Source organism: Geotrypetes seraphini, chromosome 7 (genome assembly GCF_902459505.1).
Source record: "Geotrypetes seraphini chromosome 7, aGeoSer1.1, whole genome shotgun sequence".
NCBI classification, from domain to species: domain Eukaryota; kingdom Metazoa; phylum Chordata; class Amphibia; order Gymnophiona; family Dermophiidae; genus Geotrypetes; species Geotrypetes seraphini.
Window position 1 is genome coordinate 81,919,411 of NC_047090.1, and position 72,089 is coordinate 81,991,499.

The window sequence follows — 72,089 nt, forward strand, 5'->3', positions numbered from 1 at the left end:
AAAAACAGAAGCTCATCCTCTACAGTGAATGGGCAGGATGTAAGACAGAGTACAAAGTTTCATAATTAGTAAGTAATTATACTTCTAGTTGCATTATGGAAAAGGAAATAATAATTTAAACGTCAATCAGGAATTAATATGAGCAAAACATAAAACAGTATACAAGCTAATAACCCCACATATCCTTTGCTCTCAAGGTTCAAATTAATATCTAATTTGGTGATCTTGCATAGACTGCAGCAGGCTCAGACAGAAGTTAAAAAAAAAAAAAAGTGAAGCGATGAATCGGGTTGCCAGAGCGAAGGAGAAGGAGGCAGCGTGCTCGGGTAGCTTGACAGAGAGGGAGAGTCGGAGACAAAGAGTTCTGCACAGGGGAAGGAGGCAGGAAGAAGCACAGGACTCGGGGAAGCGGTGAGAGTACGCTCCGCCCACCCCCACCGCGTCAGAGGCAGCGTCGGACTACCCCTTGAAAGGGGGCGGAGCCAACGGCGCGCAGCAAAGGCGCTCGCCTTAGCGAGAGTGCCTTTGCGAAGGGCCTTTGAGAAGGGACAAGTCAGGGCCAAGCCGTTCACACAAGTATACCAAGCAGGCAGAGGGAGAGAGAGGACCCCAGCAGCAGGTAGAGAGAGAGAGAGAGACACCAGCATAGAGAGAGAAGACACCAGCACAGAGAGAGATACAGAGAAGACACCACCAACAGGCAGTGAGCGAGAGGACACCAGAGACAGTTAGAGAGAGAAAGAGAGGGCACCAGCACAGAGAGAGAGTCAGGGAGGACACCAGCAGCAGATAGGGAGAGAGAAAGGACACAAAGCGGACACAAGTCACAAGTAATCTCAAGTCACAAGTAATCTCAACTGATATCTTAAAGTAGGAACAACAATGGAAGCAGAAGGAAGCCAGAAGATGAGCTTTCCAGTGTTCTGCACAGACTGTCATATGTATGACTATCTCCCCTTGGGGAGACAGTCATATGTATGCAGTCGGTGTCAGGAACTGAAAAGCTTGAAGAAGGAGGTCAAGCGACTAGAGGACAGGATACAGGAGATCGAAAGATTTCACACCACGGAGAGACACATTGAGGAGGAAGTCAGGGAGCTCGAGAGATTCATTGAAGAGGCATACAGGACGAAGGTGGAAGAGAACGAACTTCAGATGAAAGAAGAAGCTACACGGATACCAACATGCATGGGAGAGCAAGAAGAAGATTACCTCAAGGATGACACCCACAGAGGACTACCGCAAGAGGGGGAGAATTTGGCTAGTCGAGGCCCAGAAGAAGAAAGAGTGAAACACTTTGAGGACATTGACCTGAGACCGAAGCGAAAATTGAAGAAGGGAAAGTCAGTGATCCTAGTGGGAGACTCGATCCTTAGGCATGTGGACAGCCACATAGCAGGAGGGAGAGAGGACCGACTGGTGACCTGCCTTCCGGGAGCAAGAACCAAGGACATCGTGGACAAAATTGGAATGATCCTGGAAGGGGCGGAGACAGAAGAGACAGCTGTAGTGATCCACATCGGGACGAACGATGTCAGCAAGAGAGACTACAAAAGAAGCACGCTGTTAGAACAATTCAAGATTCTGAGAAGGAAGCTGAGGATGAGGGCCCAGAAGATAGTGTTCTCAGAGATCCTACCAGTACCGAGGGCAGATTTGAAAAGACAAGAGGAACTACAATCAATAAATATGTGGATGAGGAGATGGTGTGAGGAAGAAGGATTCCACTTCGTGAGGAACTGGATGGCGTTTTGGGGCAAGAGCAAGCTCTACAGGAAAGATGGACTGCACCTCAGCGCAGCAGGAACTAGACTCCTAGCAAACAACGTCAAGAGAGGAATAGAACAGGCTTTAAACTAAGAAGAAGGGGAAAGCCGACAGTTGACCAAGGGTCGACGATTCAGAAGACGGTATCCTGCGAAGATACTGAGGGGAAAAATGGCTGGGAAGAAACAAGGGACAGATTGCAGGGGTCGACGAACCCAGAAGAAGTGGTTACAATGTCTGCAGCAAAAGAGAAGAAAATATGGACCGAAGCACAGGGAAAGGAAAGGAGGACAGCAAAATACCAGGATCTAAAGTGCATATATGCTAATGCAAGGAGTCTAAGAAACAAAATGGGGGAACTAGAAGCCTTGGCCAACACAGAAGACATCGACATCATTGGACCTCTGAAACATGGTGGAATGAGGAAAGCAAATGGGATACAGCACTACCGGGATACAAGCTCTATCGCCAGGACAGATCAGGACAAAAAGGAGGTGGAATAGCCTATACATAAAAGAAGGCATACCATCCACAAAAATGGACACAGCAGAGACGGCCAGCAAGCTGGAATCTCTATGGATCAAAATACCGGGAAGGAAAGGGCCTGAAATAAAGATGGGCCTATTTTATCGCCCACCCGGGCAAACCAGAGATATCGATGAGGAAATGGAAGCCGAGATGAAGCGAGAATGCAAAAGCGGCAACACGGTTATTATGGGAGACTTCAACTACCCTGGGATAGACTGGAGTCTTGGAAGCTCGAAATGCACTAGGGAGACAAAATTCCTGGAAGCTACATAGGATTGCTTCATGGAACAGCTTGTTAGAGAACCGACGAGAGGAAATGTCACTCTGGATCTAATCCTAAATGGGTTAAGGGGACCTGCAAAGGAAGTAGAAGTAGTGGGACCGTTGGGAAACAGCGATCATAATATGATCAAGTTCAAGGTTGAGGTAGGAGTGTCAAAAGGCAAGAGATCCATTGCGACAACCTTTAACTTCAGGAAGGGAAACTACGAAGCAATGAGGGAATTGGTAAGGAAGAAACTTAGGAACACTTCCAAAACATGGCTAACGGTAAATCATGCCTGGTCCTTCTTCAGGGACATGGTGAGTGAGGTGCAAAATCTGTATATCCCCAGATTCAGGAAGGGGTGCAAAAAGAATCGAACAAAAGACCCGGCGTGGATAACCAAAACAGTGAAGGAAGCGATAGGCAATAAGAAAAATTCATTCAAGAAATGGAAAAAGGACAAAACTGAGGGGAACTGGAAAGAGCACAAGAAGCATCAAAAAGAATGTCACCATGAGGTTCAGAAAGCCAAAAGAGAGTATGAAGAGAGGCTAGCCAGGGAAGCAAGAAATTTCAAACCATTCTTCAGATATGTTAAAGGGAAGCAGCCGGCTAGAGAGGAAGTGGGACCACTGGACGACAGAGACAGGAAGGGAGTGGTGAAGGAGGAGAAGGTAGTGGCAGAAAGGCTTAACATGTTCTTCTCGTCTGTATTTACAAATGAAAACACATCCAACATACCGGATCCTGAGCAATTCTTCAACGGAAGTCAAGCAGAAAAATTAACATCCATAGAAGTGAGCCTTGAGGACGTTCGTAGGCAGATAGAAAAACTAAAAACTGACAAATCCCCGGGTCCGGATGGCATACATCCTAGGGTTCTGAAGGAATTAAAGGAGGAGATAGCGGAACTACTGCAGCAAATTTGCAACTTATCCCTGAAAACAGGCGAGATCCCAGAAGATTGGAAGATAGCCAACGTTACGCCCATCTTTAAAAAGGGATCAAGAGCTGACCCGGGAAACTACAGGCCGGTGAGCCTGACTTCGGTTCCAGGGAAAATGGCAGAAGCACTGATAAAAGGAAACATCGATCAACATTTTGAAAAACATGAACTTCTGATAACCAGCCAGCATGGTTTCTGCAAGGGAAGATCGTGCCTAACAAACTTATTGCACTTCTTCGAAGGAATCAACAAACGGATGGACAAAGGAGACCCCATATATAGACATCATATATCTAGATTTCCAAAAAGCCTTTGACAAGGTGCCCCATGAATGTCTACTCCGGAAATTGAAGAACCATGGGGTGGAAGGAGACGTACATAGATGGATCAGAAACTGGTTGGAGGGTAGAAAACAAAGGGTAGGAGTGAAGGGTCACTACTCCGACTGGAGGAGGGTCATGAGTGGTGTCCCGCAGGGCTCGGTGCTCGGGCCACTGCTATTTAATATCTTCATAAATGATCTAGAAACAGGGACGAAGTGCGAGATAATAAAATTTGCGGACGACACCAAACTATTTAATGGAGCTCAGACTACAGAGGACTGCGAAGAATTGCAAAGGGACTTGAACAAACTAGAAGAATGGGCGGCAAAATGGCAGATGAAGTTCAACATTGAGAAATGTAAAGTATTACATGTGGGGAGCAGAAACTCGAGGTACAACTATACAATGGGAGGGATGTTATTGAATAAGAGTACCCAGGAAAGGGACTTGGGGGTAATGGTGGACATGACAATGAAGCCGTCGGCACAGTGTGCAGCGGCCGCTAAGAGAGCGAATAGAATGCTTGGTATAATCAAAAAGGGTATTATAGCCAGAACGAAAGAAGTTATCCTGCCGTTGTATCGGGCGATGGTGCGCCCGCATTTGGAGTACTGCGTCCAATATTGGTCGCCGTACCTTAAGAAGGATATGGCGTTAGTCGAGAGGGTTCAGAGGAGAGCGACACGTCTGATAAAAGGTATGGGAAACCTGTCATATTCTGAGAGATTGGAGAAGCTGGGTCTCTTTTCCCTGGAGAAGAGGAGACTTAGAGGAGATATGATAGAGACTTATAAGATCATGAAGGGCATAGAGAGAGTAAAGAGGGACAGATTCTTCAAACTTTCTAATAACAAAAGAACAAGAAGGCATTCGGAAAAGCTGATAGGAGACAGATTCAAAACAAATGCTAGGAAGTTCTTCTTTACCCAACGTGTGGTGGACACCTGGAATGCGCTTCCAGAGGACGTAATAGGGCAGAGTACGGCACTGGGGTTCAAGAAAGGATTGGATAAATTCCTACTGGAAATGGGGATAGAGGGGTATAGATAGAAGATTACTACACAGGTCCGGGACCTGTTGGGCCACCGCATGAGCGGACTGCTGGGCATGATGGACCTCGGGTCTGACCCAGCAGAGGCATTTCTTATGTTCTTATGATGCATCTTACAGTGTTAATGAAGTGTCTATGTCAGTGCAAGATGCATTTCAAAATGCAATGAATAAGTGGGTTTTTGGTTTGTATACCTTTAAATGTACCAAATGACTGAAGTGGAATGAGCTAAATCCTCATATATGCACATTCTTTTTTAACACCATTGCAATACAGTCTTTAAGGAGGAGAAGGCAGGCACAAGAATCACTGTAGCGATCACATGAAAACATTTTGTCAAGCATCTAAACAAGGTTACATGATGATGTCAGCAGCTTAGCAGGAAAGTAAAAGAAACACGAGGAGAGTATCATTTTCTCTCTATCATTCAGAGAAAGGCCAGAGAAACAGAAAATGACAGCAGATAAAGAAAATATGGGCTATCCGGTCTGTCCTTCCATCGCTTCTTCTCCCTTAGACATCTTCTGTACTTGTTTCAAGTTTCAAGTTTATTAAAAAATTTTATACCGCTTAATCAAATTTCTAGACGGTGTACAATGCAAAAAAATTCCATAAAAATAGATTAAAATTAGAAATACTAAACAAGACCAGGGTAGGTTAATAAGACACATAACAAGACATATAAACTTACTTCACAAAAATGGGAAAAAGGGCAAGGCCTACAATCTTTAAAGAAAAGAGCACAGTGAGAGGGAAAAACAATAGGTGAGGGTAAAAAGCTATAAAACTTGGGTTTGGTCCATAAAAGGACAGTTATTGTCCAAAAGCATCCTGGAACAAGAATGTTTTTATTGATGCATAAGTGATTAGGCAGCAAATTCCAAAGAGAAGGTGCAGTGACAGCGAAATTGTTAGATCTCAACGTGTTGATTGATTTTAGTGATGGTACAACAAGAAGATTCTGTGACATTGAACGAAGCGATATAGAAGGACTGTAAAAAATTAAGAGTCGATCAATGAACTCTGGTTTATTAGTTGAACGTATTGTACAAATTAAAAGTAGGATTTTGTAACTAATTCTATGTTCAACAGGTAGTCATTGTGCATTGAACAAGAGAGGTGAAACGTGATCATATTTCTTAGCACTATAGATAAGCTGTGTTCTGCACTATCTGTCCCATGCTTTCTTGAATGTAGAAAAAACACAAAAAGGCAACCTAGTCACATCAAGGTTTGTGTGGGGGACGCGCAAGACGCCAAAATTGGCTCGCAAATGTAGAGACAATCTTCATCTCTACCAACTCTACCAGGGAGGCCATACCACGCATCTGCCACCCTTTCCTTAAAAAAGTATTTCAATTATTTCTGAGTCTGTCCCCTTTCATCTTCATCCTATGTCCTTCATTCCAGAGCTTCCTTCTATCATATCTCCCTTATCCTGCCTTTAGGATATGTAAGTCTTTCCCCATATATTTTGGTGAAGGCCACTGAACCTTTTAGAAGAGAAAGTAACAGAAGGGTAGGCAGATCTCTGAGAGAAAGTCAATAGCAATACCGTTTCCCTCTCACAGAAAACAAACTTTTTTCTCTCACTCTTTGGATGTAAGTCTACAGCCAGACAGAGCACAATGATGGAGAAAAAAATATTCAAATAGCAAGTGAAGTAGTGGGAGGTGGAGCAATCTGGGTGGTGGCAGCTGTGCAGGCCAAAGCTAGGCTTAGCCATAACCTCAGACCTTTGGGTTATTTATTGACATTAATGATATAGATTCTATGAACATTCTTTGGTTTTGTTGTTGATGCTTAAATCCACTAACTATTTGGACTTCAAATCACTGGGGTTTGATTTGGACTGTGGATGGATCAGCCAGGCCGTGGACTAAGTTGCAGGGAAGGTCCAGTGGACATTCAGCTCATGTCTACAGGTGGGCAAGGTGAGTGTGGAGACGTAGCCCATGCTTATGAGTGGGTGGTTCAAACACAAGATATTAGGTCCATGCTTATGGGTGAATGATGGGCAGCACCGTGGGAGGACTCGGTCCACACGGATGAGTGGAAAGAGTGGACTGAGAGGAAACTTAGCCTACTCTGGTGGCGTGACATGTTATGGCAGTGGTGAGGTGCTGACTAGGAGTAGTAGTGGACATGAAACTCAGGTGTTTGTCTCATAGACCCCTTTGGGAAAGTGCTCTATTCAAAGATACAAAAGGTTCAGGTACTCGGTTTCAGCTGGTGGAGCAAGTACCAGAGGAACACTGATGTGGGAGTGTTCATAAAATAAAGCTTGTTAAAACATTCCCGAAGGTAAGGGACCAACCTCACTGGGAAGGGGAGTACCCTTTAAAAGAGCTGCACTTGGGTGTTTGCTTTCTTATTTCTTGCCCACAAAATCATGGCCTCTGAAGCATTCATGAAGTGAGTAGTGGAGCAACTGAAGGCCCAGTAGGATGAACTTTGGAGCCTCAGGCACAGCAACAGCAACCACTTCCACAGTTGTTGGAGACTCAAACTCAGGAATTGTAAAGCTTCACAGTTACCAGAGAGAGGTACAGTAAAGCTCTGAGGTGGGGCTTTTAGTTGATGTTTGTTTATTTATTTATTTATAATCCGCCTTTATCAAAGCGGAGCACAGTGTGGCAGTGCATGCATAAAATTACATACAATATAAAAAAAGACATCCTAAAACATAAAATTTCACATTCCATATACCATATCCATAAAATCAACATAACTACACCATTGCTCATCTTTTCCATACCAAGCATCAATAATCTAGCTACAGCATAATTCTAAAAGTAATACAACCTCAACTTGCATACTTCATAAGGCAAAACAGGTGAAGTTTCAACAATTCCCTGTTACCTAATATAAGATGGAAGTTTATTCTACTCTTCCGGTGGCCAGGCTAGAACAGAGTGGCAAAGGGGATTAACCCTCATTAAGCTGGGACCTGAGGATGATCCAGATGCTTTTTTAAATACTTTTGAGTGGGTGGCTACAGTCGCAGGCTGGTCTCTTGAACAACGGGCTATCCAGTTAGCCCCTTACTTATCTGGAGAGGCCCACGCGACTTATAGGGCTCTGGATAATACCAAAACCTTCGTCGATGCTGTTGTAAATGCAGCTATCCAGGATAGATTAGGTCTCACTAAGGAAAATTCCCAGAGAAAATTTCAAAGCGATTGTGAGGTGGAATTGAGAGTACAATCGCGTACAGATGCAGGAAAGCGCTTGTGTGAGGTTACAATAGTGAGGCGGGCAACGTTCCAGAATGTAAGGTAACCATTGGAGGCAGTGCAGTTTGTGCATGTATATGTAATCTCGTGAACTCTCACGAAATTCGGCACCTCTCCTGGCGGTGACTGCTTGATGTAAGATGGCGGTTGTGTCTGGTGCTGGAGGCTGTTGCGGACGGACACTTAAGGCACAATTTTTCCAGGCCCAAGCTGGATATTGATTCTTCCCTCTACAAAAAAGCCTAGAGGACTACACCAAAATCTTGTCTCTAAACTTCACGTTCTGCAAGTTGCACTGCTTTCAGCTGTGTACAGCTGAAATTATCAGAAGCAATTAAGAAAAGATTTATAAACTATAATGAGTTTTACCTCATGCAAAGTTGTCATTTCTTTAATTAGACATTAACTATTTTTCTGCAGCCCTCCAAGTACCTACAAATCCAAAATGTGGCCCTGCGAAGGGTTTGAGTTTGAGACCTCTGTTTTAAAGGGACAATGCAGGTTCATTGTGTTTCTGGGGCTACTGCAAACTTTCAAAGGATCATGACCCAGGTATTAAGTCTATATCAGGGGTATGCCAATAAATATTTCATTACCACTTGTGCATAACAAGACTCAAAACCAAATCAGAAAAGGTCACATTCATAACCGATAAGATCTTATTACTAGCCTTTAAAACAAAGACCTCCAAACAGCCAGAATTCATCCACAGATTGTTAATCCCATATACACTTTCAAGAACATTAAAATCACAAAATCAGAACTTTTTAGTAATAACCACACCACAACAAATAATCTCTGGGCTAGATTCACTAAGCAAACCTACCATGTACCAATCAGTTTGCGACCCGATTTCCCTCCGACTAACCTATGTCCCGATCATCCTCCGATCCACGCATGCAAATGAGGGGAAACGGAATTCAAATGTACGCAGGCAGCAATTCACTAAACAAACTGAGGGACACCAATTGGGCTGACCAATCCAAAAATAAGCGACTGCTGAGTACCAGTTGCTCAGGTCCTTTCCGACTGCCCTGCCTTCTGCCGCCCTGCTCTCTGCCCTGCTTCTCTGCTATCTGCCCTGATCTCCTGCTCTCAGCCCCTGACTTTCCAGCTCTGTCTGCCCCAATCTCCTGCTCTCAGCCCCTGACTTTCCAGCTCTGTCTGCCCCAATCTTCTACTCTCAGCCCCCAACTTTCCAGCTCTGTCTGCCCCATTCGCCGCCCTACTTCTGCCCCAATCTCCTGCTCTCAGCCCCCAACTTTCCAGCTCTGTCTACCCTGACTCTCCTGCTCGCTCCCCCCGACTTTCCAGCACTCTGCACCGATCACCTTCCCTGCAGTGCAAGCTCGTAGTTTTAACCCGCGGGTTTATAGTGGGTTAAAACCATGGGCTCGCAAAAGTTAGAAAAGTTAAGAGTAAAAAAAAAAAGGTCACTGCTGCTTTAAGCATGCTTAGACCATCTACAGATGGTCTGCGCATGTGTTGGGATCACTATAGAGCGATCCGGGCACTCGGTTGGGGGCATGATTCCGATCACCCTCATTTGCATGAGGGTGATTCGTGAATCAGCCCCCCCGGATATGGATCGGATCCCTCACGGATCGTATCCGATCCGTGCGCTTAGTGAATCTAGCCCTATGACCCTACACGTTCCTCCATATTCTCAGTCACAGTACCTCAATTATGGAACTCCATCCCCTCTTATCTCCGCAAAGAAACTTCTATGGAAAATTTTATATCAAACCTGAAGACCTTCTTATTCAAGGATGTTTTCGATTTATGAATTTCTTTCCTTCTCCATATCTCCTGCACAAACTGAATTCTCCCCTTCCCTAGTGTATTAACCTATAAATGTCTTTCTTTCCTATTTAAAATTGTAGTTCCTCTACCCTCTAACCCCTTGTAATCAAAGTAATTAACATAAATAATGTTATATCTGTCCATCCAACTTGTAAATGTTAATATTTGTTTTCCATCTTATATAATTTTGCTATTGTACACCACCATAGGCGGTATAACAAATCTTAATAAAACTTGAAACTTGAATAAGAATATAGGAATAGCCATACAGATGTTTCAATCCATCCTCCTTTTCCTGGACTCATATAGTAACTCTATATAAAACATATGTATGCCATTAATAAACTAACCTATGCACTTGTAATAATGAATCTATTTTTATGTATTCTTTTGAACCTTTGTATTCAAGATGCCAAATTCCTAAATAAGGGGCTGGCCTCTGTCCAAAATTTAGACTTATATGTCCTCATATCGATATAAGACTTGTATGTCCTCATATTGATATATTAACAAACAATTGTTCATGAGCACAAGCTAGTATTTATTTATGCTTCTCCCTCCACAACTCCTAAAGACTTTAAAAAAAGCGCAGCAGACCGCACCATGCATGCGCGAGTGCCCCTCCGTCGACATAGTCGTGTGATTCCCCAGTTCAATATACCAGCTAAGAAGCCAACCAGGGGAGGTGGGCGGGTTGGGAGAATATCTGCCTGCTGTCCCTGGATAACACCTGTTAAATGGAATGGGATGGAGGGAGTGTTGGCGTATGTTAAGAAAATTCATTCTGTAATACTTTTTGGCTGAATTGCCCATCTTGTCTAGAAAGTGGATGCCTCTCTTATGCACCACCCTCTCAGCCTGATTGGAGGCTCTGTTAATACATGGATCCTATTGAAAGAACTAGGGGGCCTCCCTCTAACTTACAGAAGCTTTCCCTGTTCTAGCTGGTTCCCTGGGGATTGATCTTTTGGTTCACAGGGCTGGTGAGCTCTATGCTCCCTTCTCATGACAGAATCTGAATCTTTGGTATTGGTACTTGCCTTCACTTTTTCCTCCGAAGCCTGAGTTCCCTTATGGGATACAACATAGACCCTGTCACAGTGCAGCTTGAAGTTGGGCTGCTTTTGCAGCAGATAGAAAGGAAGAGAGATCACAGCAGGTGCCTTTGGAAGGCAGAGACGGTAGGTGGGACTTGAAATTGGGCCACTTTCAAGACTAGTAAGAAGGAAGAGAGATTGCTACAGGAGCCTATAAAAAAACACAAGTACAACACATTGTAGGGGTTTCAGACAGAAATTCAGCATCACTAGCAGCCCAACAGGTAAGCCTTGCAACCTTAGCTTCAGAATCACCTGAGTTTGGTTGCTTTATCCTGCTTGTCTATGGAGAAAGCAAAGTTGCTCACCTGTTACAGGAGTTCTCCGCAAAGAATAGATTAAACCACTTAGCCAATCCTGCCTGCCTCCCCTTCGGTTGAAACACCAAGGAGTTCTCCACATTATCAACTTCGGAACAGACTGACAAAGGTAGCAGTTACCACTAAGTGGGCTTGCAGGAGCATGCTCAGAAAGTCTTCCCAACTTTTCAGAACTCTAGGAGAGCAGGTCTCAGCAGGCCCTATTGTGTGGTGCCATCTATGTGTTCCTGGCTTATCCCATTGTCCATGGAGAACCTCTGTTACACGGGTACAAATAAACAACTTTCCTTTCCCTGCTCTCAGTACTGTTACAAAGTTGCTGTGTTGAAACACTTCATCTAAAGAGGAACCTGCCTTCAGCTCACTAAAGCCCTCATGAGAAATCCAGGGCAGAATCTCTATTGTTAACGCCAACAGTCTCTAATCCTGAAGTTTAAAAGAATACCAGCTCTTTATTTACTTAAAAAAAAAAAATAAAAATAATGCAACTTATTTTGACTTCTGTAAAAATTCTAGAAAACATTTTAAAAGAGGCTTCAAAATCTGGGCACTGTAAGGTCTGCCAACTTCTATTAATATGCAAATGAAGTGTACCTTTTTTCTGCTGCTGTTTAATTTTACACTGAGTGGCCTTGAAGGTTTTACCAGTGACAACCCCTTCCTCCTATCATATGCTAATTCATTCAATCTTACAGAGGCAGCTTTGCTTGGCCATTACACAAATTGCAATTACCAAGTGAAGACATCCACTTTAACCTGTCTGGTTAAATATATATCTTTATTTTGTAACTCACTGTGATAGCTAATTTTCGTGAAGGCAACGTGTTAATTGAGCAACAAGAGAACTTTACAGTGCATTATCGTTTGCTAACCACACCTTGAGGCAGTGCAGTCTCGCACATAGTTGAAAGATAGAGTACACCAATTCCTTTACTGCTGCACTATTATGACACTTGCTAACAGGAAATATCTAAAAGGTTTAGAAGGTTGCCATTCTATTGAAGAGAGGTCATTTCACTGTTGAATCTACTCAGAAAATTGCCTAAGGCAGGGTACTGATCATGGATTGTTCCACAATGAGGGCGTAGCTCAGGTTCACCAATGTGTAGCACACACACACACACACACACACACACACACAGATGCCAGCTCGATGGATGCTGTGGGTGGTTCGGTATCTCCAATATTGAGCAAACTCCTTGAGTATGTTCAGGAAAGGGTCATTTCCATTGGGCTTAGCACCCCCAATCATTTTGAAAAGTTGGCTCCTATGCACATTCACTCCTCCTCTGACAAAAATGAACATTTGGCATGGTTTCTGTGCCTACTTCTAGAACACTAGTAAGGCATAACCCTTATTGCAATGGAATAATTTTCAACTGGCAAATAGGTCCTCTCCAATAGGTCAAGGGTCAAATGAAGCTGCCCTCTTCGACCTTATTTACTTATATTATTGGAACACATAAGACATTACACAGGAATTACAGGGATCACTGTATCAGACACTCAAGGAAAATAGTAAGTTAATGTTATGGATGTTATCTCTTGTCTTCTACACCAGGGTTATCCAACGTCAGTCCTCGAGGGCCTCAATCCAGTTGGATTTCCAGGATTTCCCCAATATATAGATATTGAGTATTTTACTTTTATTGGTTTTCTCTGTATATTTTTGTGTAAGATTTTAAGTATGATTTAATAATGTGTGATTTGTTTAGTTTGTAGACTTCTGAGGGGGGTACTTTTTTATTTTTTAATCCCATGCTGCTCCTTGTGATCCCGGGCAAATCACTTAATCCTCCATTGCCCCAGGTACATTAGGTAGTGTGTGAGCCCACCGGGACAGATAGGGAAAAACGCTTGAGTACCTGAATGTAAACCAGGTAAAAAAAATTAAATAAATAAATAATAAAGATCCCTTTTGGAAGCATCTTGTCTTCTCCCACTGTTTGGATTTGCTTATATATATAAATATCTCTTTATTAAATTTTCAGATCTTACAAAAAGTGTGTCATAACATGCATGTCATAATCATAAGAATTAAGCACATATAAACATTCAGAAACAGTTTATCAATACTCAAAAATACCCTCCACCCTTCCCAACCATCAAAGAAAAAAAATCAAAGAATTATATAAACATATACCCCCCCCCCATCCCTTGATGTGCAAATAATATGTCAACAAAATACAACTACAACAATTCTACAAAAGACATCAATGGACCCAACACTAATTTGAATATTTTTGTGTTCCCTGACAAATTAGCATTCATTTTTTCATATTTATACACTAAACATAGATTTGCCCACCAGAATGTGAAATTAAGATGGTCCCAATTTTTCCAGTTGTATGTGATCAACTGCATAGCTGTACCCGTCATAATTAAGAAGAGTCGGCCTTTATATTTATCCAACGGGGGCTTAACATGCAGCACAGTTCCGCAAATCACTACCTCATAGGTCAGAGGGATCATAGACTCCAAAATATTATTAATATGTCCCCAAATTGGATTTGCTTTAAAATTTCAGCCAGCCTTGTTCACAGCAGTCTTCCTTTGAATTTTCTGAGATGGGGGGAAAGGAGAGAAATTCTACCCACAAACATTTTTCTTCCCCAGGTGAAGGCACCGAGTACCAATCATTACCGGGACCAATGGAGCTTACTCATGGAAAACTCCAGTCAGGTCAACCCCAAACCCAGTGTAACTCATAAGGAGGCATGGGCATAGCCAGAATCTGAGCCAGGGGTGTGCAAACGATCTTAGACCAAAAGAACTACACTGGAACTGGGCTCAAGCTTGAACACATGGGTGTATGCTAAGCAAGCAGACTTTTGTTCAAGTTTCAAGGTTGGAGGATATGACAAAAGAAGCTATTGAAAGAAATGTTTTTATTTTAAACTGTCTTCAACTTACACTAACACAAATTTTCTTCTCTCTGCACTAAACCTTTCCAGAACTTCCTTTTTATGTGGTCCATCCATTGTAACATATTCAGATTTTTGATTGTAAAGTATTTGCTACAGGTTCTACAGAGCTGAATACTTTGTAATTAACGCCATGTACGTGATGAATTCAGATTTTGTCATGGCACAATCTTGCTGGAAAAAAGTTTTTCTAGAAGCAACATTACCTTCTTTTGATAGCTTTTACAATCCTTGAACAATACTTACAAAATGTTGTTTGAATATGCCATTATTTTTGTACTTCTGAGACCAACATGTCTCACATAAGGCTGGAATGCTGAGTGCATACTTTCTTTGCACAACAGATTCGTGAAAAAAGTTTATCACATCCTTTACTGTGGCAATCATGTGACTGGCACAATTTAAAAATCAGGGCTTTTGTATACTTATCTAGCAAGATCTTCTGAACGCCACTAATATTTCCTGCTACGGTTGAACATCCATTGTAGCTCGATCCGACACACTTATTTGGATCGAAACCTTCACTTCGCAGAAATTTGTCTATTTCAGTCATAATAGTTTGAGCATCCATTGCATTCAATTTGACAAACCCGAGAAAGTCCTCATTGATGGCCATCTTTTCTTCATCAAAAAATCGAACACGAATTGACAACTGCTCCTTTCCAAATATGTCATGTTTCATCTGCCATTAGGCTGTAGGCATAAGCTTTTTTGCATCACTTACTATAGTGCCTTTAACCATCAACCCACACAAAATGATTTTCATTTTGGACTTGAGATGACATATATATAGCATTTCTATTACCCTTTTCAAAATGGCTTTCACCTGCTTTGATTCTTAGATGGATCAAATCCTGAAACTTACCTTCCTGTAGTGCCTTACCTCTTAGGGAGAGATCATGAGTGCCACAAAATATGATTGTGGAAATTATTCATGATAATACCTTTTTATTTTCTTCAACTATTTTTTTGTGGCTAGAAATCAACATGACATCTACAGGCTCATTTTCTAAGAAATTCTTGTCAGCTACTGCTGTGCCACTGATTCAAGACATGGTTTTTACAGGCTTTGTGCATGATTTGATAGTGCATGAAGGCTTAATGATGAAGGAACCCAAGACACTTTGGCCTGGATGCACTAAAGATACCGACTGGATTGCTGTTGGCCGATTCTCTGGCCAATTCTGGATGAGCGATTGATGTACTACCAAGTTTGCATGCAAATGATTTGCATGGAGGTGAAAATGATTTGCATGCAAATGCGACAGATCAATCGCTCAATGAACGATTGACTCATGCGCAGAGCCATAACAGCAGTGACAGGGGAAGCAGCCTCTTGTCACTGTTGTTAGGGTTTCTGTTTTTTTTTAATGTTCGGTGTGTTACATACACACAATCTGCCCCACTGTTGGCTGCCACATTTTGACTATCAGCCCCAGAGTATTTGCTGATGAGCTATGCCTTAACTGACTCTATAAATCAGGGGTGTCCAATGTCGGTCCTCGAGGGCCGCAGTCCAGTCGGATTTTCAGGATTTCCCCAATGAATATACATGAGGTCTATTTGCATGCATTGCTTTCATTGTATGCTAATAGATCTCATGCATATTCATTGGGGAAATCCTGAAAACCCGACTGGATTGCGGCCCTCGAGGACTGACATTGGACACCCCTGCTATAAATGAATGCAAATTCAGTATCTATTTCAAATTTTATCACTTTAATCCTAAATGTCCCCTTTTCTTTTGTTTTTTTTTTAGACTATTACCCAGTAGATAAGTATTCATCTAGGCATAGAAGCCAACTTTTCAAAATTATTGGGGGTGCTAAACCAACAGAAATTGCCTTTCACTGGACACAGTCAAGCAGTTTGTTAAATATTGGGGATGCTCAAGCACTGCATTGAATATTGTTATTTTAATGATTACACTTCCCCTCCCCATTTGCGGTTTCGGTAATCGTGATTTCACATATTCGCGATTTTTTGGGGAGGGGGAAAAAGAAAAAAAAAAACCATCGTTAAGTCTTCCCCCCGGCATCCTGGCCTTACCTGGTGGTCTAGCGGGCTTTCGCGGCAGGAGCGATCTTCCTACACTCCTGACCCGTGCAGATCGCCATTAGGAAATAGCTGTAGGGAGTTCCCGTCGTAGTCTCGAGAGACTACGGGCACTCACAGCAGCCATTTCCTAATGGCGATCTGCACGGGGCAGGAGCATAAGAAGATCGCTCCTGCCCCGAATGCCCGCTAGACCACCAGGTAAGGCCGGGAAGGCGGGAGGGAGGCGGGGGTGGGTCAGAGCTGGATATTCGCAGTTTTTCACCATTCGCGGTCCAACTCTGTCCCTATCCCCCGCGAATCCGGAGGGAGAAGTGTATGTTGCTTTATCTGTTGTTACCTGCCCCAACCTCCACTTAGAAGGATTTGTCGGGATATAAGTCTGCAAATAACATAACACTGAGGCAATGTGGCTGGTGCTATACAGACTTCTACGGTCTGTCCTATATATGGCAAGATGGATAAGGAGCAAGTATGCGTGTATTATACCACATTCATATCATCTGAAGGCAGGTCTTGCTTATTGCTTTGAGAGTGTTTTCGACTCCTAACTCCTCTCACCTTGTGTTCTGCATCCACAGCCCTATATGTCATGTCTGTCTGTCCAAGTTAGATTGTAAGCTCTTCAGAGCAGGGACTGTCTATAAATGTCAAAATGTACAGCACTGCGTACACCTTTCAGCACTATATAAGTGATAAGTAGAAGTAGTAGTAGTAGAGGAGAAGACATATTATAGATGTATGAGGCAGTGGTATAGTAAAAGGAAGGTGGTCCTCCCTGGGCACCAGCATCCCTCCTTTTCTCCAACCCCCCCTTTCCACTCCTTCCCCTACCCCGCTTGCGTGCGCCCCTTAATTTCCCCTGTGCCTTTTTAACTTCAATGCGAACAGCCACCAACTTGCTGCCCCTTTAGTCCTATGTGGTATAGCAATTTTTAATAAACTATACTGAAAAAGGCATGAGCTCAATCCCAATGCCCCCTGCTTCCTTCCCTTTCCTGGGTATCCCCTACACTAAGACTTCTAGTTATCTCAATCTGTGCAATATTTTATCATATATTATGGGGATCCTGCCAGGTACTGGTGACCTGAGTTGGCCACTGTTGGAATAGGATGCTGGTCTAGATAGACCTTTGGTCTGACCCACTATGGCAATTCTTAGGTTCTTAGGTTCAATTGAGAACAAGACTGAGATCTACAGAGGTAAACATCTAGTTAAATAGCCAGTGTATGATGTGTCTGCTATATAAAAGGTTATCTGAAAAAAAAAAATAAGAACAGCTTCAATCATTTTAAGCTTCCATCAAATGTGAAATATTTCTGAAATGTGCTTAGTGCTGTGTGGTGACCTAGAGCAGCTTCCTCTGAAAGCCCTCATAGCAGGCAGAGCATTGTGCTTCTCTGGCAGAGACCAGGCCTGCACCAGAAACCTTTCATCCCCATTCTAGCGTGCGCTGCAAGGCCCAGAAAATATTTCAACTTGGAAGGTAGCCTGGAGATTAATGTTGAACTTGGCCTTTTTATCTGAGTGATGCTAAGTAAAAGCAACAGAGCTAAATTGTGCTTTCCTGCTGCTGTCAGGTCTACGCAGCATGAGCTGATGTTTTGTACTGTGGAAAGCTTGGGCTAGGACCGGGCAGAGAAACCTTTATTCACCAAACACAAGAAAAGCAAGCAAGATGAGCTGGCTCAAGATGACACCTCAATGACCAAGAAAAATAATTACAGATGGACTGTATTCTAATCAGCTTCAAACTAAATGGCAATTAGAATATATACATATTAGATAGACAGCAGTATCCTCGCACAGCTTGCTTTGCCCAGACTGTAATATCTCAAAGTGGGGGTTTTTTTGTTATTGTTTTTTAATCTTCCACTTATGGGCAGAAATAGGCAATTCTACCCTAAATACAGAGTTAATACAGTTTATTTGATTCCCTCACTCTAACCAGCACAAACTAAAGCAGTCTGCTCCTCAGAAGTTTATAATTAATCTGCATGGGAATTCTCCGACCTAGTATTGTTCTGCTGTTTTTAGTAATAACATGTCCATTTCTGTTCCCTAGCATATAAGGTGTTTTATTCCAATAGACCCAAAGCGGCCCATGCTTCAGCTTGATGCCTGTGTCAGGGGTCTCAAACGTAACAAGAAATGAATATTTAAATAATATAAAATGTTAATTAACCCCCCTCTTTTACAAAACCATAGCATGGTTTTTAGCGCCGGCCACGGCAGTAACAGCTCCAATGCTCATTATGAGTGCTGGTGCTGTTGCTGCTGTGACCAGCACTAAAAACTGCACTATGGTTTTGTAAAAGTGTGGGGGGGTAAATGAAGTAATATAAAACATAAAATAATGAAAATAAGAACATATATTTAAAAATTATATATAAAAAAAGTATCAACAAACAATCATAAGGGGTCAAATAAAAATACTGCTATATGTAAAAACATGTTTTCTGATTGTGTACATGAGGGTTGAGGGAGGGCTTGGTCAAGGAAGGATGACAACTCTCAGCACAGCTCAGTCAGGGAGGCCCTGAGAATATAAGCTCTTCTGCATCTGCATTGTGACCCCTAAGGAAGACCCATTTGGGTTGAAACACAGACCATATCGGGTCTACATACCATTTGTCAATGAGGATTGCCATTGAGAATTCAAAAAACAAAAGGAATTGACCCCAAAATATCCACAAAGAAAATCCAGAGAAAACCAAAAAAAACTCTGTGGAGTGACGATGTTCCTAAATGGACTTTATTTGAAAGTGTCAAAGTTCCAAAGGTACACCAAAATCATCCACATAAAATAATTTCATCCACATAAAAGCCTTAAAGGACCTAGTCCGCTAGGGATACAGGACCCAACACAGTCCGCGTTTTGACAAAAAGTCTTCTTCAGGGGACTCTGGGGGTCCTATAAAGGTGAGTACGTGGGAAACAATTGTGTGGTGAGCCGGAAGTGAGACACTGCTTGCATTTGCAATGGAAAGGGCTTGTGTGGATGATTTATTTTTATGTGGATGGAATTATTTTATGTGGATGATTTCAGTGTACCTTTGGAACTTTGACACTTTCAAATAAAGTCCATTTAGGAACATCGTCACTCCACAGAGTTTTTTTGTTTGTTTGTTTGTTTTCTCATTGAGAATTCAAGCCATTTTACTACAGTGCATTATTCCCTTTGGATGTTCCAGTGAATTTTTCCCAATTTTTATTCCCACTTTCTTTATTGTCTTCTAATTTGAGGGATTTGGACTCCGTTTGTTTGTTTGTTTCACTAAACCGCACCCCCCCCCCCCTTTTTTTTTTACAAAACCGCGAAAGCAGTTTTTAGTGCAGACCAGTGCACTGAATGCTCTGCGCTGTTCCTGACACTCATAGGAACTCTATCAGTGTTGGGAGCAGTGCAGAGCATTCAGGGCGCCAGCCTGCACTAAAAACTGCTTTCACACTTTTATAAAAAGGGGGGGGGTGTAAATGTTCATATATTTCAAAAGCAATATTCCTACAAACTAGGCCTCAGAGCACTATGAGGTCACCACTTGGGAAGGGGAATAAGGATAATGTGAGGATGGGATATTTCAGGATTTGAACTGGCTATAGCTAAGGCTAGCCTAAAAATACATGGGGCGGTCAAGATCAAAGAACAGCCAAAATTATAGGCCCAAGTGACCAGGGGAGAACTAGAAGGGGGGTTGCTGAGACACTGAGGTGCTCTAACATAACATAAAGTCAGATTTCTATACCACATAACCGTGAAGTTCAATGTGGTTTACAAAAGATTAATTAATGAACAAAAAAATAAAAAATCAAGAAGATCAAATTGGTTATAAATTTTGAAAAGAGACAAGTTTTTAGTTGACTTCTAAAATGTAACTAGGTGTGTGACGTAAGAAGAAAGTGACGAAAGACCTTGTTGTGAGAGGCTGCTTGAAAGGAGAGTATATGGTCGTGGTATTTCTTACTTTTACAACCCTTGACGGGTAGGAATACAAAAAGGGCATGAGATCTTTTGCCAACTGAGCTTGAGCTGCTTCTGATAACCAGAATCATTACATCTATGTCTGCAATTTCCTAGATTCCCCAGCACCATGTAGCACTCCGGCATAGTTGTCCCTGTGGATTCTGTGCACCTGGACCTCCCTGACTGGGCCTCAGATCTGCTTAGCAATTTCCACAACAGAGACTCCCGCTCTTTTCGTGGGGAATTAACCTCACTAGAATAAAGTAAATGAATCAGGTGGTATACAAGTTTCTAACTTTATTTGTCATTTGATATACCATCTAGCCAACGTTATCTAAACAGTTTACAAAGAATGCAATCATATAGTAACTAGCTCCATACATATTAATTTTAATAGTTTTTACAAGAGAGAATCTTGGCAGAGGCAAAAGATTGGCACTGACTATATAAGGATTAATGTCCTAAAAATTGCAGCATCCTGTTTTTTGTAACCTTATAGCCAAATTTTCTCAAGAGGTTTGACTAAAACATCTTAAGCCAAATGGTTCTGCATGGGAGACATCATGTGTGAGTACTGTCACATATAGCATCAACAGTGTGTTCCATCATATATTATTCAATATATAGGGTTACCAGATGTCCAGATTTCTCCGGATATGTTCTCCTTTACGAGGACATGTCCGGGTGTCTGGAAGGCTTTTCCAAACCTAGCACTTTGTCCAGGTTTTGAAAAGCTTCCTGTAAAAATCGCATTGGGAGGGGGCATCCACGCATGCGCGGACACAATGTGGTGATGTCATACGCAAGCACACATGACATCATCGCATCATATCCGTGCATGCGCAGATACCATCTGGGAGCGGGGCTGGGGGCAGAACAGGGCAGACCTGTGGGCATGGCCAAGGGTCCAGATTTTCCTTCAGGAAAATCTGGTAATCCTGTCAATATGCAGTATATTTGAAAATGGGCATATGTCCTGCAAAATAACTATTTTAATGCAACAATTTTCATAGACTGCTTCATATCCAAATCTGAGACCTTCAAGGACAAAAATCCATCAAAATGTAAAGCCAAGTTTGTCAGAGTTATCCAAAATGTGGTCTCCTTGGTTTCTTCTTAATAGATCTCCCCCATACGTGACCTTTTTGGATTAGAAAGAAAGCAAAGACTCTGGGAATGGGGAAAAAGAGGGATAGGACTAGAGGAAGAAACATCTTAACCTTGAGCTATTTATCCAGCCACTGGGATTTAATACAACTTATAAATTTATCTGTCTGTTTACATAGCAGCCAATGATACTGCTCTCTGATCCAGTTACATTTTCAAGCCTGATGTACACATTGAGCACTGATGTTGGACATACAAGAGACAGACAGCTGGGGGGCCTGTCCTTGCTTTCACAGGACACTGTCACTCTTATAAATAAACCATTTGTTTAGGTAAAAAGTCTGAGAGCCAAGAAGTAACATTGCGTGCAAATCCAGCTCATTGCCTGCACTTCATGGTGCTTGAAGCTAACATGAGCTGACATGTTACAGTAAAAGTACTTTAGAAAATCAATATTAAATTCACAACCCCTGACATCCTGGGACAATGAAAACAAAAAGAAAATAAGCCAAAGAGTAAACAGTCCTGCAGCTATGCCAGTTGCTGATCCAGAGAGGCAGAGGACGTAACCAAACCCATGGACTAAATTAGCAGCGCTCTAGTCATGTTTTCCTACAAGAGGCTTGACATCAATGAAAACAGTATAAAAATGTATGTAAACTCTTTCACAAAAGACAGAGAGAACAAGAGAAATTGAGTGCTAGAGGTTACAGGCCATAGCATTTAAAAGAGCACTATCTGGACTGGACTGTGTTTTAGGCAACATAGCACTGAACCTCTGTATTAAATGACAGTGGATTATGTCACTAATACTGTATATCCTAAGACATTGGAACAGCAGATATATTTTATTTAATTTAAAATAATTTAATCAAGAAATACAGTATGGGGCTCATAATCAAAACTTTGAAACATCCAAAAACCCGCCTGAGTCATCACTTGGATGTCCTAATTGCAACGACATCCAAGTGACAATAATCAAAATCAACTTTCTGGACGTGCAGCAGCACTTCTAAGCTGCTGGGCATCCAGAGATCAAAGGGGCAAGTTGGGAGGTGTTTTATGGGCGGGAATCGGGCGGTCTTCAACCTGGACGTACTGCAGCCATAATCAAAGCTTTCCTAGAGGGAACTTAGAGGCCGGCAGTTAAACCTGTTTAAGTTGCATCTAAGTTCCACAAAGGTGCCTAAACTGACAAGAAGACCACTGGAGGATTTAAGGCATGACCCTCCCTTACTCCCATCAGCTGATTGTGGCTGAGGAATCCCCATAAGCTGAGCCAGTTTCAGGGATTCCTGGCGGCTCAGAAGATGGGGATTCCACCTGCTAGCATCAGCTGAGCCGCAGAGCCCTATACCCCTCCACCAGACATCCCCTACATCCCCCTGATATCCCGGACCTCCCCTGACATCTCCGCCCCCCATCCCCCCATTCCTGGGACCCTCTCCCACATCCCCTGAACCCCTCCATACCCCCTCACTCCCTCCTGCCTACAGGGCCGCATGCTGCAAATGACAGGGCTTCCCCCTCCCATTGCAACTTGGGATGCTGGATTGGGGAACGATTATGAACACTGAGAAGGATAGAAACATGGAGAGGAGCTCCTGAATGAGTAATGAGCAGAGCAGTGACACAGAAGCAATGCTGGATATGGGCAGGAACTGAGATACATAAGAACATAAGAATTGCTGCTGCTGGGTCAGACAAGTGGTCCATCATGCCCAGCAGTCTGCTCCCACAGTGGCCCTTAGGTCAAAGACCAGTGCCCTAACTGAGACTAGCCTTACCTGCATACATTCTGGTTCAGCAGGAACTTGTCTAACTTTGTCTTGAATCCCTGGAGGGTGTTTTCCCCTATAACAGCCTCCGGAAGAATGTTCCAGTTTTCTACCACTCTCTGGGTGAAGAAGAACTTCTTTACGTTTGTACGGAATCTATCCTCTTTTAACTTTAGAGAGTGCCCTCTCGTTCTCTCTACCTTGGAGAGGTGAACAAGAGATGCTGAATGGGAGGATGCATTGAGACATTGACACAGAGAAGCAATGCTGGATGAAGGAGGCTGGATAGGGGCATAGAGGGGAGATGCTGAACATCGAGAGAGGATAGAAACAAAGACACAAAAGGGAAACAGAGACAGAACAGAAAGGGACACAGAGGGAAGATGGATGGTAGACATAGAAAGAAAAGTTTCATAGTTTATTAAAATTTGATTAAATTTCAAAATTGATAGAATTTCAAAGCATTGTACATTAAAATCTAAAAATAAACAATAAAAATGTACAAAACAGACTAACTCGGGGGGGAGGGTAAATTGAAAAGAATAAAAGGGAAAAAAATTACAATTCTTAAAGAAAAAAAACCCAGAGGATAAGAACAAAGGGAAAGGACAGGAAAATATTTAAAATTTGTAAAAAGTTAAGATAAATTAAAAAAGGCATGGGATAAATCAATCGTAGGCATCTTTAAAAAGAAAGCATTTTAAACTACTCTTAAATTTATCCAGACTTTGTTCTGCTCTTAAGTATAAGAGAAGTGAGTTCCAAATTGAAGGTGCCATTACCGAAAAAATATATGCATGACAAGTGCCAATTATTTTTAGTGTGTTGAGATGTGGACCTTAAAGTTCTGGGGGGATCATATGGGAGAATAATTCTGTCTATCAATGCTGAAGCATTGGTCTGTCAGGTCTTAAAAGTAAGAAGTGCAATTTTATAAATGATCCGATGATGAATGGGCAACCAGTGAAATGTGAAATGGGCATGAGATCCTGGAAAGACAGTTATGAAAAACAAAAAAAGTAGAAAAGATATCCTGCAACTAAAGTAAATGGTAAAATAAAATGCTCAGACAACAAAGGTAGAAAAAAGGGTTTTTTTAAATTATGAATTTATTGAAATTTGTGAGCTCCAGAAAACGTACATTTTTGACATCTTGTTCATAACTTGAGTTTTTTTATTTAAAATTTTCACTTCATATTTCTATTACTGCTGTGTGCTACCTTTTTGCACATTTGTTGAGGATATTCCTAGTAATGTGCAGGCATTACTTATCAATAAATGTGGCAAGACCTCAGATTCTCCACTATCATGCCACATTTATACCCCAAATACCTTCTCTGCCCTTTCTGTGAAAATAAAATCCTCATTGAGTGGCCTTCGGTCTCACTCATTGAGATTGGCGTATCTGGAACCTAATGGAGATAATGCATTTGGTCTCTATTATTATGAAAATGTCAATGAATATTATGATTATGTAGGCCTGCCTTATGATTTATATTTGCCCCATATATATTATTGCTGACCTATAATGAATAATCTTTTCTGCCTTTCTACAGTTTGTGGTCACTGTCATCATTATACTGAAAGAAAGACCCTGGAATGAACTGAAGGTTAGCCTGGACATGGACCCACTGCACCTGTCCTGAAGTTTTTTCAAGAGAGGTAGGTTCTGTACAGGCCTATCCTCAGCATACTCATGAGGTCTTTTCCTTGTAGCACAGGAGCTATATATTCAGAGACATGTGCCAAACTAGGTCTATAGACAAATATGCAAAGGAAGGGAGAACATGATTTGGAGTGGGAATGGATTCTGAGGACTGAAGGAAAGATCGTAAATTTGGACACGGGGAGGTACATGAAGATTTGGCAATCGATGGAAAGATCAAGAGGACTTGATAAAGAAAGCAGCCTTGGGAAACATTTATCTCAGATATAGTTATAATTTTCTTAGTAGATGAGGAAATGTGTTTTCTCTTTTTACCTTTCCAGTGCTAAACTGCATGTATTTGTAGCCTCAATCAGGAATTCAGTGATAACAACCAAATAGCATGGAAACAATTTTTTTGTTGTTATCTAGGTAAAGGTGATCTTTTGAGAGAGATGCAGACTAGTGAGGATAGATATCACTGACACACTCTGCTCAGCATTGTTGTGACCTGAGCGTGGGAAAATATTTGGTGGCTCTCCATCAGTTTGCTTGGATCCAAAGTGGCCCCAGCTAAAAAAATTTGTGAAGCCTACTGCACTAGAAGGTGAGAAATCGGCAGTTTTAACTATGACAGATGCACATCTAGATTAATGCTGTAGAAATATAAACCTGGCAGCCCCTCCTGAACAATGCATCCCGCTGGCAGAAGGTATCAAGAACCAATGGTAGGGCCGTTAGAATCGGTAAGTAAGATGAGTGAGCACTCATGGTATTAGATAATGGAGGCCTGCACTTGTCTGTCAACTGACTTTACTCATCTGACCTACTTTATAAAATAATTCCCCAAGTACTGTTTTTCCACCATAAGAACATAAGAAATGCCTTCACCGGATCAGACCGAGGTCCATCTTCTCCGGCGATCCGTGCACGCAGTGGCCCATTTAAGTACACCTTTTGAGAGACCCGGATTTCCCGTTTCCCTCAATATGGTTTTCAAGAAGATGTGCATCCAACTTGCGCTTGAAACCCAGAACAGTAGTCTCCGCCACAACCTCCTCTGGGAGAGCATTCCAAGCGCCAACCACTCGCTGTGAGAAACAGAACTTCCTGACGTTTGTCCTGAACCTGCTGCCACTCAGTTTCAGGCTGTGACCCCCGTGTCCGTGTGACTTCCGAAAATGTTAACAATGCTGTTTCCTGGTCTATTTTATCAAATCACCCCATAATGGCTTATATGCAGGAGAGAAGTATCCAGGGATTAAAATCTTAATCTATTGGTCTTTAATTTTTGAAACTTTTGTCATCAATTATGTGGATGTTTTTTTCTAGTATTCCAATGATAAACAACAAAAACGTGGGGTGAAATAACTATTGCCAAAGATCATAAATAATTCATTAATCAATACTGAAAAGAGTGATAAGGCTGAGCTTTCATTCAAAATATAAAACTCATTTGTGGTGGGACCTCAGAAATTCATTCCCCAACTCACTATAGGGCAGCCTAAGCTGATCCATTTGGGGATTAATTTATCACTCACCGGTCAATCACCACTCACCAACCTTAATGCAAAATCTTATTGTGTTAAAACAATAAATATTATAAATATCATAAATATTCTGTAAACATTATAAGTGTGGAATTTAGCTTCAAACAGCAATGAAACTTCACAATTGTGATCTCAACAGGGCCCGTTTCGCCCATGGCTTCGTCAGGAGATCAAGAGAAATGACTATAACTGAGCATGTTCCAACCACATTTAACATCCAGTGACCAATTGGCAGAAAGCTTGATGTGGCCCATGTCACTATGCAGTCATCCTCACTAGGACTTGTGCTCCATAACTTCTGCCCTGTAATGGCGTCAGCCCGAAAAAACGCCGTGGTAAAACTAAAGTGCCACCTTTTCTAGTATTCCTCCACTATGATTAGTCAAGAGTGGATTCATCCTAAAGATGAAATTCATTTTCAAGCTAGATATCAAATTATGTGTGATTTTAAATTTGTGATTTATATGATCATGTGTCCCTGACAATTGCTTTATGTGGATAGGATTGTGCCCCTTTATAGAATTGTCTCCTATGCCTAAAGAGTTTAGAATAGGTTACAGGTTAAACATATGTAGAGGGGTATTATCAAAACATATGTCTAAGTCTGATTTAGACGTATGTTGCTAGACGCCCAAAGTCAACAGTGGGAAAATGCCCATTTTCAAAAGGCAAATCACCATCCAAATGCTGCTCTGACTACTCCTCCAGATATGCCCCTTTCAGCTCTGGGCGCACAGTGGCATTCAGAGGCATAAGAAGTCCCGCTACATGTCCAGAAAGTCGGTTTGATTATCGGTACTTGGACATCCTATTAGGATGTCCAAGTGCTGACTTAGGTGGGTTTTTAGACATTTTAAAGTTTTGATTATGAGCCCCAAACAGGTTACAATTTGCCATAGTTACAATGCAAGGTTTTTCAATGCAAGTTTTTATCCTAACTCAACACATATTAGGGATATAGTACCAATATATATAATATGCAGTTTACAAGTTAGGTTTGCCAAAGTTACAGTGCAAGATTTTTCAAAACAAGTTTTATCCTAATACGAAACATAATGAGGATCCAGTACCGATATGCATTTCTATGTAATCCATCAATCGTAGGCAGGGGAGTTAAGTGAATAGATATGTTTTTATTGCTTTCCTAAAGATCAGAGTAATATTAGAGTACAACAAGTTTCATGACAAGCTGGAGAGAGACCAGCAAAAAATGGATAGAAGATTTAGGATTCAATAGGGATTGGGGTTTGTCTGAGGGGAGAAGAGGTACGACTGGGGCAGTGGTCTCAAACTCACGGCCCGGGGGCCACATGCAGCCCGCCAGGTACTATTATGAGGCCCTCGGTATGTTTATCATAATCACAAAAGTAAAATAAAAGAGTTTCTTCATCATATGTCTCTTTAGCTATAAATGACAAGGAAAGATTTATAAACTATAAAGAGTTTTACCTCATGCAAAGCTGTCATTTCTTTAATAAGACATTAACTATTTTTTCTGAGGCCCTCTAAGTACCTACAAATCCAAAATGTGGCCCTGCAAAGGGTTTGAGTTTGAGGCCACTGGACTGGGGTGAAGGAAGAAACTGCTTAGCGAGACAGAGAAGGAGATTGGAGAGGTTGGCGAAGGGACTAAAGGAAAAATTGCACAATGGTAAGTTTGAGTTCTATTCCAAGAGTTTATCATGGAGCAGATGACTTGCTCCAAAGCACAACATGTAAATTATAGGGTGGGGGAGGGGTTTTCTCACCACCACTTAAAGAAATCCCATGCAATGTGTCAAGTCAAGTAGATCTGAATCAAAGATTCTCTATGCAGTTATCAACAAGTATGAAAATCAAGAAGAAACTAAAATTACAATAAAACTCTCCTTCTCATTAAGTTCTCTCAGACGTGATTATCATTTCCTTGCCCTTCAGTGAACTGCCAATACAGGTAAATGTGTTGAAATGGTAGAGAATATAGGCAGATTGAGCAGTCGTGACACTGTAAATTTCCCCCACCAGAAACAGAAATCAAAACCCCAGGACCAATAAAATCACTTACTTCCCTTGCTGTTTACAGCCAAGGCCCCTGAAAACATAAGAAAAAGGATCATATAGAGCCCAGAAATTTCTGTGAATGAAGATATAAGTACGAGTACCTTAGTGAAGAGAAAAACTAATATGTGATGCAAATTGAATTCTGAATTTTAGAAAAGCAAAGGGTGCTGAAGAAATGATCAGGATTCTTTTATTATATAACGAAGGTATAATTGCTCACCAGTTGACATCAACTTACAGAATAATTTATTCTCTTTGATGTGATGAATTTCTTCATGTTTTACAAATAAAGAAAAATAGTTTGGACCTCCTTTGAGTAGGGAGTGCAGTATATTAAACTCCTTGCACAACTACATGATAATTAGAAAAGATAGAAAGTTGCAATTGTAGGCAGCAACTGAAATCCACCTGAAGAACAATAATAATAATAATAACTTCATTCTTCTATACCGCCATCACCAGCAGTTCTAGGTGGTGTACACAAAAGAGAAACTGGACAATCAGTGAGAATACAATCACACAGTGAATACACTAATTACAATCTTTAAAAAACTCCTAATTTAGGTAATGAATTTGTCAAAGTGGTCTTAACTAATTTTCAAAAAGAACAGTAAGACAAGGCTTGATGGATACATTCACCTAACCAAGATTGCAGTTTGCCTGCTTGAAACGCCAATGTCCTATCTAAAAAGTCTTATATCGGCAAGCTTTTACCTTGGGATAGGTAAATAAATGAAATCTTCTAGTTTCCCTCAAAGGTCTGTGTAATTCAAAGTGGGAGGAAAGATAAATTGGAGACAATCCCGATACCAATTTTATAAGACCAAGTAAGGTATGAAACCTAGAGTGGTCTTAGGAGATATGAGATGCATATGAGATGCATATGAGATACTGTAGTTCTGCTAATCTCCGGGAGATCATTAATAAAACACAGGCAGGGAATCAGTGGTATAGGTCTGTCAATAACTGATTAACAAGTACCCATGCTAGCTAACATGAGAAGAGAAAGGAGGGGGTAGGACCATGACAATCCCTATTAATAATGTAATTAATTGAGTTATTGGGTATGTGGAGGCAGGGGTTGCTACATTATGAAGACACTTATTGTAATTTGTTATTAGAATATCACACCCAAGGACTGTCTTAGAGATGTAATAATCATTAGAGTCACTCGTATAGCTGTAATTAAATTATAGAAGCCCTCCTAGAGAGTTTGGTTACTGAAATAAAATGTACAGAAATTTACCCTAATGATGGTAAAATATGATTAGAAAATGAAGGTAACACCTAGATGTCTTTACAGGAGTTCTCAAACCTTGTCTACAGACCCTAGAGCTAGTCAGGTTTTCAGGAAAAACATAAATTTGTGTAACCCCTTCTCCCCAGGCTAACCATAAATTATCTTAGATACATTTCAGATTAGTGGGATAAACAGACAACTTATTCTTCCTGTATTCATCCTAAGGGGGGAGAGAAAAGTCTTTTAGGACCCTTACACTCATGGAAGAATTCTGTTGCAAATCTAGTAGAAAAAATATTCACACGACACACCAGCTTTGAGATTTTTCTGGAAAAAAAAGCAATTTATTGGGGTGCTAGCATACCAAACACTATGAAATCCAAATTTCAGTACTTGTCATAAGAGAATCAAGTCAGAATAGTCATTATTCATGAAGAGGACTATTCAAGCAGAGAAACTGTATCAAGAGTAGGGTGCTATTAGAGTACCTTGTGTTGAGTACTACAAAATAAGATGCAGACTGGTGATACAAAGGAAAGGTACCACTGTAGGCAACTAAGGAAAACCATCAGGCAGGATTGTATTTTGAGAAGGATATCTCACACAAGTAGGAAGCCTACATTGCCTCAGCTGTTAAGAGAATGGCAGAACAAAAATTCAGTTACAATGAGTTCAGGAACTACATGAAGAAGATGCCTAGAATTTGGTCTGAAAGGGTGCAAAGCCTGGAAGACACCACTACTGATAAACAAAGGAAAAGATGATTGGATTGAACTGTTAAATATTCAAAGTGGAGAAAGAAATTGTGGGAGAAGGTCTTGTTCAATAATGTTAAGTACATTTTGCATCTTAGAAATCAGGGGAAGACATATGTAAGACAATTTCCAGGGAAGGAATTCAAACCAGAGTGCCTTGGCCTGTCTGGGGTTGAATACAGCAACTGAAGTAAGGCTATATATTGTGAAAGGGATGGTGAATGCAAAAAAAGAAATGTGTGGAAATCCTACAGAAATGCATGTTGCCATCAGCTGAGCATTACATCTTCCAGGATGATAATGCTCGTCATAGGATCAAGACCATTGTTGAATGAAAGAAGAACAAGGTGATGACAATTGATCGGCCTGCTCAGTCCCTAGATCTCAATTACTTCGAGAATCTATGGCACAAGGTATCAGTAGAAATATCCAAACAATAGCCAGCAACAAAGCATGAGCTCATAGAAACGTGATCTTTACTAATTTTTTATAGCTGGAGCCACTTTGGATTGAAGTGAGCTTAAAGAGAGACACCAAATATTTTCCCATGTGTAGATTACAATACTGCTATGCAGTGTGTGCCAGTGACATCTGTTCCCCACTAGATTGCATCTCTCAAAAGTTCACCTTTAACTATATAATTTAAAACAATTTTTAAATGAATTTGCCCAGATAACAAAAAAAAAAAGTTTATATACTATTTGGTTATCACTGAATTTTTGTTTGAGGCCAAGAATACATAAAATGTAAAACCAAGGAGGTAAAAAGAGAAGTACTGTACACTTCTCCATCTACTAAGCAAATTACACTGGCCAGCCCTCATTTTGGTGCCTCAAATGTTAGACCTTTTTCTTGGTATATTTGAACTGCTGATTCCAAAAATGGTAACAGTTTTCTACTATCAGCTCTAGTTTTTGAGATACAGAACTTGTGCCATATCCACTCTTCACTCTGCTCGCCCATTAAAAAAATCAGTATATTTTAATGTAGTGTTTAAATTAATATCTTTTAAGCATGAAGGAAACATATTGAAAGAAAAGTGTACAATACGAAAATCTACTTATTTCATACCAAAAACACAAGTTTATGATACAAACTTTCCAATCATTTGACACACAAGAACCTCCTTTTGTAAGACTCCCAACAGTGGGATCTGGCAGGATTTCAGCAATAGTCTACCTCATGTGTGCATCCCATCTTCCTTGGTATCTGGCTTCCATTGTTTTTATGCCTTGGTAAAAATCTTTCACCTTGTTCTTCGCTTATGTCACCAAAGTTCTCTGGAAAGCAATCTAAGTGACTGTGCAGATAATGGACTCTAACATTCATATTACAGCCAAGCCTGTAAAAATGAAAGAGCATATCCTCTACTAATTGTATGTAGTTGTCTGCCTTCTTGTTGCCAAGAAAATGTTTCACAATAAGAACAAATGATTCGAATTCATTCACTGATGCTATGAAATATGGGTCATTTATAAGTTGTCTGATCTGTGGACCATCGAAAATTCCTGCCTGCAGTTTTTTCATGGTAACTCCAGGTAACATATGCGCCATGTATTTAATGCATGAACTGTCTTTATTCAAAGCCTTTACAAATTGTTTCATCAGGCCTAGCTTTATATGTAGTGGTGGCAGTATGATTCTATCTCATGCTACCAAAGCTTCATTGATTACATTTTGTCCTCCAACCAGAATATATTCCCTCAGAAGTCAATTATTTTTTTTTTGCTCACTATTCATGTTTGGCTCTACTATCCCAATGGCATAAAAAGCAAGGATACTTTGTTGACCAAGAAAAAAATTAACCATCTTCAAGTCTACACAAATCACCCATTGATGTTCTTGGTAATTTATCTTTTCCAAGACTAAAGAGATGGCCTTGTACTCTTCTTTCATCCTTGTGGCGTGACCGATTTGTTGCCATTATTTAAAAGAACACATTTCAAACTACGTTTTGAACTGTTGATGAAAAGATGCCACTCATTTGGATTATATTCTGAAAGACCCATTTTCTTCAGAAGGTTTCTGATGTCATTGGAGAATACTAAGTTGTTCTTTACTGGAGACAAGTTGTTGTCTTCGGTAAAGAATGACAGCAAGTCATTGTCTCTCCTTCGATAAAATGTAATTTTCGTTCCAGACTGAAGTACATTCTTTTCCTGTAGTCTGGAGGCAAGCAATTCAGAAGACTCCTTGGAAAGACTTAAGTTCTGATCAGATTACTCAGTTCATTCTGGTCAAACTTTCACTATGTGAAGTTGTTTGAGAATCATTGTCACTGCCTCCACTTTCTTTATCTTGTATGATATCAGACATGCAAGACTCATCCTCTGAGAGCTGTGGTAGTTCACAGAAAGGTAGAATAGGTACAAGATCCGAGAGTGGAACAGGTCTCCTGGCTGAAGGTAGATCAGGGTAAGACCACTTGTCACGATTATTTCAATTGATGCGTATAATATTAACAATACAAAAATAACAGTCATCAAAGTAGTTTTTTGGTTCCCTCCAAATCATTGGTACTCCAAATTTCAGGCAGCTTCTCTTTCCATTTGTCCACTGGCTCAAATGCTCCGTACAAGTTTTACATACAATATGAGGAGTTCATGGCTTATCTTGATTTCCAAGCTTGACACCAAAATAACCTACATATGCTCTTTTTACAAACTTAGAAATAGGTTTCCTACTTGCTTTCAGTGTGTACTCCCCAAAATATGTCGGGATGATTCAAGCAGCTCCATCTTGAAGTAGCCATAATCTATACAGTGTTTGATCTGCAAAAATGAAATGATATGAGTGGGAATATACACACACCTCCTATACAATCAAACTATTATACAGTTAAGTTACTTATCTTTTACAATCCAATGTTTTGGATGTAAAACTACAGTTGGAAATATGTAAACACTCTCACTATATCTGCTAACTTCTACGCAAAAACACAAACCAGGTAACAGAAGACAAAGTTGAAAAACCTGTTAGAATTTAAATTTATGGGGTCCTTTTACTAAGACATGCTAGTCGATTTAGTGTGCGCTAAAATTTAAATCTATGGGATCCAAGATGGCGATCTGAGACAGGACGCGCTGAGCTGCGTGTCCCAGGATTGTGCCTTTTCAATTTCCTTAACGGTAATTACTTACCGCGATGCCGAAGAGATGGGGCCGGAGTGCTGCTTCTGCCTCGCGGCGTCCTGGAGCCCCGGGTCTCGGGAATATTCAAGATTTATTGCGGCGCATGCCGTGACAACACAGGGAGGCGAAACCAACGTGGATGCTCCTGGGCCCGACACCACACTGAGCCCCAACGTTAGGGCACCGCCCCCGCAACCCCAGACGACCAGCTCTCCCAGGGGCGGGGAAATCCCGGATTCATTGGTTTTCTCCTCTCCAGAGGCAAGTAAGGATCCACTGGAGAGCTTGGAGGCTGGGGCCCACTTTTCTAGGGCCCCCATGGAGATATCTGGGGGAATATCATCTCAACATGAGGGGGAAGGGCTGAAGACATCCCCCGAAGGACTTCAGAACGGTGAGAACTCTACATTTACACAAATTTCAACTGAATTGATTAAACCTGCAGAAGTGACTTTAGACTCTATCTGGGACTTAATGGCTGGTTTTGTTAAAAATATTACTCCTACACTTCAACAAATTGAAGGGAAAATTAAGGAACATGATAAGGAATTGAAGGATTTAAGAGAAGAAACGAATACTTCTAACTCATCTGTTCAAAAAATAGAAAAAGAAATTGTATCATTGAAACAAATTCAAGAGGCCTTAGTTAAAGACAATATTAGCCTAAGGAAGAAGACTGAAATGCTTGAGAATAATTCACGCAGTAATAATTTAAGGTTAATTAACTTTCCAAGACTTGAGTTAGTAACACCTAGAGATATGCTTAAGAGATATCTAGTAGAGAACTTAGAGATACCCGAAGATTCATTACCACCATTTTCACGGGTTTATTATTTGCCTGATAAAGAACAAAATCAACAACTAAAAGAAAAACCTTCAGATCAAGAACTTCTAAATATATCACAGATCTTAGAAACATCTGAGAAGGATTTAGCATCACCAGCCACCATGATTATTACTTTAGCTTTGCCAATTGATAAAACATGGTTGTTAAAACTTTTCTTTAAAAATAGACAAAAAAGCTTTCTTGGTTATAAAATACAAATGTTCCCAGATTTGGCACGGGAGACGCAAAGGCGCCGCCGTGAATTTCTTCTTTTGAAACCTGGGGTTTTATCTTTGGGGGCAACCTTTTATTTGAGACATCCGTGTAAATGTATTGTATATCACCGTACTCTTAAATATGTGTTTTTTGAACCATCACAATTGACAAATTTCGTGGCTATGTCTCGCCTGAATGTTAACAATCTTTGAGCCCTATATTTAGGATATCGTGACCCTATCTCAGTGCTATAGTTCTCAGTTTCTTTTATAATTTTCTTTTTAGATAATTTCGCCAATTTTCTATAATTCTTGGATCCTAATTGTGGACTTGAGCATAAATAGTATATTTGTTTAATTTAAGATTTATATTGCTTTGTATTTGATATCTATCCTATTCTTGCTTTCTGTACAAGTGTAATACTTGAAATTTAAGTTGAAAATAATAAATAAATAAATAAATAAATAAAAGAATTTAAATCTATGGGGTCCTTTTACTAAGACATGCTAGTCGATTTAGTGTGCGCTAAACGCTAACGTGTCCATTATATTCTAGGGATGCATTAGCATTTAGTGCACAGTAAAACGGCTAGTGTGCCTTAGTAAAAGGACTCTTATGTGCAACTGTTTTAAACAGATCAGGTTGATAAACCTTTGAAATACAAATTTATGTATTCTAAGGAAACCATGTTTACCATCTAAATTTTTTGCACATAATTATGTAATATAACCGAACAAAGGCAATTTTGTCATTTGAGTTTTACATTTTTATGCCAGTGTGCATTATAGGAAAGGAAATAGACGAATAGTTGTGAAACAAAGGTCATTATACACAAAAAAAGGTGGGTAATTTAAATACATACATTTTCCATTCAAAAAAGAAAGCTTGTTATGACATCCCGATTCTGCAGAAGAGATCTTTTAAATAGCGGTAAAGAAATTAATAAATTCAACCATATCTAAGAAACTAGAGATGATGTGGTCTATCCAATGCAATTTTCTGAATCAGTGCCCCAAATAACCACAGGAACACCAATAATTTTTTGTTGTTGTTGTTGGTAGTGTTATAAATATATCAGAGATGAATGTTTCCCAAAGCTGCTTTATCAAGTCTTCATGCTCTCTCCTTCAATTACCCAGTCCTCATGCATTTTTCTCACCCAGTCTCCAAATTCATGCTCTTTCCTCAATCCCCAGTATTCCATTCCTACTCCAAATCCTGTTCTCCGTTCGTATCCATATTTGCCTATAGACCTATAGTTCGGCACACCTCTATAAATACATAGCTTCTGTGTTACAAGAAAGAGACCTCATGAGTGAGCTGAAAATAGGCCTGGATAGAACCGACCTTTCATTTAAAAAAAAAAACAACTCCAGGACTGGTACAGTGGGTCCATGTCCAGATTAACCTTCAGCTCACTCGATTCCAGAACTTGGTTGCAGTTAAGATGGCTGTGTAACTGCTGAGCTCCTCCCTTGGGCACATATACAGATTACTTATTAGCAGTTACCGATTTCCTCCCTGAAGATTAATATTGTCTCCAAATGGCAACAGGAAAACAAACACGTTTGGAGACAGCTTTTGTGGTGTCAGGAACAACTAAAAAATTGAAACCTGATCCTCCCACCCCTTCTAAAGTGCCTTTACAAAAGGATTCGATGGAAATACTGGAAGAACTTATGGAATGAATGAAAAGTGTTCAGGAGATGCTACAGGATAATTCCCTCAAATTAGTCTCAGTTCAGGAGGAAGTGGAAAATCTGACCAAGGAAGTGCAGATCTCTAACTCCAGATTGGAAAGCTGTGAGCACAGGGTGTCAACATGTGAGTATAAACTGGTTCAGTGCCAGGCTGATCATAAAGTTGTCATCAATCTTTCAAAAAAATTGGAAGATTTGGATAATAGGGGGACGAAGGAATAATAAGACTTATTGGTATCCCAGAGGGAGCTGAAGGGAAGGATATCACAAGATTCCTAGAGGATTTTATCCCTAAAGTGCTCTCCCTTAAATTCTCCCAACAATTAGAATTTGAAAGCGCCCAGAGAGTCCCTGCAAGAAGGAATAACACTGCTGTTGGTCCTAGGCCAATAATATTTAGATTGTTAAGATTTCCATAAGTGCTGGAAATCTTGCAAGTGGCTAAAGAAAAAAGAGCATAAAATAGAAGGAATCGAAGGTGTTTTTCTTACCGGACTTTGCGAAGGCCACAGCAGCAATCAGAAAATAATTTTTGGCACTTAGACCACAGTTGAAACAGCTCAGAGCAAGGTATGGATTATTTTATCCAGCTATGATGATGATTACTTATGTAACAAGACGATGCATTTTGAGAATCCAATTAAACTACAGGAATATATTGCTCAAAACTTGGATGGAATGTCATAACTTTCATTTGTTTTGATTTGAGTTATAACAGTAATAATCAAGCTTTTATTTTTACTGGATTGCTGCCTTGGTAAAAAGTTTTTAGTTTTGCTTAATTGTTTTATTAGGAGTTCTTTGGGGTTGGAAAGCGATGGTTACCATGGTAATGAAAATGTTACTTCAAGAACCTGTTAAGTTATTTTTTGGATTCAGGGTGTAAATTCTAAAACATTACCGGTTTTGGAATGCACTGATGTTTGCTAAGCCTGGTTGGAACGGATCCATTCTTCAGATGCAGTGCTCTTGTTGCCTGGACGTCATCCTGCTTTCCAAGCCTCAATTTGGGTGATGACCCACCCCTTTGGAAGTCATGCCATAGAACCCTGCAATCATCTATGAGGTTCCTTATTGCTTGTCTCCGATGAGCAAGCAGTTCGGGGATAATTTGGGGACCAGGTACTCCTGTTGGACTAACCCGAGGGCCTCCCTTTCCCCCTCCCCCAAAATGACTTCCTGTTTCCAATGAAAGACGGAACGCTGGAGGGGGCACACAGTGGGATCATGCATTGGTGGATTGCAGCCCTTTTCATATTTTTGGTGGAGTCCTCTTGCTAGGCTGCGGTAATGGTGCAGATTTTTTCCACGTATGCAAGGAGGCATGTGGTAGCGGATGGATGAACGGAAGTGAGGAGAGGACACCACAAGCAATGCTGAACAGCATACAGCTTTTCGGCCGGAGGGACAGGACTTCCTACATGCAGCGCGGTGTCATTGTTGTCATAATCAGGCTGTTGAACAATCACAGGATTTAAAGGGAAAGTGCCTGACTGTACAAAGAGCAATGACAATTAACCTCTAAAGAAAAGAAAATTTGGATTCAATTGTTGTAGGGGGATGGCTGCATTTAATTACTTGATCAGCTCTGATTAGATTGTACCAGTTCATAGAGATATGCTACACATTCTAGGATCTTCATTGATCCTGTATTAGCGTGCTAGTCAACTGATCTGCACTCTATGCTCCAGCAGGTTCCTTCTGCTGCTAAATTTGGATCCAAAATAAAACTAAAATTGAAGGAAAGATGTGTCTGTTTGTTAATGACTTGTAGCTCCAAGGCTGTATGCATAAGGGGATATGGGTTATACATGTATAATGTGGGTATTAAAAATAGCATGAGTTTTTATAAGTATTATAATTTTAGTACTAGAACACTAGAGATGATGTTATGTTTACTATATTTGAGGCAGCAATTAATGGATTAGTATTATTAATTCTATATTTTAATGATTAATTTATTTATATTTTTACTAGTACACCTATTGAATGTTGATATGAATGAATTATCTTGTTCATTTAATTCAGTTATGATAAACTGGATGCTTTTGATTTTATTTTTTCTAGTAGATTTACTCATATTATCATATAGTAGTTCTGAGGTACTTCCTTTTTCCACAGAAGTACTTTATTAACTTAAATAATTAATTATCTAAAGTAATAATTTAGCATTACAAATACATTGATTTTTTAGAGAACATTTAAAGTTAAAGTAGGGTATTGTTTTTATGATTTATTTATTTTACTGCTAAAGAGGCTAAATGATGTTCATTAATATACTGTTTAATTAAATATTCAATGCTTAATAACATTATTAGAATAGTGTTATAGTTAAATAATTGGAAATCATAACTTAGTTAATATTATGAATTATTAAATAGGGGATTTAATTTTGGGAAAGCGTCAAAGTGCCTAGGGGGGTTGGTAGTTATAGTCGTTATGTGTGCACCCAAGTTTAAGAGATACTTCAAGGGTGGGGGGGTTGGAGGGTTGGGGGGGCTAGTTTTGGTTCCTGGATGTGGAGGGAAATATTATATATTTATTTGTTCAAAGGGAAATGGAGGGACTATTTAATAGTATGTTATAATTATTCGGAATGGCTTTAAAAAATACATTTGTTAAATGTTAATAGACTTAACCATCCTATTAAATTTGCCTGCTTCTGCTTCAAAGCACTACACGGACTTGCCTCTAAATATATAACTGACCTTTTCGTCTTCTCAGCCAACAGACATAAGAGAAGCGCACATTCCAATTTCGTTTCCCCCCCCCCCCCCCCAGTGAGAGGTTGTAAACTGAAAAAACACCATGAACATCTTCTCTCGCACCAAGCAGCATCATGGGGTAAAGACCTAGAACAATTGCTTTCGCCCACTACTTATGAGGAATTTAGGAAACGTCTGAAAACACACCTGTTCCTAAAGTATCTAGACAACTGATCCTCTCTTCTCTCTCCCCTCTATAGTGATTAACTTGTTCTATTGATCACTCTCTCCTCAAAAATGGATTTCTTGTCCTATTAACCCTCTTTCTTCCTCCCCTCTTAAAGTCAATCAATTTGTGCCTTTGCTTAATCTTTGTAAACCTCATAGAACTTCACGGTATTGCGGTATATAAGCTGTTGTTATTATTATTATTAAAAGGAAAAAAAATCTCAATTTTTTAAAACAACAGGAGGCGAATGTTTGTCTTTTACAAGAAACACATTTATCACATATTGAGGATGCCAAGTTGATTGGGGGGTGGGTCAAGTATTGCTTTTGTGCTCCAAAGGTGGCAAAAAAGGCTGGTGTGGCTATCTTGGTAAATAAAAGATGTTCTGCAGTATTTGGTAATGTCCAAGCTGATCCTATGGGTAGACGGCTTCATGTAGATTTGACTTCAGGAAAAGATGCCCTGATGTTATTTAAAATTTATGCTCCTAATTCAAATCAGGCAGAGTTCTTTAAAAAAAAAACTCCAGCAAATAATTCTGTCACTGGCTACATCTAATTGAATTGTAGCTGGAGATTTCAATGCTGTCATGAATCCATTACTAAATAAGCAGCCTAGTAAGCAGATGAAATCACTAGGTCTAGACAATCCTGTGCAAGCCTGTGGACTGAAGGATATATGACGGATTCTTCATTTTAATGCTCGTGAATTTTCTTTCTGCTCACATGTTCATAAATCATTTTCAAGAATTGATTACATTTTTGTCTCTGATCATTTAATTCAACAGGTTATAAAAGTCAGCATAGACCCGATCCTTTTGATGGATCATGCTGGAATTTGGATAAAGTTTCAGTTTTCTGAAAAAGATTCTGTTAGACCTGTTTGGAGATTTAATAATGCATTGCTTGCAGATTCAAACTTTCTTGAGGAAATTCAAATAAAAATTAATGGGTATTTTCAGCTCAACACCTCAGAGGAAATCTCTTTGGAAATTTTATGGGATACTTTCAAGGCAACAATGAGAGGGCAAATAATTTCTTATTCGGCGCACATTAGGAAACAACTAAAATTGGAATTTTCTAATTTGGAACAAAATATTTTGACTTTAGAGTCACAATTGGGCTGAAAATGGGAACAAAATACTTTGCAGGCCCTGTTGAAAGCTAAATATAGATATACCGAGATTTCCTCACAATTGGCTAGGAAAGATTTGTTTTCTCAGCAAGCTCTATATTATGGAAACTCGAATAAAGGGGGAAGATTATTGGCTAACTATCTCAAAGCCAAAGAAAGAAAAGTAAAAATTGTGGCTATTAAAGATGAGAAAGGTAAAACTCATTCTCAAATTGGAAATATTTTTAAACAATTTTTGGATTATTACAAAGCTTTATATTCTTCTGAGCTTTATTCAAATAAAGAAATTGAGGGATTAGAATTTTTACAGTTAATTCAAGGACCAAAAATTCCCGAGCATATAAAAGAAAATCTTGAAGCACCTATATCACTTAAAGAATTCCAGGCAGCATTGAAATCCCTCAGAGTAGGATCTGCTCCGGGTAGTGACAGATTCACTGTGGAGTTTTTCAAATCATTTCAAATTACACTTTTACCTCATCTTCTAAATTTATATCAAGCACAACTAACTAAAGGTTATATTTCATGTACTATGGCAGAATCATTAACTATTGTTTTGCCAAAGCCTTATAAAGATCCCATGTTGGTTTCAAACTACAGGCCTATTTCTTTAATTAATGTGGATGGAAAACTCCTGGCTAAGCTATTGGCTCTAAGATTAACCAAGGCTCTCCCTTATATGATCGGTATGCACCAAACGGGTTTTGTTGCTCTTGGACATTCTTCAAATAATACTAGATTGGCATTTCATATGTTAAGTTTATCAAAAATAATGAATGATTCGGCTTTCTCTGTCTCTTTGGATGCAGAGAAGGCCTTTGATCGTGTAGAATGGACTTTCATGTTTCAAGCAATGGATTGGTTTGGGATAGGATCCGTATTTATTCAACTGATTCAAACCTTGTATAGTTCCCCTTCTGCCAGATTATATATTAACAATACTTTCTCAGAGCATTTTCATCTGGAAAGGGGAGTTAGACAAGGATGTCCCTTGTCTCCTTTGCTTTTTGATATTATTCTGGAACCCTTGTTGTTGGCTATTCAGCAGGCAAAGGAGGTACAGATGATTCCTTATGCAAGTCAGGAATATAAGATCTCTGCTTATGCAGATGATATCTTGCTTCATTTGAAGAATTCCAAATCCACCATTCCGCATTTACTGGAATTGATTGATAGGTTTGGTAAATTCTCTGGATACAAAATAAATTGGAGCAAATCGAAGATTCTTCCGTTAAATGTGCATTGTGCAAAAGGATTATTTGATCTATTCCCTTTTCTTTGGAAGGAAGATGGTATAAAATATTTAGGTATTATGATTCAGAAAACATTGGAAGACGATGACAGTAAATGAAAAATCTTTATTGCTGAAAGTCAAAGAAATGTGTGAGCATTGGAATCCTTTACATCTTTCTTGGTAGGGGAGAGTCCAAACTGTCAAAATGATGATTTTGCCTGTAGTTTACTACCAAATGAGTATGTTGCTGGTTTATTTCAAGGGTCCTACTATAAAAAATTAAATGGTATTCTTACTAAATTTATTTGGCTGGGTAAAACTACTAGCTGACTAAAAATCATACAAAATACAGCTATTCGTTTGATTTGTAATCTGAAAAAACACGATCACATCAGTGTATATTATCAAAAGCTTCACTGGCTACTGCTTGAGGCTAGAGTGTTATTTAAATTTGGATGCATTTGTTGACTATGTGTGGCAATTGGGAATTATCAATGTTCATTGTAATAAAACAATTTATTGATATATTTTTATGCTGGCCTGCTGGGGAGGTTTTTGGACTGAATCTTACAGATTTTGCAGATCACTTGCCTATTTTTGGGGGCCATAGAAATATAAAGGCAAAACATTAAATTAAAATCTCATGTTATGAATAAGGTATCAGAAATTTGGATTTTCTGGAGCGGACATATTTCAATAAATTCATAATAAAAAACCTTTTTTCTACCTCTGAGCATTTAATTTTTCCATTTGTATTAGTTGCAGGGTCTCTTTTCTGCCTTTCTCTGTTTCTCATAACTGCCTTTCCAGGATCTCCCATCCATTTGACATTTTTTCTTTTTATGTGTCAACCATCCATCTTCCCTCTGTGTCCTATCTGTCCTGCATAGCATTTCCCTTATGGCTCTATACTACCTTCATGTTCAGCATCTCCCCTCTAGTTGCCTGTCTATCCTCTTTCATCCAGCATTGCTTCTCTGTGTCCTTGTCTCTGTTCTTCCTCTCCATTCAGCATCTCTTCTATATATCTCTGTACCTCCCCATATCCATCATTACTTCTGTGCCCCTGCCTCTGCTCAGTACCCATCCAAAAGCTCTTCTCTATATTTCTATCCCCACAGTGTTCATAATCCCCTCAATCCAGCATCTCATGCTCTTTCTCCTCTATGCCCTAAGCCAGCATCCCATATTCTATCTCTCCTAACCCTTACCCAAGCCAGCATCTCACAATCTTTTTCCCCTATCCCCCATTTGAGTCAGCATCTCACACTCTCATCTCTCCTCCATCCCCCTCCCTTGAATCAGTTTTTCACACTTTTATATTTCACACTCTTGTTAACATCTCACACTCTTGTCTCTTTCCCACTTTCCCCAGCATCTCACCTTCTTTCCTCTCCCCACCACCCACCCCCTCCAGGTAGTCCGTCATCTCCAACCTCCACTGGTATCTATTGTAGGTCAACCTCTCTCTCCTGCCTCCCTCCCACCCTCTCACTCATCAATCTCTCCAAGTTTGGCAATTTCTCTTATTGCCCCCCCCCCCCCCCTTCCTGGGTCTGGCAAACCTGTTGAAAAGAAATATCCATTGGATGAAAAATCCCTTATGTCAATCTAAGGTGCCTGCCAAAGGCTGCTGCAATTCTGGTTTGCTCAAAAAGTGAAACTTTAGCTCAAAAAGTGAAACCGGAATTGCAGCAGCCTTTGGCAGGCACCTTAGATTGACATAAGGGATTTTTCATCCAACAGATACTTGTTTTCAATGATTGAACAGCGTTTACCGCATTATTTAAGTGAAAATGTTTTTTTTTCCCATTGCTGTGGAGTAACGTTGGTTAATATCCTCCCGAGGAAAATCTGTTCACAGATTGAAACATCCATTTCTTTGTGGGAGGGCGCTGGCTAATGGATTAGTCCAAGATAAGTGTTGCCTTTCCTTTAAGTCTAAATCCAAAAAATATAAACTGACCTCACATTCAAAATAGTAGCCTAACTATGGACCACGACCAACAATTTATAAGTCACTCAGAAACGTGAAACTCTTCAAGGAAGGATCGCACCCCCCTAGAGATGAACCAGAGTTTGCCTTCCAGTCATTGCAACTGTTTCAATGCTGGTCACGCTCCATGGTTGGTTACAAAAATAAATAAATAAATAAAGATTGTTACAATTTTTCAAATTCTTGTGTGGGAGTTCTTTCTTTCTTTCTTATGTTTTGTCAAACGAACATCACTCTGAAAATGAATGAGTTGTAATATAGTGACTTAGCTTTATGAAGGGTTAGAGGTCTCTACGTGGCCCCGTTTCGATTACTTCTTCAGAAGACCCAATCATAAATGCGATAAAAGTCCTTTTCAAAGCTTGTATAATTTTAAACTTCGTGATGTAGCATCGCCGAAAGACGTTGTCGGTGCAAAAGATTTCAACTGTCTTCAAAGATATGGCAATCCTACACCCACCGGCACCCCCAAAAACGGTGCCATGATCACATCTGTGCCAGAAATTACCTTAGGCGCCTCCGTAGATGTGATTCACATCAAACATAGGCGCCAGAAATGTAGGCCTTCAAAACCATGACCTACAATTCTGGTGCCTATGTTTGACGGTGACTGCGATTCTTCAAACAGCGCTGTTCTGTGATGGACACGTGACCGGTGCCATTTTCAGAGGCAGCAGCCGATAACGGCATCTTTTGTAGAATCTTGCCCTGAAAGTCTAAATGGTGTGTACTGCCCTGTATAACAACCACTGATACCATTCTCACAATAAACCCATATTACTTATTGTAGAGTCTCTGAGAATGTATGCGGACATTCATACTGCAAGAGTCCAGCTGCCGTACATGTATTTCATGTGTACTTTTATATTGTACCCCGCATAGAGGTGATATTGTAAGCAGATTATCAGATCAAAAAATAAACTAAACTAGTTGTCAGCTTATCCAGGATAGTTATTAGAGATATAATTGTTATTAGCTGAGAAAGTACTCTTATTATCATAGCTGAAATTGCATTATAATCAAAATGTTTTAACTTTTAAAAAAAGAAAGAAAGAGAATATTATTGCAACCAAACAAAGGAAATAGGGTAACTTCATCTGCAAATTGTGCCACCTTACCAATTACAATGGAATAATACAGGCAATTTGTATCTTTTCAACACCCGTAGCTGCTTTGTCATCTGCGAGAAGGTCAGTCCTTAATGACTTTTGCAAGTCACACCAGTTATCCTCTCTTAATTTACAGGGCAATGGGGATTTAATTAATCAGTGAGGTAGGCTTTTCCAGCTAAATGTCAAAGTCCACTTTTTCAACAGGCTTAGGAGCCCTTTTACTAAGCTGTGCTAAAAAAAAAAAAAAAAAAAAAGTAGCCTCTACTATTTTATGGTGCCATGGGCTTCCCACATGCTGAGGCTACTTTTAGCACAACTGTAAAATGGTCATATTTCTCATATTTACTATTAATGGCCACAGGCTAATTTCCCAACTAGCACATGGCCATTACTGCGTGAATCCTTACCGCCACCTACTTACTAGGTGGTAAGGACTCATACTTATACGCTAATCAGTTAGAGTGTGGTGACGTAGTTGTGCTAACCAGTTAGTGCAGGGCATGCCTACTCTCTGTCTCCAACCATCCTCCACCCCCACCTACCTCCTCCCTGGCCACCGTAATTTAAAATCTTTGGGCAGCCGGTAGTGGCAACGAGGTGAGCCTGCTGCCGTCAGCTTGCCCCTTTGTTCTGCAGCGTCATACCTTCACGGAAACAGGAAGTTGCAGCAGAACGAAGACTTCTGGGGCAGGCTGATGATAGTATTAAAACCCCTCTATCCAGCTGTGCCATTTTTGATGTGTTGGAGTGCTGCAGTCAAAAACTGCTCCACTGGGCCCAACTGAAAAAGTGGTTGTTAACTCCTCCCACGGATGAACTCCAAACTGCTCACGTGTCACCTGAATCGATGCTGGGACGCCTGCAGAGCTTGAGGGAACACCCCTGGTCTTGGCTTTCCTCTTATTCATGTCCAAACACAGGGAAGTCACAAGCAACTCAGGCATAATCTCTGGAAAGCAGGAGCTCTCTACTGCGTGTCTGATTCAAATGCCTTCTTGACTCTCTTGTCCTGTCCTATTAGCTTTAATGACTCTAATAATCTAAATCATTCGGAGTAAAAAACACACACACAAGAACAACAACAAATGGATCATTGAACCAGATATTGAAATGAACTGAAAATATTTGCACCTTTACACCTGCTGAGAAATATGTGCACTTTGCAACTCTGTCCACATTCTACCTAAACTCCTTCCTCAAACATACGTACACCCTGGTCTTATACGTGGCATAGTGCATACTTTTGTGTAGGAGTAATTTCATGACAGTTATATATGTGTAAAAAACTATTTATAAAATTACTCCCCCCTCCACACATACACACACACACATGAATAATGGTACAATTTATAAAAGAACATTCAACAGACAAAATGAGAAACCATAATTTCTAAAAACAAAAAAAAAGTTAAAAAGAATAAACAAAGGAACAAATTTAAGGAAAGAATAATTTATTTTGTTGGGAGCCATATGATTCTACAATATCCTCTGTTAGTAATACTTACCCCCTCCTCCTCTATGAAACTGTGATAGCAGTTTTTAGTGCAGTGAGTTGTGCTGAATGGCCCGCGCTGCTCCCGACACTCATAGAGTTCCTATGAGTGACGGGAGCAGCGCGGGCCATTCAGCGCAGCTCTCTGCGCTACAAACTGCTAGTGCAGTTTAATAGAAGAGGGGGTTAGTAGTAGTAATAATTCATCCCATGTTCCTATGATTTAGTCAGGGAGTAAATCCTGTCCAAGGTTTGGATTCTTAATAGCCTGTGGTCAGTCAGGTGCTATAATGGACAGAGGGTGAATCATATACTGCTTAAGGCTGACCAAGCCTCTTTGTGGGGTTTTTTTTTATAAATTGCAGACTTTTGGTAAGTAGCTAGAACCATTATATCAACGATGGTACTGAAAAAGGTAAGGTCTGGCTTTATTTACAGAGGAAATAGTACTTAAAAGTCCTCCACATTAAGGGGTCACGTATGCTATTGTACAGGGCTTATGGCCAAGTGCCACTTCACATAAGGATCCTTGTTATAGCACACAAGACAAGGCCTCCCAAAGTCATTATGGAGTACCTGAGCAAGGGCTATAGCTGTAAATCCCCCTTGGAAAAATATCTATGACGGAGAAAATCAGTTTGGATTTTAATATAAAGGGAGGGTTGGGGGGGGTTATTTTTCTTTTTTTTTTACAGTTTCTTCTTGCTCCTTTAGGCTTCCAGCTCAAGTGAAACTGATCTCTGTTGGCATCCAATACCAAGGGGCCTTCATTCACAACTCCCTAGGGAATTTTCCTGTATGTTATGTTCCTTCCCAGCTCACTTAATCCAATCATTACAGAGATAGATCTTTGCTTGGACCATGCAACCTTGCAAATCTAGATATACGAGGGGCTGCTGAAAAGGTCTTAGCCCAACCAAAAAGAGAATGATATGGAGCCATGAAACTTAGAAGTTATTCCATACTTTTCTTGACACTTTTCATTTCATATCATTGAAATGAAAAGTGTTGAATACCTTCTAAGTTTCAGGGCTCCACTTCACTTTCTTGGTTGGGCTAAGAAATTTTCAGTGGCCCCTTGTAGGTATTGCTCTTCTAAATTATTGGGATAACCTTCTGCCAGTGGATATGACCACAGAATACCCAACTCCAGCTAATGTAGGGAGTGGAAGACTGAAGCTGGGAATGAAACCTATGTCTTTTGCACCAAACTACCCTAACTGTAATGATTTCAAGTATGAAAAAGATCCATCTCTACCATTTTATAAATGCTTTAACCCTGTATCCTCTTTGGACAGTTGAACTTCAATAGGCAATGACATACCATTTTACAATTAATCCTTCTGACCTCCTAGTACTTCCCAATTGTCTTCTCTAATGGATTTTCCCCTCCTAAATCTCCAGGGAGCTGTCATACTGGTGATTACTATGTGCATTTCTGTCACATATTCCCCCCCCCCCCCCAAAAAAAAAAAAATTGTAACTGCCATGATGATGGCAAAAAAATTGACTATTAAAATAGTAAAATGACAAGAAAGTGCTGGACAGAATGGATTAGGTCTAATAATCACAGATTACACTTTCCAGCCAGTCTCAAAGGCCAGAAAGAACAAGTTATTTGGCTTGTGAAGGAAGCAATTTCCCTAAGCTGTGTGAGCTGCCATACCTCAAGCTGTTGCAAATGTAGACACAGAACAGCCTCAGGCTCTAACTCCTGGCTGGAACCTCCATTCCCTGCGGTAACAAATTTGTTGAAAATGGCTCCTAACTAAGGTTTGATCACTTAATTTAATTGTTTGAAAGTCCCATATATTCTTTCATTACTAACACTTGTTCACAGCTCCTTTGAAGCTTAATAATCACTTTGGATATGCGAGTATGTGTATACAGTACATGGGTTCCCCCCAAAAAATATTAGTTTAGCTTTCACAGTGAAGGCCTTATAATTAACTGTAAGATATCTAAAATACCCAGCCACAAAAAGAAGTAGCAAGCTCTATCACTGATCTGTTAAGTGAAAAAGGCATAAAGGCAGATCTTTGATCACTTATTACTTTAGATATCAAAATATTCCATCTTTCCTTAACAAGACAGACAACCTACCACACCCCTGTGTAATTTTCAAACATCTATGCACTTAGTTGTTATAGTCAATCTGTACCAAAGTTTTTTTTAAATACTTTTTGAAAGCTTCTTTCCAGCTATGAAACTACACTCTGAAATTCTGGGAGCATCCATTTCAGGGCAGTGCCATGTCACTCTGCACACACTTTAAATCCAATTGATTTTTATAGATGTGATATCATAAAGGCAATGTTGCTGTATCAGATGTTTTCCTTATTCAACAGGATTTATAAGGCTTAATTGAAAAACACAACAGGTGATGCGTGTTCATTAGGACTTGTCAGTACAGGGGTAGCACTGCAAGTCCCACCAGTTTTACTTCCTCCCCACCCCAACTTGCCATCAGAGTTTACCATCTTTCTCCCAGCCAATTTACACCACATTTACAGAACTACAAGATCTCTATACAGACACTAAGGGCTAGATTCACTAAGCAAACCGATCGTGTACTGATTGGTTTGCAACCCCTTTGCGACCCGATTTTCCTCCAACCCAATTCACTAACCTCTGTGCCGTTCCGATTCCGATCCATGCATGCAAATGAGGGGAAATGACATGCAAAATAGGCACAACTATATCTCTCAATGCCGCTCACTCTTCTTAATAAATTGCTTTAATCAAACTATCAGGGCTTCAGACATGCCATTTGGTCACCACACAATTTTTTGTGTTTGCTTGGTTGCCAAAATTCTTCTCACTGGCTATGGCTTCTTCACTAGCCCCTACTCAATATGTTTCACAATATTTTGGTTTTTTTAAAGTGCTTCATTATATCTCAAACTTATTAAAGTGCTTAATATCAATAACTTAACCGTTATAAAAACTGGTTAAAACTTATCTTATTATATTCTTTTTCTTGATGATCTTATTAGAGAATGACACGGTGACGGTTTACCCGCGGCCACCGCATTTAAGCCGCGGGTCACCGCCGAAAACGGGGAAGAAAACTAGCAGTCGCTGCGGTGACGGGGACAAGGCCATTCACCGACCGCGGAAACGGTGAACAGGTTTGTCCCCGCGGGCCAATGTACCCCCTTCTAGGAACCGCTATTTCACCGTGCTCCTCATTTGTCATTTCAACCCTTCCTGCCAATCGCAGCAGAAGGGTACCCAACCCCTCCTGCCGGTCCTCCCAATGGCCTCCCCTAAGATCGCCGGCAGGAGGGTACCCAACCCCTCCTGCTGGACCCCCCCCCAACGAACCCTCCCACCCCGGAACCCCCTTAGTCTTACTTTTCAAGTTGGACCGGACAGCTCCTCGCTCGTCTGGCCAGCAGGCCTGCCTCCGTCCAAATGAGGCGGGCCCGCCCCTCCCCTCCCCTCCCCTGCCTCCCAATGGCCTCCCCTAAGATCGCCGGCAGGAGGGTACCCAACCCCTCCTGCTGGACCCCCCCCCAACGAACCCTCCCACCCCGGAACCCCCTTAGTCTTACTTTTCAAGTTGGACCGGACAGCTCCTCGCTCGTCTGGCCAGCAGGCCTGCCTCCGTCCAAATGAGGCGGGCCCGCCCCTCCCCTCCCCTGCCTAACCCACAGGATCCTAGGGCCTGATTGGCCCAAGCACCTAAGGCCCCTCCTATAGCGGGAGTGGCTTTAGGTGCCTAGACCAATCAGGCCCTAGGATCCTGTGGGTTGGGCAGGGTAGGGGCGGGCCCGCCTCATTTGGACGGAGGCAGGCCTGCTGGCCAGACGAGCGAGGAGCTGTCCGGTCCAACTTGAAAAGTAAGACTAAGGGGATTCCGGGGTGGGAGGGTTCGTTGAGGGGGGTCCAGCAGGAGGGGTTGGGTACCCTCCTGCCGGCGATCTTAGGGGAGGCCATTGGGAGGCAGGGGAGGGGAGGGGAGGGGCGGGCCCGCCTCATTTGGACGGAGGCAGGCCTGCTGGCCAGACGAGCGAGGAGCTGTCCGGTCCAACTTGAAAAGTAAGACTAAGGGGGTTCCGGGGTGGGAGGGTTCGTTGGGGGGGGGGGGGGGTCCAGCAGGAGGGGTTGGGTACCCTCCTGCCGGCGATCTTAGGGGAGGCCATTGGGAGGACCGGCAGGAGGGGTTGGGTACCCTTCTGCTGCGATTGTCTGGAGGGCCGTTGGGGGGGTCTACATGAGGGGTTGGGTGCCCTCCTGCCGTGATCGCTGGGGGGAGGGGAGACTTGCAGCCGTAGCAGCATTTAAAGTACATGTCGTGTTTGTTTTTGCATTGCTAGCCCCAGGGGTGGTGGAAGATTAGTGATTGAAAAACTGTATGAAAAATAACTATTTTAAATTTAGTGATCAAAATGTGTCAGTTTTGAGAATTTTTATTAATTAATTTTTTCTCTGCGTGTTTTGTTTTTGTATAGTTATTAACTAATATTTAACTAAGTTTTAAAGTTTAAAAGTTTTAAAGAATGTTTTCTTTATACGTAAATAAAGAAAAGTGAATGGGATTGCAGTGGCGGTGACGGGGCGGTGAATGGGGTGGCAGTGGCGGTGACGGGGCGGTGAAGAGGATGGTGAGACGGGGACGGGGCGGTGACGGGGTTGGTGAGACGGGGACGGGGCGGTGACGGGGATGGTGAGACGGGGACGGGGCGGTGACGGGGACCAATTTTTTCACCGTGTCATTCTCTAGATCTTATCTCATCGGGAAAGGGACCTGTCATATCCGATCCAATTTCTATGTGGATCGGGATGGTGCAGAATAAGTTGTGAAGGGGGGACCTTTTCTTGAAGCAGCCTGTCGGCGAAACATGTCGGATATGACAGGTCCCTTTCTCGATGAGATAAGATCATCAAGGAAAAGAATATAATAAGATAAGTTTTAACCAGTTTTTATAACGGTTAAGTTATTGATATTAAGCACTTTAATAAGTTTGAGATATAATGAAGCACTTTAAAAAAACCAAAAAATTGTGAAACATATTGAGTAGGGGCTAGTGAAGATGCCATAGCCAGTGAGAAGAATTTTGGCAACCAAGCAAACACAAAAAATTGTGTGGTGACCAAATGGCATGTCTGAAGCTCTGATAGTTTGATTAAAGCAATTTATTAAGAAGAGTGAGCGGCATTGAGAGATATAGTTGTGGTATTATGAATGGTTTAGAATGGTTTACCAATGCCAGAGTATTGACTGAGATTATAACATGCAAAATAGGCAGGCAGCGATTCACTAAACAAACATCTTGAACACCGACTGGGCTGGCCGATCAACAAGAAGCGACTGCTGGGGACCAGTTACTCACATCCTTTCTGACTGTCCTGTCAGCCCTGCAGCCCTGAAATAAACCTGCTTTCTGCCTCCCCGACTCTCCTGCTCTCTGCCGCAACCTGCTCTCTGCCTCCACCGATTCTCCTGCTCTCTGCCACCCTTCCCTGCAGTGTGAGCCCGTGGTTTTAGCCCACTTTAAACCTGTGGGTTAAAACCACGGGCTCGCACTGCAGGGAAGGGCGGCAGAGAACAGGAGAGTTGGTGCCAGTAAAAAATGTTAAAAAAAAAACAACAGACAGCAAACACATGCGCAGACCATCTACAAGCAAAGTAGATGGTCTGCACATATGTTGGGATTGCTACTGAGCGATCCGTGTCGTCGGATGGGGGCGTGCCTTCAATCGCCCCCATTTGCATGAAGATGGTTGATGAATCGGTTGGCCTGCCTCCAATCACCCATGGAGTGGACACGGATTGGAAGGTTATTGAATCTAGCCCTACATGTTCACAGAATATGTTTGTTAAGGATAGGGATTGGGACTTGTATACTGCCTTTTTGTAGTTTTACAACCACACTCAAAGTGGTTTATATACAGGTATCTCAAGCATTTTCGCCCCAAGCCTATAAAATATGGTGTTCCTCAAGGCGCCCTTCTATCCCCCCTCCTATTCAACCTCTACATCAGGCCTGTCATTGATATAGCACAGAAATATAGCATTAAAATCCACTCTTATGCAGATGACATCCAGCTGCTCCTCCCACTAGGCGAGAACCGATCGTCCCAAATTACTAACCTCCAACATTGCCTCTCTGATATGAAAACTTGGATGTCAAACAACAAACTTCAACTAAACGCCACTAAAACAGAACTCTTATGGATCAGGAAAAAAAGCACCAAATTCACACGTCCTACCCTAGCATGGGACTCCACTCTACTAACGGCAACAGATCAGGTACGCAGCCTAGGAGTAACCTTAGATGGTCACCTATCCCTATCTGCCCACATATCCCAAGTAATCTCCACCTCCTTCTACTACCTCCGCCAACTGAAAAGGATCAAACCCTACATCTCCACACCTGACCTCGCCCAACTCCTCTACGCATATGTCCTCTCCAGAATGTAACTCCCTATTTAATGGACTAACCAAAAATAATCTCAAACGCCTCCAACGTGTCCAAAATGCAGCTATCCGCCTCCTACACAACCTCAACTACCATGATCCCGTCTCCCCAGCACTCCGCGCTGAACACTGGCTCCCAATTAGCCAGCGCTGTGCTTTCAAGGCCCTAGCAGTAGCCCACAAGAGAATTTATGCCACCACCCCCTCCTACATAAAATCTAAGCTTCCCATCTACACCCCCACTCGCACCCTCCGCTCAAAATCGGAAATACGCCTATGCATTCCCCCTGGAAGGTCCCTCCTCTCAGAAACTGCCCGCAAATGATCCTACAGCCACTTCATCCCACATCTCTGGAATAAACTCCCCCCCCAACTCAGGCAACAGAACTCTTTATTGACATTCCATAAAATGGTAAAGACCCTCCTCTTCAACTAAAGGTCTCCCTCAGTCTACACCCCCCCCTTAAACCCCACCTCTCTCTTCTCTCCCCTATTTAACTTCTCCTAAATTTCAGTATAGTCCTCTCTTAGTCTGTACTCTGATAAATTGTCTGTACTCTGAAAAATTGTCTGTAGCCTGATAAATACTGCACAATCTTGTATGTCCAAGCATCTAAACCTATTGTACATCTTATTTGCCTAATTACTTCTACTGTGTATGTTTACTTGTAGACCGTTCTGAGCTACTGGGAGAACGGGAGATAAATCTAAATAAATAAATAAAAAATAAATAAATAAATATCTGTCCCAGTGGGCTCACAGTCTATCTAATGTACCTGGGGCAGTGGAAGATTAAGTGACTTGCCCAGGGTCACAAGGAGCAGCATGGAGTTGAACCCACAACCTCAGGGTGCTGAGGTTGTAGCTCTAACCCAGGGTGGGCAACTCCGGTCCTCGAGGGCTGGAATCCAGTCGGGTTTTCAGGATTTCCCCAATGAAGTTGCCCACCCCTGCTCTAACCGCTGCACCACACTCTCCTCCCCTTGAGTGTCTGTCTGTGTTATGAGTGTGGCCAAGGGACCTCAGTTCAGTAATAGAATTAGGAAGGCAAAAAACTGAACATGAAACCTTAAAATGTCAGATTCTACATGTACAGCAGGGATCTCAAAGTCCCTCCTTGAGGGTCACAATCCAGTCGGGTTTTCAGGATTTCCCCAATGAATATGCATTGAAAGCAGTGCATGCACATAGATCACATGCATATTCATTGGGGAAATCCTGTAAACCCAACTGGATTGCAGCCCTCAAGGAGGGACTTTGAAACCCCTGATGTACAGCAATATCAGAGAAATAGAAATTGAAATGCAAAATATCAGAGAGAGAATATTTCAGCTTTTGGAAATGCATAACTATTACATTCAGTAGCACGGAATGTTGCTACTTTTGGGGGGTTTTGTAAGCAATTTTGATTTTCCATCTACAAGCAGAACTGAGTCAGACAAACAAATGAGTGATCCTCAAGCTTAGAGCTGCCCAGTACCTTCATATTGAAGTGGAAAGGCATTTTAGAAAGGACAACTCAGAATATGGACGTCCAAGTCAGAAACAACACAAATGGACATCTATTTCACATGTATTTTAGAACAGGATACAGAGTATTTCTAAAATACATGTGATATGTACTGTACACTAATGCAGTGGTGCAGCAAAGGTAGGAGAGGCCCAGGGCGGTGACATCCCCCGTCCTACTCTCTGCCCTCCCCCTCCTTCCGCACCACACTCTGCTTCTTCCCTGCCCCCCCTCCCCCCCCACACACACACCCCACACTTAGTCCCTCCCCCTCCCCCATACCTCTTTATATATTTGCCAGCGCGAGCAGCTTCTCTGGCTTACTGCTTCCTCCAGCATTTGCTTTCCCTCTGATGTCACTTCCCAGCCCCACGACCTGGAAGTGATTTCAAAAGGGAGCCAAACCAGTGCGAGCAGCAGGCTGGAGAAGTTGCTCATGCCGGCGAAGATTTAAAGAGGTACCAGGGGGGGGGGGAATGGAGAGTGTGAGCATGACATGGGGAGTGGAGAGGTGCCGGCTCCTGGGGTGATCCACCCTTCCGCGCCCTCTTATTACAACACTGCATCCATATGCTGGAAGCATCCATAAGAACATAAGAATTGCCGCTGCTGGGTCAGACCAGTGGTCCATCATGTCCAGCAGTCCACTCCCGCGGCAGCCCTTAGGTCAAAGATCAGTGACCTGAGTCTAGCCTTACCTGCGTACATTCTGGTTCAGCAGGAACTTGTGTAACTTTGGCTTGAATCTCTGGAGGGTATTTTCCCCTATAACAGCTTTCAGAAGAGCGTTCCAGTTTTCTACCAGTCTCTGGGTGAAGAAGAACTTCCTTACGTTTGTACTTTAGAGAATGCCCTCTCGTTCTCCCTACCTTTGAGAGGGTGAACAACCTGTCTTTATGAAGTTTAAATTCGGATGTTTCTGCTTCAAGGTACTTTTCGGCCTAGCCCCCAGATATATAACTGACCTTTTCTTTTTCTCAACCAATCAACTTAAGAAAAGCTCAAACTTGAATTTTGTTTCTCCACCTGTTAAAGGATGTCAATTTAGAAGACACCATCAACATCTCTTCTCTTATCAGGCAGCATTATGGGGTAAAGACTTGAAACAATTACTCATGCTTGCGAATACTTATGGGGAATTTAGAAAACACCTAAAAACATATTTGTTCCTAAAGTACTTAGGCAGCCACACTGAACAATCTCTCCCCATAATAACTGACCGCTAAATCTTAACTCTGTTAGTACTACTCAATCTGTAACTTTTAATCATTGTAAACCGCATAGAACTTCACAGTCCTGCGGTATATAAACTGTTATTATTATTACTACTAAGTCTATTCCCTTCATTATCTTAGCTGTTTCGATCATGTCCCCTCTCAGTCTCCTCTTTTCAAGGGAGAAGAGGCCTAGTTTCTCTAATCTCTCACTGTACGACAACTCCTTCAGCCCCTTAACCATTTTAGTCGCTCTTCTCTGGACCCTTTCAAGTAGTACCGTGTCCTTCTTCATGTACGGCGACCAGTGCTGGATTCATGGCCCAGTACAGCTGCATGATAACCTTCTCCGATCTGTTCATGATCTCCTTCTAAATCATTCCTAACATGGATGACTGTGTGGCAGCATAGGAACATCCATATTGTACAGTGGCCACAAAGACCAAAGGGGTAGCATAATAATTAGAGCCGTGGGCTGAGAATCAAGGGATCCAAATTCAAATCCCACTTCAGCTGTTTGTGATGGTTTTTCTTTTTAATTGTAAACCCTCCAGGGACAGAAAAATACCTGCTGTACCTGAATGTACACCACTTGCAATAGCTTTCAGACTTGCAAGTGTCATAAATTCATGTACAGTAAGTATTTTTCAATCCCTGAAGCATACTGCTCTGTTAAGAATGTCTATAATTAATTAGAGTGCAATTGTTGGATATGTATACAGGGGGGGATGATATATGTATTTGTCATAAATATTATTTGATAGAATTTAAGTGATGTTAAAGTGTAAAATGTCTGTAGAATATGTAGCACTTATTTTTGGCTTTAAAATGAATACAGATATTTTAAAAAAAAAGAATGTCTATAATATCTGAAGCTGTCATAGAGGGGGACAGCAACCACTGGGGGATTAAGGAGGTATAATGCCTTAATCCCTCTATGGGTAGCTGCTCAATCGGAACATTTCTGTAACCTAGACATGAAAAGTACCAGGTCTAAATACAGACATCAATCTTTTTAGACTTGGATGTCCTTTCCCCTTTTGTGATCAGAGTCGGATGTCCATATTTTGTGCTCTTTCTAGACCCGCACAGAATATATCCAGACCCCACCTCCTTGCCATATTGATGACCTGCAGTGTTAGATATCCATACCCTGCCTTTGTAAGATTGGGATTTGGATATCCGTGCAATATGGATAGCTAAATTTAAGAAGAATAGGGCTTCTAAAATAGCCACCACAGTATTCAGAGCAATCCACAATATCAGAAAACAAGAGTTTGCTAAGGGATAGACTGGACTGAATGTGATGCGGAACAAGGTATCAGGGAGAGCAGTTGCCAATGTGTTGGCTCTCCTGGTGGAATAGCAATGTACTTCCCTTTCCCTTTCTTCTGTGATATGTAATGTTCATTTTGCGCTCTCATTTTTTTTCCTGCTCTTATTTATACTAGTATTATTATTTGTAATATAAACCATTTTGATGGTTCATCTGGAAGGCGATATATTATATAAAATCAAACTTGACCGTGAACTTGAATTAGATCCAAGTCATCTCATATCCTGACCACATACCCATTCCCATCATCAAGATGCATTCCTCATATTTGTTATCTGTAATCAGGACCCCAAGCATTGCTGTCATAGTTAAAAAAAAAAAAAAAGTATGTATATTGCCTAGTTGGGCTTGTGAAAGTATGAAACCACCATGGTAATACAAGAATATAAGAATTGCCATACTTAAACAATTTGTTTTTATTTTATAAAATTTCATTCCTTACAAAAAAAAGAATTGCCATATTGGCTTAGACCATAGAAAAGTCCATCTAACCCAGTGTCCCGTTTCCAGCAATAGCCAAACTACGTCACATGTATGTGGCAGAATCCATGCTGCTACCCTGTGGATAAGCAGGATTTGTGGCCAAATTCTATAAACGGTGTCCCAATTATAGGCAGCAGTAGGCATCCTACTGCTGTCTAACCAGCCAATCGGGACACACGTTTTCTAAAAAAAGAACACCTGAGGCAGGTTGCCTACTCTGTAGGCGTCTGTCACAGGTGCAAGGAGGCACCTAGGAACGCTTAAGCTCACCTAAGACTGGGCATGAGCGTGGTTTCGCCCAGAAGTGACCTTAGGTGAGCTTAACTGGCCCTAGGCATACCCTAGGGCCGTGATGGATGCCTGAAATGTAGGCCATTGAAATGCTGGTAATACTGCTCACACAGGGAAAATTAAAGAGGTACGAGGGAAGAAGGGGTCAGGAAAGAGCAGGAAAGCAGAGAGGAGGACAGGTGCCTGCACCCTTTACAGACTACCCCCTCCCCACACACACACACAAACACACACACACACCCCTCTTACTATGTCACTGTACTCAAAGTATGAATCATACCCCTAGACCAGGGGTGTCAAAGTCCCTCCTCGAGGGCCGCAACCCAGTCGGGTTTTCAGGATTTCCCCAATATGCATGAGATCTATTTGCATGCACTGCTTTCATTGTATGTTAATAGATCTCATGCATATTCATTGGGGAAATCCTGAAAACCCGACTGGATTGTGGCCCTCGAGGAGGGACTTTGACACCCCTGCCCTAGGCCAATGAGCCAGTTATGACTACTGAAGTTCAAATTGTTACTATAAATATCCACGGCCTTAATTCATAGAGGAAGCAGCATTTGCTTCTGTGACAACTGATTCAACAGGGTCCTCATATAGTATTTGTACAGGAGACCCATTTGTTAAGAAAATATGAGCATCTTTTAAACCAGTGGTCCCCAACTCTGTCCTGGAGGACCACCAGGTCAATTGGTAAATATGCATGAGAGAGATTTGCATATAATGGAAGTGACAGGCATGCAAATCTGCTCCATGCATATTCATTAGGGCTAGCCTGAAAACCCGATTGGCCTGGTGGTCCTCCAGGACAGGGTTGGGGACCACTGGTTTAAACCATGGGGTGGACCCAAGCATATTATTTGCATCAGACTCCTCTGTTTAAAAAAATTAATAAAAAATGGGGAGTTGCCCTGCTGTTCCAAAGAGATCTTAAAGTACAGATACAAAGGATAAAAGGGATCCTTAAGGGAGATTTCTTTTTGTGCATGATTTGGTAGATGAAATAGTACAAACTTTAGCCAATATATATGCCCCAAACGTAGGAGAAGCTGACTTTTTGGCATTTATTAAAACACAATTTAAGGTTTTTATATATGGTCCTGTAATCTATGCTGGTGATTTTAATATACCATATATACTCAAATATAAACCAGGATTATGGGTGGTCATGGTTTATAATCGGGTCACCACCTCCACCCCCTTCCAAAATTATTGCAGACCGCCGCCGCCAGGCTCTGCAGTCTGCCGCCCTCCCTGTCCTATCCTCAGGCTCATACCTCTACTGATGATCTTTGGTGGAGGTGCAGCGGGCAGCAGCGAACTTTCCAAGTTCCTGCCCCGCTGTTTACTGGATGCCTGTGAGCGTCTTCAGCCGCTGAGAAGAAGCATGAGCAAGCACGTGATTTTGCGCTGCTGCTCAGTGCTGAGTGGCTTCTGTAATGGCTCCTGCGAGCCATAATGGGAATCAGTAGTCCATACAACAGACGCAAAAGCTCACCCCAACTCCCCAACCACAAGATACAGCACCAAGACACCACAAAGTCAGGCAGCCACCAGGATCTGACAGGACCAGCGGATATGCAGACCAGCACAGACTACCAGCCCCGGATGTGACAGCACCACCAGTCCCCTGTGAGAGGAACTGATCACACCGCAGCAATCCATGGAAGATGCGGGACACACACAGGCACCACTATCCAAACAACAGCTATGCCATGGAAGAAACCTGGTCAACAACCTGTGCACTCCCAAACAACAAATGGGGCCCCTCCAGCGCAAGCCATTGCCATAAGGTAGATGAGTCAGGCCCACCCAAAATAACTTCAAGAGATAAACAGAACCGTAACTAAATAATCAAGCGCCTCAGTTGAGGCATGGGCTGCCAGCCACACCCCGCCATGTAAACTTTGTATTGCTATGCCTAAACACAGCCGAGGAGCTTTCTATAGGGGAACCCACCACCAGAAGTTCCGGAAGGATAGAGAAAAGAGAAAATGAGACAAATGAGCAACACCAAGTTTCAAGTTTTTATTGGCTTTGATGAATCACTTATTTAGTTTTACTAAGTGAGATACAAAAATCCAAAAATTAATAAAATATAAACATATGTTTTTACACACAATTTAAAATTTAAAATAATGGGGTAGACCAGGGGTGCCCAACGCGTCGATCGCGATCGACCAGTAGCTCAGGAAGGCAACTCGAGTCGATCGCACTCGTGTTGCCGTCCTGATCTACGGGCCGATCAGCCTTCCTCTCCAGTGTTCTCCCTAGGGCCTTTTAGCTGGGCGGTCCGCCCAGCTGTCATCTGCCGCTGCTGAACATTTAAAAAAAAAACCCAAAAAACCGGCTTGGAGATTTCAGCCCCTAGCGAACTTATGCTCCTGGCTCTAACGTGTGCGTGCAGGCTTCTCTTCTCTTCCCTCCGAAACCGGAAGTTATGCCCGGGGAGGGGGAGGGGGGGGGGGGAGAAGGGAAGCCTGCACGCACATGTTGAGAGCCCTGAAGCAAGCGTTCGCTACGGGCTAATGTGGGAGACAGGTTAGTGAAGCATTTCCTCTTCTTGCTGCCGGGTCCTGCCTACTTTCTGTTTCCGCGAAGGCAGGACCCGGCAGCATTTCCCCCAACAGTTCCTCGCGATGCTGGTCGGCCGAAGCAGGGAGAGGTTGGGGCGGCGTCGGCTTTTGGGCGTGTTATTGGCGTCGGCTTTCGGGCCTGTTATTGGTGGCGGTTTGGGTCCTGGTCCCCGATGGCAGTTTGGGTCCCCGATGGCAGTGGCAGTGTCTTGGGGGAGGGCAGGGAGAAAGAAAGAAAAAGGGCAGGCAGGGAGACAGAAGGAAAGAAGAGAAACAGAAAAAAAGGAAAGGGAGGCAGAGAGAAAGAAAGGGCAGGGAGAGAGGAAGGAAAAGTTGGGGGAGGGAATGAGGTGTGGAGAAGAGGAAGCATACAGGCTGAAAGAAGGGAAGAAAGACTGGATGCACAGTCAGAAGAAGAAAGTGCAACCAGAGACTCATGAAATCACCAGACAAGGTAGGAAAAATTATTTTATTTTCAATTTAGTGATCGAAATGTGTCTCAATTTATATCTGCTGTCTATATTTTACACTAAGGTCTCCTTTTACTAAACCGCAATAGAGTTTTTTAGCGCAGGGAGCCTATGAGTGTCGAGAGCAGCGCTGGGCATTCAGCGCAGCTCCCTGCACTCTAAAAACTGCTATCGTGGTTTAGTAAAAAGGAGGGGGGTATATTTGTCTATTTTTGTATGGTTGTTACTGAGGTGATAGTGCATAGAGTCATCTGCTTTGACCTCTTTGAAAAACCCTGGAATAGGAATGATAATTAACATTTTCTATGCGTACAGTGTGCGTTGTGTTTTTTTTTAATTTTATTGTTGGTAGATCATTTTGACTTGGTCATTTTAAAAGTAGCTCGCAAGCCCAAAAAGTGTGGGCACCCCTGGGGTAGACAATTGGACATGCAGACCAACTAATACAAAAAGGGGAGGGGATAGAACTACAATTTAGTATTTTTAAAGTTCAGAGGAGAGACATATATGGAAAGAACAATAGGACGGGGAATCTAAAAAGAGAAAGAAGAGGAAAAAGGAAAAATTAAAAAAGGGTGCAATTAGAAAAGGAATTTTGTATAAGAACCGAACGTATTTTAAGGGTTAAAAGCATCTTTAAAAAGGAAGTTTTTTAAATTACTTTTAAAACGGGTTAAATTGATTTCCTCTCTTAGATGTTGTGGCATAGCATTCCAGAGTTCCAGAGTCGTGTCCCAATAATTTTCAAAGAGGGGGACTGTTAGGAGCTTTTGATTTATAGACCAAAGTGAACATGAAGTACTGTAAGGCAGTGTTTTTCAACCTTTTTTGGGCAAAGGCACACTTGTTTCATGAAAAAAATCACGAGGCACACCACCATTAGAAAATGTTAAAAAATTTAACTCTGTGCCTATATTGACTATATATAAAGTAATTCTCTTGAATAGGAATCAAATAAACACAAAGAAAGTATTTTATAATTACTTTATTATGAAATATTAAGTAAACAGAATAGTGAAAAATTATAAAATACTTTATTCAGTGCGAAACCTGGGCCTGTTTGGCTGAACACAAAGCTGATATTCTGGCTGGAATCGAAGAAAGACACACACGTAGCTCTTCGTCAACAGCTCTCAGTCTCTCTCTGTATTTGGATTTTATAGCATACAAAAATAGACAAATATACCCTCCATCCTTTTTATTAAACCACAATAGCAGTTTTTAGCGCAGGGAGCTGCGCTGAATGCCCAGCGCTGCTCTTGACGCTCATAGGCTCCCTGCGCTAAAAACCACTATTGCGGTTTAGTAAAAGGGGACCATATTGTAAAATATAGACAGCAGATATAAATTCAGAACTGTGCATAGTAAGTGAAGGGAAGTTTTCATCTCTGGGAATTTACCCAGTTAACTATTAAGTTATTTGGGCAAATTCCTTTGAAAACTGTGGTAATACTGCCTCCACTTTGCTAAATTTAAAATAAAATCATTTTTCCTACCTTGTCTGGTGATTTCTGGTTGCACTTTCTTCTTCTGACTGTGCATCCAATCTTTCTTCCCTTCTATCAGCCTGTATGCTTTCTCTCCTCCACACCTCATTCCCTCCCCCAACTTTTTCTTCCTCTCTCCCTGACCTTTCTTTCTTTTTTTCTGTTTCTCTTCTTTCCTTCTGTTTCCCTGCCTGCCCCCTTTCTTTCTTTCTCCCTGCCGTTCCCCAAGCCACTGCCGCTGCCATCGGGGAACAGGACCCACCAATGGATAACAGGCCCCAAAGCCGACGCCGACGCACACTCTCCCTGACGTCAATTCTGCAATCGGAGAGGAAGTTCCACCCAGCCAGGCAGCGATTGGCTGGCCCGAACTTCCTCTCCGACTGCAGAATTGATGTCGGGGAGAAGAAGACTTATCAGCTCGATAGATTAGATCGCCAAGACAAAGTGAGTCCTGGGTGATCGACTCACTTTGCCTTGGCGAGCTACTGGTGCCCCTGCCTCGGGCCCCCTGTCAGCTCCGGGCCCCTGAATGCAGGACTGGTAGTACTGCCCTGATGGCGGCCCTGCAGCACACCAGGCAACATCTCGCGGCACACTAGTGTGCTGCGGAACAGCGGTTGAAAAACACTGCTGTAAGGGATGAGTAATTTATCAATGAATTGTGGTTCATTTGTAAAGAGGGTTTTAAATGATAAAAGTACAATTATGAAAGTGGTTCGATGGTTAATTGGAAGCTAGTGAGATTTAACTAGAAAGGATATTACATGGTGTGACAGGGAAGCTCCTGTCACAGTGAAAACTACTGCTGAAACTCCCCAGAATGCAGCACAGGGCTCTGTAAAACCCGGCATGGAGCCAGGACAGCTGGCTCAGCCAAAAGAATACAAGCCAAGGCAGGTCCCAGCACAGCTGAAGAGCCAATTAGGGAAGACTCTGCAAACCACTAATTGCCCCTATCACTCCTTTCCAGAGGTCAGGGAGAAACCTGTGACCAATTTAGAGAGGGGTGGAGTCAGACCCTGGAGTTTGCCTTATAGGCAAAGTAAGTTGGCAGACTTAAGAGGAGGAGGAGGAGGGAGAAGGAGAAGGAGAAGGAGAAGGAGAGAGCGAGAGAAGGAGGACACAGCTGTCTCTGATGAGAGAAGCCAAATTACTCAAGGAGTTTCCAGGTCACAGAGGGTGCCTAAATCCCAGCATGAGCGCATGGCAGGAAGCCAGCACCTAAGGAAAGGTGGTACAGCACTTGGGAGGTACAGTGACTGGCAGCTTAAACCCCAGAGAGGAAGGCTGGGAAATTATCCCCAGGGAAAGGCTGCAGGTATTTTGGCAGACTTGCAGAGAGGGGGATGGGAAGCACAGCCTGGGAGAAATGAGAAAACGTTAAGCCAGAGTTCCCATGAGGGTGAATGGGAAATGTGCAGTGTCCTGAGTGATAATATAAGTGAAGAGGACATGGACCTGGGGGAATACAGTATTTGAAAGTCCTCAGCTACTCTCACGAAGAACATTCTCCCATTGTTTACTGGTTTCACACGGAAGCCAGAGCATTGCTGGCAAAGCTAATTAGGTGAGAAAGACGTGTCAATAAGATAAAGGGAGCTGAGAGAGGAAATGGCTTGACACGAGCCGTGCTCAGCTAAAAAGCCAGAAGGTGTTAAAGTCCAGAGAGATCAATAAATCCCAGTGGGGATACGAGCCAAGGAAGGCATTGAACTGATATAATATTTTGGATGTTATAGTATTTTTGCTTTTGATAAGGAGGGGCAATTCAGCTCCTCAGTAAAACACCTGAGACTCACCTGGACTGTAAAATAATTGTGTGCAGGATGCACCCAAAGGACTTGAACAAACCAAGGTGAATGTTTTCTTTTTGCTTCTGTTTTCTTTTCTTTGTACTTTGGGACACTAATAAACCTGGCACTGTTTTTCAAGGAATCCGGTATCCGGGTCTTCCTTTCACCACCATATAAAAGGCGTACTAAAATTCTTACTTGTGGTTCGGGCCGGAGTTTCCCACCTACTTGGGGACGGGCCCGGCCACAAGAAGTTGGTGGCAGTGGTGGGATCGCGCCGCCCACAGGTTAGTGGAGGAAGTGCGCCCAAAGACTTGGAAAAAAAAAACACCAAGAAGAAAAAAAAAAACACGAACTTTGGTTTTTGGGTTTTTTTTGCAAAGCAAACTGCTGACCTTTTTGAGGTGAAGACTAGTGCCAGAAAGTACTGTGTTCAAAGGCTGGCAATACAGTATTTTGGAATTGTGGAACAATTCGAGTGGTTTTTTTTTTGGAAGCCATAATTTTTCCTAACCTGACTTTATTTGAGCCTGAGGATTACAAATACCCAGGGGCAAAGCAGGAAGAAGGAGCAGTATCCGGTGCAGTGTGGTTCCTGGTGGAGTACAAGGCAGCATCAAGGCGTCCGGAGGACACAGTCTGCTGAGGAGTGGAGCGGAGTCCGGAGGAGCGGTTCCAGGTTCCTGAGTTCCTGGTCGGAGGAGTGGCTGGGGAGGCCCTAATATCCCAAGGCTGAGACACATCAGTCCCTAAGGTAACGGTGCTTAGGGGTGGCTGATGTGGATTGGTGGGTAAGGGGGACCAGAGGCTCGGGGCTAGTGAGGGAAAACCCTAGCAGTGAAAGTCCGCACTTGGGTTCCTGTTCTCTCTTGTTTGTGTTCCAGGATGGAGGCGTCTAAGTTCCTGACTGGTCTGGAAGGGGAGATGCACAAGATGCAGCAGCGTTTTCAGGAGATGCTGCAGTCGCAGGCAGAGCTCTGGAAAGCAGACCACCAGGCACAGCAAACTCGGCACACGGAACTTTTGCAGCAAATGTCCGCCCAGATACAGGCCCTAAACAACCTGGCACAGAGGCCTGCAACACCGGTTGCCGGCAGCGGTGGTGGCGTCGTCGGGCCGGTAGGCGCTCCTTTTGGGGAGCCGATAAGACTGCATAAATTAAATGTAGATGATGACATACAAGACTATCTAGTTGGTTTTGAAAGAGTAGCCATGGCTTCGCACTGTGGACTGGCTTCGCCAGTGGACCAATGGTCCGTAAGATTGATACCATGTCTAGGGGGTAGAGCCTTAGAGGCTTATCAGACCTTGAGCGCTGAACAAGCAGCTAATTATCCCATACTGAAGCAAACGTTGCTAGATTATTTAGGGCATAGCCCAGGCCACTATCGGAGCCAGTCACGGGTAACCCGTTTGGCCCCGAATGAGTGCCCTGGAGCCTTGAAACAAGGCCTGGAAAGATGTTTCAGGAGGTCTGGGGGAAGGTACCAGGGGCGGGCCAGGGTTAAGCTTGTGGGTAAGTGTTTTGCCTGTGGTAAGCCGGGGCATTGGAGAGTGCAATGCCCAGTCAAGAGGAACCTGACAAACAAGGTTGGGTCCTCGGTCCTGGGTTCCCAGAAAGAATGTATGGTCTGGATAAAAATAGAGGGAATCCCGGTAGTAGCCCTAATAGACTCTGGGGCCGATCAGTCCATACTGGCCCAGAAGGTGTGGCGGAGAATCTTAAGAGCCCAAGGTCAGGAAATTGATAGACCCCAGGGACGAAAGGAGATACAATGTATGCATGGGACCTCCTTACCCTATGAAATGAAGGAAGTATGGGTAGAGTATCAAGGGAGGGAGGATGCTCTGAAAATGGCCCTGATGCCTAGGCCCCCATATGATGTGATCCTGGGACGGGAATGGCCCTACTTTGGGGAATGCTTTGGCATGCGAGGGGTGATGGCTTCCCCAGTGCAGGAGGAGAAGTTAGCCCAGATCTTCCCCCTGGAAGGTGATGTCCTGGAAGAACTGTCCCCTAAGAGAATTAAAAGCCAAGCGGAGAGGCGGGCAGACAAAAGATCTTGCTCTCAAGGCAAAGGAGGGGGGAGTCACTTATCTTGGAGACCCTGGGTGCCTTACGAGGTGGCCCAACGATTCCCTGCTCTAAGCCGGGAACAAAGGAAAGATCCTTCGTTAAATCCGGCTATAGAGCAGTGGGAAGTTGCTGGGGGGAGGGCTTGTGCGTTCCAGGTGGTAGGGGGACTCCTCTATAAGAGAGGATGGAATACTAGGGCCCAAAAAGCTCAAAGGCGCTTAGTAATACCGGCCAGCTTTAGAAAACGGATATTTTGGTCCATCCATAGGGACCTAGGGAAGGAGCATTTGACCCAAGACCTGACCATTAAAGGGATCCAAATGAAATTCTATTGGCCCGGACTAGCCCGAGAGGTAGCGGCCTGGTGTAAGGAATGTCTGAGGTGTAGGGACAGGGGCGGAAAGAGTCCGCCAGCAAATCCTGAAGAGGTAGGCCTGCATAGGGACATGGGCGGAAAAAGTCCGCCAGCAAAACCTGAAGAGGTAAGCCTGAATAGGGACAGGGGCGGAAAGAGTCCGCCAGCAAATCCTGAAGAGGTAGGCCTGAATAGGGACATGGATCCAGGGAGATCAATAAATCCCAGTGGGGATACGAGCCAAGGAAGGCATTGAACTGATATAATATTTTGGTGTTATAGTATTTTTGCTTTTGATAAGGAGGTGCAATCCAGCTCCTCAGTAAAACACGTGGATTGTAATATAATAGTGTGCAGGATGCACCCAAAGGACTGTAACCAACCAAGGTGAATGTTTTCTTTTTGCTTCTGTTTTCTTTTCTTTGTACTTTGGGACACTAATAAACCTGGTACTGTTTTTCAAGGAATCCGGTATCCGGGTCTTCCTTTCACCACCATATAAAAGGCGTACTAAAATTCTTGCTTGTGGTCCGGGCCTGTGTTTCCCACCTACTCGGGGACGGGCCCGGCCACAATGGTCATATTTTTTACCATTATGGATCAGTTTGACGACAGTATTCTGAATTATCTGAAGGCGCTCTTTTTCTTTTTCTGTGATGCCTATTAGTAGGGAATCACAGTAATCGAGTTTTGCAATGATTAATGAGTGTATTAATATATATAATGATTTTGGCTCCAGAAATTTAGAAATTGAGCAGGTCATTCGCAGCCTATAGAAACAGGATTTAACCATACTACTTATGTACTCATGGTAGGAAAATGTATTGTCAATGATGACTCCGAGAATTTTTAATGAAGTTACTAGTTCAAGGTGAATTTTATTAAGAATAAAAGGCTCACTTAAATGTATTCCTTTCCTCCATGGGAGGAGTAGGACTTTTGCTTTCTGTATGTTTAAGGCTAACATATTGGAATTTAGCCACCAGTGATAACTGACCTGAATGCAGTCCTCCAGCACTGCCTGCAAGGTCCCAAAGGTCAGTATGTACCTTCATGTCTCCATGTTGAGCCACCTGCCCAAGTACACCCACCACAAATCCACCCAGTCCTACCCAAAGAGAAGCAACAAAACCACCCAGTTCTGCCCCCAGAGAAGCCACAGAACCACCCGGTCCTGCTCCAGAGAAACCACAGAACCACCCAATCCTGTCACAATAAAACCACAGTAGCAACTGCAGAACTACCCAAGTCCTGCAACCATACATCCAAAGTGCGTGCCGCTGAGCTGGCGGTGCCATCGCAGCAGCTACCCTGTCCCATCCAGACATGGTACTGAAGGCAAATGGCACCTTCCTCAGCTAACACAATGGCCATTTGCCACCACATTTCGCTCCTTGCTGGATCGCAGGCACCATCCGGCTTGGGAGCTCTCTAGCTGTGATGTCACTCATCCGCAGTCGCAGTCCAGCCACTGAGGTCCTAGACACCTGCCCTGAAAAGAGAAAGCAGAAACAAGCAGCAGCAACAGCAACATCAAGAAGGGGAGAGCGTGGCACAGCGGTCAAAGCCACAGCCTCATGGAACATACCCACACCCCTCATGCGACTTCGCAAAGCCACCCAATCTCCCCACAATCCAAGGTACAGCAGACAGACAGGGAAAAAATACCCATGCACCTGAACAAAGGCATGCAACTGCTCCAAGCCCCCGTGAGAGAACAGTATAGAAAATTGAATGAAGAAACAATTAAATAAAATCTCCCTGGGAGTGTTCAAAGGTGGCATGCAGAGGCGGAAAACCCCAGCCCCGCTCGATGACACCCCTCCCCCCACCCAACTGAGCTCTGGCTGTCCACCACATATCCTGGCCCAAACCAAGGTCACAGGACTGCACCGGGGGAACAGACAAAAAGGTGGAGGCTCCAATCAAGCACCAACCAGGCCCTAACTCCAGCAGCCCAACACAAAAAGAAAGAGCTGTAGCTGATAGGGTTGGGCAGCCTCAGACAGCAACCGTAGCACTCAGCAGAGGTCCCCTAAAGCCTTTCCCACAGGATACCTGACCCTATGTCTGCTAGCTCCGCTCAGTGGTGCAGTCCACATCAGCTATGAGGCACAATCCCCATCTAAAAGCAATGCAGAACTGTGGCCCCCTCCTCCAGAAACATCCTCCTGCACAGGACCAGCACAGGGGTTCACCACAATGGCAAACACTGACAATGACTGCAAACCCGGGGACAATAGACACATACCTTGCCAGAGCGGTTGGCCAAGCAGAAAAAGCTGCCTCCAAGGGATAGGGAAGAACACTGTGCCTCGGATTCTTAAATCCTCACCCATAATTCCCTGCTCCTCCTTCCCCACCAATCATTTTAAATTCATTGGCGGGTAGTCAAATTTCACCTCACACTTACTTGCCCCCTCTTAACCTGACCTACTCCCTCCCAACTGCCTTGTAGAAATGATGACTAACTCGGGCCATCCAGCCCACTGTTAAGGTCACTCATCGAGACTATCTCTCAGGCTCTTTCTTCCACATGATGCTACATGGGCCTTTTATCTTGGAAATCACCTTGAATCTGTATTGGATAAGAGTAATTTAGAAATCCTGATTAGATTAGATTAGAATACATTTATTAAGGCATGTTAATAGATGTAACGTGCACTAATGAATTACCCAGCATTAAATGCTAAGAAACCCTTGGGTATACAATGGATTGTGTGACATTTAGCATTCCTTAATAAAGGGCCCCCTAGCATTTAGCAGTCCTTTTACTAAGGTGCACTAGATGTCCTGCAGCCCATTGTATACCTTTAGCGCTCCTTAATTTTATGATCTCTTTGAGATTTGGGGATTAATAATCAGAAGGAACCGTATATGCTGGGAGATGAGAGGCTGATATGCACGGACGGGGGGGGGGACCTTGGGGTGATAGTGTCTGAAGATCTAAAGGCGAAAAAACAGTGTGACAAGGTGGTGGCTGCTGCCAGAAAGATGCTGGGCTGTATAAAGAGAGGCGTAGTCAGTAGAAGGAAGAAGGTGTTGATGCCCCTGTACAGGTCATTGGTGAGGCCCCACTTGGAGTATTGTGTTCAGTTTTGGAGACCGTATCTGGCAAAGGACATAAGAAGCTTGAAGCGGTCCAGAGGAGGGCAATGAAAATGATAGGATGTTTGCGCCAGAACACGAATGAGGAGAGACTAGAAGCCCTGAATATGTATACCCTAGAGGAAAGGAGGGACAGGGGAGATATGATTCATACGTTTAAGTACTTGAAAGGTATTAATGTAGAACAAAATCTTTTCAAGAGAAAGGAAAATGGTAAAACCAGAGGACATAATTTAAGGTTGAGGGGTGGTAGATTAAAGAGCAATGTTAGGAAATTCTATTTTACGGAGAGGGTGGTGGATGCCTGGAATGCACTCCCAAGAGAGGTGGTAGAGAGGAAAACAGTGACAAAGAGTTCAAAGAAACGTGGGATGAACCCAGAGGATCTAGAATCAGAAAATAATAGTAAATATTGAAGAACTAAGGCCAATACTTGGCAGACTTGCACGGTATGTATCTGTATATGACCTTTTGATTGAGGATGGGCTGGGGAGGGCTTCGATGGCTGGGGGTAGAGCTTGCCCAGAAATAGCTAAGAAGAAAAAAAATTAAATTGAATCAGGTTTGGCAGACTGGATGGACCATTCGGGTCTTTATCTGCCGTCATCTATTATGTTACTAATGACCACAATGTGGATTTATTCACAATCGTGACAAAATTAGATATGAGAAAACCAAACCATTATAACATACTTACATACAGCTTATTGGTTAAGGCAGACAGGGATGCCAAAATTCCAGGGGAAAACAAAATCAGAGCGAGAAAATTGCTGCTGACATCATTATGAACAGAGGAGGAGCACTGGATTCTTGAGATGTGACCATAACCTTATTGTGATAGGTTGATGGAATAAGGGATCATTTTAGACTCCCTGGTATTACTCCAAGGTATTAGTAAGATGGGGTTTTCATAATATTGTTTCACTAGTATTTTCAAAATTATAATCAGACTTTCCAACCATATGGAAGATAAGGAGGCAGAAATCTATTTCTAGAAAAAAAAAAAAAAGCATGGGAGTTGTCCTTTTAAATTCTAAAAGGATTTGTTTTTCCTAAGATATATAAGGTTAGCCAATGTTTATGCTTTCTGTGTTCAAACACTGAAGAGCCCAAATAGAAAAACAGGTGGTGAATGTTTCATTAGTGGAGTAAGTGACATATTAAAGGCATTTGAAAGATGAACAAGTGGTTTCAGACCTAAATTAATAAACTACTTGTGCTGCAAATGCCGTATGTAGAATATTATTACGTGGACCCAACAGGTTTGTTTGTTTTTTTTACAGTATAAGCCTTTATTATCTACACTAGCACATACTTAGGATGACAGTTACATAAGCAGAGAGTAAGAAAGCAGGTACACCAACCAAGAGAGTATCTAAATACAAAGCCTGAACATTTAACATGGTACAGCTCCCCTTAAGAACATAAGAACATAAGCAGTGCCTCCGCCGGGTCAGACCATAGGTCCATCCTGCCCGGCAGTCTGCTCCCGCGGCGGCCCAAACAGGTCACGACCTGTCTGAATCACCAGAAGGGGCTCCCTTGCCACCTTGGTTTCTCATTGAAGTCCTATCTTCCCATCGTAGTCCTAACCCTCCGGTCTTGCACATGCACGACCTGTTGGGTTTCTATACTTATTACCTGGTTAGCTTTCTATACTTGTGTTACATCCCAGCTCCTCCCTCAGTATCCCGCGATCCCTTTATCCCTCAGGAATCCGTCCAATCCCTGTTTGAATCCCTGTACCGTACTCTGCCTGATCACTTCCTCCGGTAGCGCATTCCAAGTGTCCACGACCCTTTGGGTGAAGAAAAACTTCCTTGCATTTGTTTTGAACCTATCGGAGGAAAATCACCAGACGCACAGGAAATGCCAAAAGGAATGCCACCGGGAGGTTAGAAAAGCAAAGGGGGAATACGAAGAGGGGCTGGCCAGAGAGGCGAAAAACTTCAAGGCATTCTTCAGTTACGTTAAGGGAAAGCGACCAGCGAGAGAGGAGGTGGGGCCGTTGGACGATGGGGATAGGAAGGGAGTGATTAAGGAGGATAAAGAGGTAGCTGAGAGGTTGAACACGTTCTTCTCGTCGGTTTTCACGAGTGAAGACACATCTAATATACCGGACTCAGAGGAACTCATGAGTGGGGAACAGGCTGAAAAATTGGATCACATAGAGGTAAGTAAGGAGGATGTCCTCAAACAGATAGACAGGCTAAAATGCGGCAAATCACCGGGCCCGGACGGGATCCACCCAAGGGTTCTGAAGGAACTAAGACAAGAAATAGCGGGCACAATCCAGCATGTTTGCAACCTATCCTTGAAAACTGGTGAGGTACCAGAGGACTGGAAATTGGCGAATGTCACACCTATCTTCAAGAAGGGATCGAGGGGTGACCCCGGGAACTACAGGCCGGTGGGCCTGACTTCAATTATAGGGAAGATGGTGGAAGCTATGATCAAGGACGGCATTTGCGAGCACATCGAGAAAAATGACCTATTGAGAACAAGCCAGCACGGATTCTGTAAGGGAAGGTCGTGCCTAACGAACCTTCTGTACTTCTTTGAGGGAATAAGCAGTCGGGTGGACAATGGGGAACCCATAGACATCATTTACCTCGATTTTCAAAAGGCTTTCGACAAGGTGCCACATGAAAGGCTGCTTAAGAAGCTGTGGAACCACGGGGTGGGAGGGGATGTGCACAGATGGATCAAGCACTGGTTGTCGGGCAGACTGCAGAGGGTCGGAGTAAAGGGTCAATATTCTGACTGGCGGGGAGTCACGAGTGGTG